This window comes from Mya arenaria, chromosome 3, assembly GCF_026914265.1.
Source record: "Mya arenaria isolate MELC-2E11 chromosome 3, ASM2691426v1".
NCBI lineage: Eukaryota > Metazoa > Mollusca > Bivalvia > Myida > Myidae > Mya > Mya arenaria.
In genome coordinates, this window is record NC_069124.1 from 2,476,116 (window position 1) to 2,548,204 (window position 72,089).

At 35.5% G+C, this 72,089-nt stretch overlaps 2 protein-coding genes across 7 annotated transcripts in view; one reads left to right on the forward strand and one right to left on the reverse strand.

The window, feature by feature from the left end:
• Positions 1 to 20,987: 20,987 nt before the first annotated feature.
• On the forward strand, positions 20,988 to 58,111 carry LOC128229297 (lachesin-like). Of its 6 annotated transcripts, none has more exons than XM_052941132.1 (7): positions 20,988 to 21,101; positions 41,065 to 42,274; positions 50,892 to 51,019; positions 52,090 to 52,303; positions 54,138 to 54,461; positions 55,106 to 55,129; positions 56,914 to 58,111. In XM_052941132.1, the coding sequence occupies exons 2-7, from the start codon at positions 42,148 to 42,150 to the stop codon at positions 57,060 to 57,062; spliced, it is 966 nt and encodes a 321-aa protein (XP_052797092.1). In that variant the 5' UTR covers positions 20,988 to 21,101; positions 41,065 to 42,147; the 3' UTR covers positions 57,063 to 58,111. The 6 variants fall into 6 exon arrangements, with proteins under 6 accessions (XP_052797092.1, XP_052797091.1, XP_052797094.1 ...); XM_052941131.1 differs by lacking the exon at positions 20,988 to 21,101 and adding an exon at positions 21,377 to 21,512; XM_052941134.1 differs by lacking the exon at positions 20,988 to 21,101 and adding an exon at positions 32,756 to 32,770.
• A 13,018-nt stretch (positions 58,112 to 71,129) lies between these two features.
• The window catches only part of LOC128229356 (ADP-dependent glucokinase-like), a 7,245-nt gene continuing 6,285 nt past the window's right edge, over positions 71,130 to 72,089 (reverse strand). The window contains exon 5 of the mRNA XM_052941229.1: positions 71,130 to 72,089. This exon is cut by the window's right edge and continues 1,838 nt beyond it. The gene's annotated coding sequence lies outside the window, so the exon portion shown is untranslated.

The following is a 72,089-nucleotide window of genomic DNA, read 5'->3' on the forward strand; positions in this document are numbered from 1 at the left end:
GGATAAGGCGGTTGGAAGCATTCAGCCTCACACTATGTCACAAAACCACTCAAAACAACAAAATTACAATTAACACCAAGTTGCAGTCTAAAGAAAAACAATATTTAAGTCGTTATCTATTCATGTATGAATGGAAAGGGACGTTTTCTGTTCTGCTAAGAACAAAAGGAACAATAACGAATTTATATCAATTCAGTGAAATCTTACGTATAATTGTTCAATTTGTAGTCCGCATATTCCAGAGTAATAAGTTGGTATGTCGTATATGATACAAAAATATAATAGTACAAATCTTATTATGATCAGGATCTGCAGAGCTTCATATGCAACGACGGAGAAAAACTCCTAGTATACATCTTGTCAGCCCCCTGAAGAGTGTGCACATTATGAGCAAATCGAGACTTTACTCACATTAGATGTGTTTATTATGATTCATTAAAATATGTCTTCCACAACATAAGTGCAACTGCAAATTACAGGTTTTCCAAAAAGGGTTAAAAAGGAATTTGGATACATTTTAATACTTTCGACAATACGTAACTTATTTTTTTATTTGATTCACTTTGCTATAGTGAGGCAGTTTACCGGTTCATTTGGCTTTCTCGAGAGGTGTCTAAGAGCGCTCTTGGGGAACATTAATGTGTATAGCAGCGTTTTAATTGGCAAGGATGCCGTTCGTAGAGACATCTTCGAGTGTGTTTATTGCTTAAAAATATTTCACGACGTGTTATTGACGTGCAAAATTCCGGTGGCACTTGGTACATTTAAATTATCACTGCACTTGTATGCTCTTTTCATGGTTTATTTTATTTCTTAGCAAGGAAGCAGATACACAAACACCAATAGGAGTCGAATATATGAGTTTTTTTATATATAATTGAGCTGATACAACTAACTATCAACTCAAATGTTTTGTTCTGTTTAACTTATTCTTTACCATTAAATCCTGTTTTAAAATCCCCCCTCTTTGCATTACAGCGAGCTAAAATTGCTGAAGACAAATGAGGATACTATTTATATATTATCATCATTAATTAAGAGACGTTCCACAAATATAAAACATTAATTATAATACCAAGTAAATATCAAACCGTGTGTTCGCAAATAGAATCATTTGCTGGTCTGTGATATACGAGAGTAAATAAAATGCTTTACTAGTATCTAGTTGCCTTTGTTGAGAGTAGCGATCACGTTCAAATACGCCGTTGCACATAAACGTTCATCTGCTTGAGAGGGATGACAGAGTGCAAAACGTTTTTGTGTATCTTAATTTGTAAATTGTTTTAATAAAAACGTGAATAAATGTTTTTTTGCTGCAGGATCGGCCACAGAAAAGCAGAAACAAATGTTATATACCGTGTTTGGCAAGATGGCGGACTCATTTCTTTGTATTACTGCATATATCATACCTTTGAATAATTGACACGGTTGCTCCGACTGAATGCATTTGTTTGCAGGAAAGATATCTATATAGCCGAGAAGTACTTAAAATTACTGTATCAGTTTATACTTTTGTTTGACTTAATTCTTCACTGTCTTCGAATTGAGTCTGGCTCCGATAATGATAACATTTTCAATTTGGAAAGTATAAATTTATGTTGGAACAGGTGTGAGTCAACCAGGTTAACACATTTTGTGTGCGCGCCAATAACGATCAGTTAAGCTAAGAATATAACCCCTTAATGACATTTTTTAACATTGATCAAGCCGTTTAGGAAAATTTATAAGTTCAAACTTAATAATAGAAGGGGTCATTCAATAAAAGCTGAAAATAAATTGCTAGAACCGCAGTTTTGTTCGTCAAGAGGGCAGTCATTTGGAGAACATATTCTGCTCGTTTCGTATAACAGACCTTTGTCCAGCATACAATGTAAACGAAACAACTGGAAAGAGGACAGGACAGCTAATGGATTAATATGGATTCTGTAAAAAGCCGTGATCTTTATCATATTTGCATTCTGACTTTTTTAGAAATTTTGGCAAAGGTAAAGGAACTGTGAACAATATGAATAATTTTGTTTTTATTTTTAAATATTGTGAATTAAGAATTGAAAGGAATAACAAGAACTACTAGACATGCTCTGTGCGGTGTGGTTGATGGTATCATATAACTTCACTTGAAACTACCATTCCAATTAAAGAAGCTAGATAATAAAAGTACTCTCTATAACATAAGCAGTGTAGAATAGTAAGAAATGAGGGTTTGTATGTTTTGCATGTACAATAGATTAATCAATAATTCAGTGAAAACTACAGGGACGAGCCCAGTAGTTAAAAATTCAACGGGACACGCCATTCGAACGTGTTTTCTTTGTTTTCGTTATTTTAATCTCTTAGCTTGGAGACAATCCTAAACAGAACAAATGAAAATAAATGAAGATTATAAAAACTTATTTCTACTATTAATCGAAAATGCAACATTTGCGTTAAAACCAATTGGGCATTATCACGATAATGATAATTTGATAAGAAACCTTTTGTTGTTGGTAAAGATTTTGTCTTGTTTTGATATAGGAGAACATTTATCATCTTATCTCTAGCTGCAGACACTGATGTGACTTTTATGATTGCAAATTACAAACAATAACCGTTCCATGCTATAAAGAAATTTCTCGTTCCCTTGCAAATAGTAAACCTTTGAAAGTGTTAGAAACTTCTTTAAATTACAACCTTGCTGGTTGTTTTACTTTATTTAACATCCAAAAATTGTTCTCGTGCTTAATGTGCTGCCAGACAAGACATTTCGATTTAGGATGTCCTAATGGTTTTGAATGTTTTCCTGCCTATGCAACAAAAAAGAGTCCGGAAGGCGATGTGTATTTTCCCACAACGAGGTATTGAGGCTTCATCGCCGTCTTTTTCTTTATCTTCCCGAAGATATTGTCAGTGTTTCAGAAAAACTGAAATGTTTGTTATTGATTTTTTGTTTTATTGATGTGTATGTATAGCTGCAGTAATCTTTTTTTCATGCATTTATATTTACAATGATTATTATTTGCGAATTGCTATGCTTAGAAAATTGCAACGACAATCTGCCTTGATCAATCCTATTTCTCACAATAACAACATTGTCCTTGTAGCTTTTCGAAAGAAACTACTCTAGACAGCTTAAAATACTTCCCTTAACATAATTTGTGTATGGTCAAATTTTCGGCTTGGTATGTGTTAGTAATTATGATTACATTAGTCTTCAGAACAACATGTTAAGAAACAAAACCATTTAGAGAAATAGGTTGGGGCTGTCCGATGGTTGCTATTATACAAAGTATGCTTGTGAGTGAAAAACATAACATACGACGTGTTTCCATTCAGATACAAACGAACATAACTACATCGGGTAAACAGTATAAAGTAAACATGTCTACGTATAAAGACTTTTGCATTTCATAATTAATTATATATTGTGCATATAAATCTAGTTATAATGGGTGCATTCAAATCTGCCTTATCTAGGTATTGTGTTTAACTGTGCACTAGATCTCTTGGAACGGCATGGAATCGAGCCTAGAGATTCCAACATTTGGTTTCAATGATGGTATACAGCAGGTGCTTCATCGATAGGATAACGTCAAGATAAAACAGTTTATTGACATTGTTTAGACTTTATTTCAACTTTATCTTTAAAATCAGGTTTTTTATTACCGTAGCTGTTTCATGAAAACTGTTTTAAATTTTGTAATGCTAAAGTTTCGATAAAAACTTCACGTAATTCCTTCAGACAGTATTAAAAGTAAAATATGTTTATATATTTATTGCTAAATTGATCAGCGTATTGTCTGTCAATCAGAAAATATAGCGCATGAAATCATTCGTGTTAGAAAACGTATGCCATTGAGGGATATTTTCTATTATATGTTATTGCAATCGGCACACCTGGACCACCTCCGACGTACAACGAATCTCGGATGTAATCCAGCGCATAAGTAAAATAAATTCGTAAAAAGTATTAATTTGTAGTGTTTTAACATGTAATTTGTATTACTAAGTTGAAATTGATTCCGAGTGAAGTGTATTATTGCATTTTACGTGTTTTAACTTGTAAATGTTAATTTACCACAAAACTGTTAAGGAACAGTTTTCATAACATACAAGTTCATATTCCAGAAAACTGATCAAAATATAATCATGTATGTCACTTCAGTGATTCGGTGCATATAAAAGTATCGACCCGACATTAAACGTTGTCTATTAAGCCGTCAGAAAGAATATTGTCAGTCCTTGCAACGCCATAAACGACGCGTTTAATGTGTTCTTGGAGCGTGTTTACTGTACACGTTCCCGTGTGAGGTGTCACAGAAGTTGAAGAGACAGACAGATTGCAGTCGCTAATTCAAAACGAATCATTGACACGTTGAAACAAGTTGTGAAAAGTAGTTTATTAGAACTATCAATGTGCTTATTTCAACACATGTTATATTCGGCAAACAAGAACACTTAGACAGAACACAAAATAAGTGTTGTCAACAAATTGTTTGTTAATACAAGTTGAGGTGAAACAGGGGAAATCGCTTTTGGATCAGGCGTTTGCAAGATCCTAGCCTCACTCTAAAACTGTTTTTTAAAACACACACACAAGGTCAGAAATCCACGCAAAGCAACGGAATCACAATAAACGCCAAGTTGCAATCGACTTATAAATACATTTTGGGCCTTTGAATGGTTACCCCAAAAACATGTTTCTGTATTAAATTACTAAAACAAGGTTACACTTGATATCGCCAGTGCTTTCGAAATGGAATACATCACATTGATGAAATCTTTTGAAAAACTTCCCATGTGTTCTGGTTAAAATTGCTTCTACCAGCCTATTCCATCTGTTTGTCAGTGTAAATATATTTGTTATCAACAATTTGGCAATTATTTGACGATTGGAGGAGATTTACTACAGATAAAACGTGAACACCTCTTAAACAAATTCATTATTTGAAATATTGAGTTTTATCTTTAGACGTTTTGAAATATGTTCTTCTTTTATGATAAATAACATGAAACAAAATCGTTTTATATAATGTATTATTTATTAAATATGTTGCGATGCGGAGCGTACCTATGACATGCATTTTTGTCTTTATGCATATGTTCATTGAAAGCAGACCAGCATTACATTACCTAAAACCAAACTATCCCCCCTACCTCGACCGCTGGAGTTCTTTATTGTTAAGTCATTCAGGGTCATTGCATGTACACAGCCTTTGAGATACCTGAACAGGTTTGCCGGCTCAAGCAAAATTATGAATAAAAAAAGGATGAAGCGAAATCGTTTGAAACATAAAATAGGACAAAACCATGTGATGGCCTTAAATTCGTACTTTTTCTGTACTTCAATGATAAAATGAGAACTACTTCATATGGTAGGACGAGTTTGTGCGTTTGAAAATATATCTTCCAGCAGTGCAGAAATATATACAATACAGTATATTGTATAACATGTAATGAATATGTTGATACAAGATACCAAGCCAATGGCCATGTTACAGAAACATTTTTGAAGTAAACATTCTACCTTTGCCTTTATTGCAAACCATTTCTCTGAAAATGAAAACACTAATGTAAAGCCTTTATTACAATTTGAAAGGGTACACTTAACTTAAAACACTTTTAAATTGACTTTAGATGTTTCTGAAATACAGCTCCATATGACTGATCATTCTAGACAGTACTTAATATGTCTGTCTTTATCGATAGTGAAACAGTTCCATCTGTCGGTATCTTTTTCGTGAGAGCTCTCTTAGTAAACACGCTCTCAGAAAGCACTAACATCGCAGTTTATGGACAGGGATTCTAGGAAGGCAGAACGGCTTAAGTTTGTAGAGACACATTAAGCTGATTCAAATGTATAGTGATGACGTATTAACGATGTAAAAGTACATGAAAAAATCAAATAAAAGAAGTCATGGTTTGGGCAATACTTCAACAGCCGACAGTATCATTCATTATCCCAGATTTTTGTTCTGTTTCTTCAATATAATATAAATGTAAATCGCCTTTTTTATTTTGGGACGTGCAGAAATTAGAACAAGATGGAAGTTTTATTTCCCTTATTATTGCCTTTCATATAAAAAGAACATTATCGAGATCATGTTAATCAAATAACAAATCTTGTTGACAAAGCGATTTTTTTTGCTTTTATGTGAAATACAAGGACATAACTCATTTTATCCTTTCTGGCTTTGTTGCGATTCTGTTTTCATAAACACCGAACTGTGTGTACCGTTGCATACTATTCCGCTCCATTGGTAGTGGTATGTACATACTTACCATTGCATGGGTTCCGCTCCCTTTGCGGTGGTAATTTTATTCGGTGTGTTAGTTGAACAACTTATAAAAAACAATAGGCTTCTTTTTAAATTAAAACGATCATATATCTAGATAAAGCTCAAGTTATTTGTTTGCCGGGAGAAAGGCTTGTTGATATGCTTGATGTCAGACACTGGAAGCCGCCTATAATTTTATCTTGAGCACGCAACAATGTAGTTTCTTGAAAACATTCCTCTTGTTATTTGATGATCCCTACTATAACATATTTTTTCTGTGGTCACGGCAATAGTGGTTAAGTTGTGGAACTATTTGAATAACCATCCATCAGTCTATGTTAGCTCATGTCTTTGTATTGTGTTTGTATCATTTTTCCTGTTTCGATGTCCTTACGAAAATGGCATACATATTTTCGCACAAATCAAGGGCGCTTTTAAGCCCCAGTCACACAAAGCTTACGAATCACTCATGACCGCTGAAGACCAAAATATTCAGAGACCAATAACAAATTTTGTCGGCCAAACCCAGATAGTTTTATAATAAACATATTATTGGCGAATGGTTGGTGATTGGTCGTGCGACCCAATTCGCGACCGTCACCAACCAATAACAACCGCTTCTACGACCGTTGACAACCGTAATTGACTGATCGTCGACTAATAGGCGACTCAAAGAACGGTTGGTGAGTGGTTTCCGATGATCGTACCTTGGTCGTCAAACCCTCATCACGATTCCTTTAAATACAACCGGGACACATCTCCTATTGTTCAAAAAGCTATTGAAGGCGTAAAATAAAGCATGACTTTGAGAAGATTCTTACGCAATCTGACTCATCGTCCAGATTATCTGTCCCGTAATGAGGCCATCACCTCACTGTGTTCGGCGGTAAGGATGGCTGTGACTGTAGCGGGAATGGTGATAGCGGCAGAAATATATTCCGTCTCCCTGACTACTGGGCAGCACACATTCATTTTCTGGCAATGTTGGTTTGGAACAGAGTGTATAAGGTGCATATAAATTTTCTTTTATGTATAATAGTGTTTATGCACATTTCTACTGTTTAATTATAAATACGTTGAGATACAATATGCATTGTCTAAAAGTGCGTTAGAGAAATTTGAGCGGCAAGGAATCGAGCCTGGAGATTCAAACGTTTGATTTCAATATTATCATACAACAGGTGTCCCATTTGTAGGATAACGTCAGAATAAAACAGTTTATTGGCATTGTTTAAACATTCTTTCAACTTTATCTTTGAACTCATGTATATTTTATTACTCAAGGTTGGTTTATGATAACTGGTTTTAATTTTAATACTAAAATTCAAATAAAAAAATCTGCGAATTCCATCACACCGTATAAAAAGATAGAGGTGTTTATAAATTATTTTCCAAATTGCTAAACATGCTGTCAGTCACGTAAAAAGGTTGTTCGGAACCACTTGTATAACAAAAGTTTAACAAGTTCCACGCTTAAATGTAAAACTGAAACTAAATGTGAAATGAAATTAAAATGCATTTTAGGTCGAAGATCCTTTTTCTGGAAAACAACAACTGGACCATTTTGATCTATTAAACCTTGAGTTAATCAGCAGAGATCACTGTTCACGTATTGAAAGTCGGTTCAAACATATATCTCTAATATATTTTGTAATAGGTCACGGCCGAATAACCCACCACATTACTTGTATATAAAGTAGAACATAGGTTTATCTTTAAAAAAGAAGAAGACGAAAATGAATGACAAAATTAATGCATTAAAAAAACAGAGACATGATTACGGCTTTAGTTTCCTTCCATGAAACATTTGTTATATTCTGTATTTTATTAAATTGTAAACTGAAGAAATGAGTCCCGTGAAGGTCATAGTTTTCCTTTCAATGCACTGGATATGAGGAGGTGGCGTTTGTCATGTGTTTATACCTTTGGCTGCTAAGTTTTTTTCTGTAGTTATTCACATATTTTTTTTATACAAAACAGCGACCTCTTTAGACAGTCAGCCTGTTTCTCAATAAACCTTCGTTCTCGTTGTACGTTCTTACATATCCTGTATCTTAAGCTAACTCCTCCGCAATTTAGTGCGACCAAAAGAAATACCGTTCGAATTGTCTAGATAGTGCTCGCAGTAAGCGTATTATTCTGCTGGAAAACAAGGAAAACCTCAAGTTTACAATCCGAAGTTTGATGATTGCTATTACAAAGAAACAGCTGCTATAATCTACTGTACCGATAATTTCGTTGTGATCATATCTTAACATGGGACTGTTTGAAAGCATCATTTAACTTTTGTTATTCGGTTTGCAATAATGGCCAAACCTTGTATAAGAAATTATGGTGTGAAAACTACTTTTGTTGTGTTAAACTTTGACAATCGCCACAAAATTGTGGAGTATCATTTCCAAATGTTTTATACCAAAGGTAATTGGTTAAACAAGATAGTTTGGGCAAATATCTGTCATAGGTCTGAGCAACAGAAGGAAGAGGATCTTTTTTAACAAACTCGTTAGACCACGACTAGTCATTTTTAATATCAAGATTTAAAAGTTAGGGTTTTTTGTTGCTCATATAATTTATACCACTTTGATTTGTATAAAGACACTTCTACATGCAAACACTGCGAACAGTCCCCCATCAGAGTGAGTACTAAGTTTTCTGAAATAACACGTTTTCTCTCTAACAGAACATAAAAGATTGTTCACTAAGCCGCCAGAATCTTGACTTTAGCTTGTTGTTTGAAAGTAGTCCATATATTCTAACATTCATCGGTTTTGTTCGTGTTTTAAAGCGCGTCAAATTGATTTCTAGTCGTGAAAAGACCAGGTGCCTAATAAAGATAAAGTTATGCTTTTTAAAATTCTAACTGCATGTTTCTTACACTTCATACAAATGTTGATTCTTATCCGAACCTTCTCTGAAAGGTTTTGTAGGCAACTAAAAGTAGCAATTTGGATTCAGTTCGGTTACAGATTGAAATACCCCTTTTACTATGAAATAGCACGTTTTAATTTATAGTTTGCTTAAAACTTATTTATTCCACAACGATTTTGGATCAAGTGATTATATTTATCACACTCGTTGGCAAACGAACCCGGGATATTTTGGTGAGAAGCGAGCTTGTTATCCACTGAACTACTCGGACAATAATAAGGAATCAACTATTCACACGCTCCTGACATTCTTTCCATCAGATTAGTTACATATTTATATACATATAAATGTATTGCATCCATGACTTATCATCCAGTAGAAGACGTATGTGAGGCAATGAATGCATTTGTTGTTCGAATTATTTACGTTTTTAAAGTTCTAGACTAAATTTTCTCTTCACTAGGTTACGATGTTCACTTTGTCTGGTATTTATTGAATTTCAACAACCTGAATCAGTGGAAATCGAGAAACAATCAATGATTAAAGAATCTGTCTCTCGACTTTAATATATTAGCTTAACGGGATTTACGCCTCAGTTTTATTATTGTGCAATTATGAAATATAATCATGAAATATTTTCAAAATACACTTTCAGAATATTTTGCGAGTGCATGCTGGTCGTAAATGAACGGGATGATGAATAAAATTGATTAGTAAATTCAGTACCATTGCAGATCCATATTATTTGTTTAGTTCTGAAGTTTCTTAATACGAGACGGCAATGAGTTTGCGCTTGTTGTTATAAACTACTCAAAAATCAGACATAAATTGTACAGCTAAAATTTGTAAATAAGCGGTATATCATCCTCATGATCCAAATAAGAAAAGTCCGATGAACTAGTATTGAATTCGGCCTCTTTAAAGTCAACTTAGTCGTGCTTTTTTCATCCTTCTATGTTTAATTATTATTGTTTCGTTATAAATATAACATTGTTTATTTACTTTGCTACAAGCAAAAACGGAAAAAAATGAAAAAGTGTTTACGTTTTCTCCATTTTGATAAAAGAAACGCTACATATTATATATATATAACAGGCTTAAGTCGCTTATTTCAATTAGCCAAAATACATACTGAAAATGGATTTTGATAAATGAAAAATGGTTTGTTCTGATAATCATACAGATTATTCCTACATGATTTCTAAAAGTTCTTGAAGAAGTGAATATAACACATTTTATAGAACAATAAAAATAGTGGGATTAGCTTAATCATGTTATAAGGAACTTAAGAAGTTTCGAGCAATTGGGGCCTGGTCTCCGAAATAAAAGAACATTATTTTATTCTATTATCTCTAGTCGCCTTGGTTGTCATTCTGTTTTAGTGACTTCGCACATGTTATGTTATACCGCTGACATTGTTCATTTTCTGTTAATGTTGAGTATATTATAAAATATTAGCGTACATTGTATGCATGTCGAGCATGTTATGTTATATGTATGTACATTGCATGCATGTCGTGTATGTTATGTAATATATACTTGCAGTGTAGTTCCCATCGATTCGATTCCCATAACTCAGTTCACTATGGCAGTTTTTTTACTAGACCTAAACTTATTTTAGGTCTATACTAGAATTTTTTTAGCAATTTTATAACTAAATTTATTATTTGATCCTACTGTTAAAATATATATATATATATATATATATATATATATATATATATATATATATATATATATATATATATATATATATATATATATATATATATATATATATATATATAAAATCGTCATGTCTCGCCGCCAATTTGTTTACTTAAATATTGCGCTCTGACCAAATTAACGTTACGAATTTTAACCAATTTGATGATCGTCTATTATCTTATAAAAATATATTTTTGAGGAACTTGATTCAATAATCGATACTTAGTTGAAGGAGGTGTTACCTTTTTATCGTTATAAATATGTATTTAGGATCATCCACGTGATTGTGTGTACATGCTGTATGACACAAGGCGGTACCTAACATTTCCAAACAGTGCTAGCGTTCGTTTTAGAATAGCACCCTCTTGGCTCAATAACGCATGAATCCACGAAATCGAACGATCCTTACATAATTGCAAGTTCAAAGATAAAGCACGAACGGGACCAGCACATTAGAGACAATGCATAATCGGTAAGTAAGTCATAAACACAGATAAGCTAACTTCAGATAATTACCGACCACACACAGATATCACCTCTTCATTTCCAAGGAAGTAATCTAGATAATAACCTCTAAAAATGCTTTAGTTTTTGGTCTATGTGGCAGTTTTGATGAACGTGTTAAACACTTGTACTTAATACTGTTTACTGTCTTTAATATTATTGAAAAAGTTTGATCGCAATCGATTTGTTTTCAACTATTTTTGTTAAATGTCTGTAGTGGATGTAGCATTGTTTCTCTTATTTGGTGTTTGTTTGACCTTTGTCCGTGTCGCTTTAAATAGGACCATGGTTAAATTTGAGGCTACTGTGGATGTTCCTGTTGTTCCTATTGTTTAATTAAGACGTATTAATTGTTTCGGGATAGAAGAAATCTTTGACTTTGAGTAATAGGATCGTGGTTAAAGTTTAGGCTGTAAAGTAATACATGTTAATTGTAATTGAAGAGAAAAAAAATTCACTTCAAGTAATTGAGGTTTCGTGGCCGATTGTTATCCTTTATACTAATGGGAAAATCTGTACTGGGAAGATATCGGCAGATATTTAGACAGCCGAAGTCATGTCTTTGAATTCTTAGGCAGAGATAAACATTCATCCTGAAATATTGGCATGTTGTGTTGAAATTTTGTACACATCGATATTGATTTATAGTTAATTCAAATGAATTAAGAATTATATCAACGTACATCTTAGTAGAATATTTAAAAGTATGCGCGATACCAAAAAAAAAACAAATATAGAATAAGGATGTATCTCAAATAGTATGTAACAGTAGATAAGATAAGCTAAGCGGAAACAGCTTGAATGACTGAAAATACACGTGCATTTATAATTTGTGCAAAACAAACATACTCTGTTTGTCTGGTCATTGGTTGAATTGAAGCTATTTGTATACTTCACGGACATTTATATTAAAAAAAACTTGGTTTATTTGTTCGCCAAGAGAAAGGCTCGTTGGTGTAAGACACATGAACCCGTCAATGATGTTTTCTTCACCACGCCACACTTTGCTTCTTATAACATTGTTCTTATTATATCAGAATCGAGCTTTCGGGTTGTGGCAATCGCGTTCATGCTTCAAACATGCACGTAAACAACAGTGTGTAGGGTATGTGAATAAAGTTTATACTATTGTTGCACGTACGTACTATATTTGTGAGATTTAACACAAGTTTTTAGTAGAATCTGAATTTGTACATATATCTATATACTTCAAATTTGAAAAAAAAGAGTTTGTTTCCATTTTCATTCTTAAACTCCGCGATTGCTCGAAGAATTCCTTTACGATTATCATATCCATTTGGTTTATTTCAACGCCAAGATTGATAAATACGCCCGATGCCCTGTGCACGTTCAGTGCTGTGTACTGTTAGATGGTTACGTACATCAACAAGATTTCATGAAAGTGCAGTGGATAGTGTGCAAAAGTGGTGCGCCAAACCCAACTCTTAAAAAAGGATACCTTGATATATATATTTGAAACTGCATAACTTATTTTAGATTTACGGTGTGCATATTCAAATCTAGTCATGATGTGTATATTCTTATGTGAGTAAATTGTAGTTTCTTGAAACACTCCATTTTTATGTCATGATCCATGCTATTACATTGCTTCTGAAGCTGATGATCAATTGTGGTTATGTTTTTGAGCAGGTGTGAATTTATTCGAATAATCATCAAGATATATAAGCTTTATGTCTTTATATTGTAATGTTTATCATTGTTCCTGCTTCGATGTCTTAATTGAAAAGCCACGATATTTGCTGACCAATCCAGGGTATTTTAAGTCCTAGTCACACATAGCTCACGATTCATTCATGAGACTTAAATGCTTGGATGCAGCGACGAATGACAAACTCTTGACACCCTAACCGAGAAAATGTATGTAAATTTAATAGGTATGTGGTTAGCGATTGATCGTTACGTCGGCCTTTTTCTCAAAAATACCTCTTTATCCTTGTGGTCCGTACGTGCTTACATATCCGGTATCTTCAGCTATATCGTCTGCAATTTAGTGAGACCAACAAAAATACTTTTCAGATTGTCTAGATAGTACGCGCAATAATCGTATTATTCTGCTGGAAAACAAGGAAAACCTTTAAGTTTAAAATCTGAAGTTTGGTAATTGCTAATGCAAAGTATACAGTTGCTATAATCTACTGTTCTGATAATTTCGTTGTATATATACCGTGTTGTTTGTAGAGTTTTGTGCTCTTGTTCAATGTTTCTAGTCGGCGATTGTTTTATTTAATGTTATATGTCTTTCGCGTTGAACCCTTGCCATTAAACGAGGTTTATATTTTAACTTTTCTCTACTACTCTGCTTGTTTTTCATATACATGTTGCAATAACGGTCAAATCGTCGTCGATTCCTTGTATAAGAAATTATTGAGATTTAAAAAAAATGTTCTTGTTGTGTTACACTGAGACAATCGCCACAAAATCATTACCAAATATCTCATACCAAAGTTGGTTGGTTGAAACGAGAGGGTTTGGGCGGATTTCCGCCATAGGTCTGAGCAACAGGGGGATAGAGATCTTTTTTAACAAACTTCGTAGAGCACAACTAGTCATTTCTAATATCAAAATTAAAATTCTAGGATTTTTGGTTGCTGCGAATATAAAAACATTTTGTAATTTATGCCAATGTGATGGGTATAAAAACGCTCATACGAGTACACATGTACATGCAAACACTGCAAACCTACCCTCCGTGATCAGGGCGAGTACTACGTTTTCTGAAATGTAACATTTTCTCTGTAATAGAACATAAAAGACTGATCACTTGGTCGCGTTTAGTTTGTTGTTTGAAAGTAATCGATTCTTTTCTGACCTTAATCGGGTTTGTTCCTGTTTAAAATCGCGTCAAATTAATTTCTTGTCGTGATAAGACTAAGGTGCTTAATGAAGATCATTTATAAACGCCAGTTTGCAAAGCAGGAACGTATAGTCGTTCTGTTCTGAATGTAGTTGTTACCCAGGTTTCATATTCACAAAGGAAAAAGAGAAGTAAAAGGCGCAGAAATAGTCCTGTAGTTTGGAACTGGGGAAAGGAACAACAGTTAGCTTTTGACACGCTTGTTAATAAGTTGATAACTGCTCCTGTACTGGTCTTTGCAGATTATTCCAAGCCATTTATCCTGCATACCGACAGTTCAGGATCTGGTTTAGGTGCTGTCTTATACCAAAAACAAGATGATGGTACAGAGCGTGTCATAGCCTACGCTAGTCGAAGTTTGAAGTCAACTGAGTTGCGATATCCTGCGCACAAACTTGAATTTCTTGCTTTAAAATGGGCCGTGACAGAAAAGTTCAATGATTATCTGTGGGGCAATACTTTTGAAGTAGTGACTGATAATAATCCCTTGACATATGTTCTCACTACAGCAAAGTTGGATGCAGCCAGTCACCGTTGGGTTGCGGCTTTAGCAAATTTCACCTTTTCATTGCGTTACAGGCCAGGCAAGTTAAATGCTGACGCTGATGGACTTTCAAGAATTCCTGAAGTATTTTCTGATGTTGTCCAAGCTGTCTGTGGAGCTGCTATAACAGATGTACCACTTGTTTCTTGTATTTCTACAGGTTCTGAATCTCCAGTAGACAGTGAAGAAGATGACCATAATAACAGTATGCAGAAAATCGATTGGAAGGTAGAACAGGCAAAAGATCCAATAATTCTAGGGTGGTTGATCTGTTGCGCAGTGGTTCTCGCCCTAGGGAGGAGGTGTACCAGAAGCAGTCACCGCAAGTGCAGCGTTTCCTTAGGGAATGGAATCATCTCATTTTAGAAAATGGGGTTTTGTATAGAACCACTACACAAGACAGTCAGCCGTGTAGACAGTTAGTTTTACCAATTTGTTACAGGAACAGAGCTCTCCAAGGTATACATGATTATGTAGGGCATCCCGGTAAAGAGAAAACCTTGTGGTTAGCTAGGCAACGATTTTACTGGCCAGGACTTGAAAAGGATGTTAATTTCTTGGTAGAAAATTGTGGACGCTGTATACGCAGGAAGTCCCCTATCCCTAGAGCTGAATTAGTAAACATTACAACCACTAGGCCTATGGAACTTGTTTGTACATATTTTTTAACTTTAGAAATGTCAAAGGGAGGTTATGAGCATGTTTTAGTAATAACAGATCATTTTACCAGGTATGCTCAAGCAGTGCCATGTCGCAACCAGACATCACAGACAACAGCCAAAGCTCTTTATGACAATTTTTTTCAGATTTTATTCATTTCCAGAGAAGCTCCATAGTGATCAGGGCCGCAATTTTGAGAGTAATGTTATAAAGGAATTGTGCAAACTCGTTGGTACGAAAAAAACTCGCACGACACCCTATCATGCGCAATCAAACCCTTCAGAGCGGTTTAATCAGACTCTTATCAAAATGCTAGGTACCTTAGAAGCAGAGCAGAAAGTTGATTGGAAGACATACTTGGCGCCTATTGTTCAGGCATACAATGCTACAAAGTGTGATTCAACTGGTTTTTCTCCTCATTATCTAATGTTTGGGTGGCACCCAAGATTAGCCATTGATGTTTATTTAGGTACTGGGTCCAAAGGAGGATCTGCTGATCGTCAGACTTATGTTGCAAAATTGCGGGAGAGACTGGAGTTTGCATACAAACTAGCTTCAAATGAGGCCGCCAAACAGGGCGCAAAGGGTAAACGCTATTATGATAGGAAAGCTAAGGCTTCCAAATTTGAAGTAGGAGATAGAATTCTTGTTTTGTCAGTAGGTCATCAGGGTAAACACAAGTTAGCTGACCGATGGGAGGAACATCCTTACATTGTAGTGGGCATCCCTAATGAGGATATCCCAGTGTATGAAGTGAGGCGTGAAGATGGTCAGGGCAGGACACGTACTCTGCATCGTAATATGTTACTGCAATTTAGTTGTCTACCTAGGGAGTCTGATGTCCAATGTCCGCAGAGAGCTAAAAGAACAACTAAGTCCAAGTGTGTGGTACTTCAACAGCCTGAGTCTGAGTCTGACGCGAGTTCTGAGTCCTCTGAGCGTTATGTCATACCTCAAAGGAGAAGGCCTATCCGGTATAACAATAGTTTGAAATCTACTGTAAGTACTAATACCATAGGTGATTTTCAGGCCGAAGACACTACTCAACTCAATGGAACTCCATCTCGTGATCTAGCTGAACAACAGACGCAGCAGACTGACATAGCGCTATACGATTCCACGTCAGCAATAATAGGAAGTTCTAGTTTTCCATTTGTTTCAGAACAACCAGGAGAGGTAGTCCCTAACATTTCAGTTGAGGTACCCCCTAATAGTCCAGCTGAGGTACCCCCAAACAGGCCAACTAGAGTCCGTAAACCACCGGAACGATATGGGAAGTGGGTTTATCAGGTAGCAGTTGAGACTCCTACAGTTTTTTTGTCTAAACTGAATAGGAATCTGTTCTGCAGATAATGCATTGGGTTTTACTTTGACATTTTTTTTTGTGTGTGTGTGTTTTTGCTTTTTGCTCATTATTATTACCTTTTGTACCTCATTGTGTATAATGTCATATTTAGGTATTTTGAGCTCAGATTTCAATGTTCTATGGAAATTTCCTAATTGTTTTTTTTTAGTTAGGTATTATGATGTAATAATGTATATGTTCATATATTCTGAAATGCCAGGAGTCATTTTTTCCTTTGGGAGGGAGTATGTTACCCAGGTTTCATATTCACATTTTATTAAGTTAATCCCTTAAGGAAAAGAGCAGGTTTATTTAACATGTGAACTCAAGTGTGACTGAGTGGTCAGTTGTGTTATATATGTATTGTGTTGTCCACTGTCTTCATGGGTATGTGTTTACAAGAACTGGTTTTTCAACTTATGTATTTTTATTAATAGACACTTACATTTTTGCATATTTCCCGCTCTTATTTTCACAAATCACTTTCGAGTCAGGTTTTGAGGTGTCAACATCTCAAAAGATAACTTTTCCATATTTTATTCCACTGCCCGGTGAGTTGTTACTTTACAGTACTTTGTTTTATTGGAGATGTATTGTAATTGCATTTGAATTTATCTCGTGCTTGATGTATTAGATAATTATTTATATTATCTGTATTGTGTAATTTATTACCTTTCCGGTATTAAGAAGTTAATTGGATTATTTTGTATATTTTAGGATTTTGTCAAAGTCAAACCTTTGGAGTTTAAATAAAGTGTAAACCTGAAACCGTAATCTTCCTTATAAATACTAAGAGACGGGGCACGGGTAACATAGTCATGCTCTTCAAAATATTGACTGCATGTTTCTTACACTTCATACAAATGTTGATTCTTATTCTAACATTGTTCTTTTGTATTGCAGACAGTCTTTAAAGCAAAATGCTTGTATACTCGTATCTTTCTTCAATTTTTATGAATCTATGTGCTGACAGCATGAACCGCCACTGGAAGTGTATGTACGCTACTAAAAGTAGAATTTCAGATTCAGTTCAATTACAGATTAATAACGTTTTTTACTTTGAAACCACGTATTTCACTTGGTTTAGTTAACTTATTATTTAACAACGATTGTGAAACAAGTGATTATAATAATCACTCTCGTTGGCATTATGCGTTGTAGAGGGAAGCATGTGATTACGAAGGACACTAAACTCGCATACGCCCGTGCCGGCAAATGGACGCGGGACACCTTGTTGAGAAGCGAGTTTGCTATCCCCTGTACTACTCGGACAATAATAATGAATCTACTATATCCATGTTACTGGTAGTTTTATTTTAGATCAGTTACATATTAATATACCTAGTTCACTTCGAAACATCATGGACTGTCATTACCAAGTCGCGTTGCCTATCGTGCTGTATGAGACCTAACTGCGCTTCTACGGCAACCTCACGGCGACCCCGATGTGCTCTTATCAGAACGTCGAGCGTTGGCGTTCTGTGGCATGGTCAAAGTGCGCGCGGTCGCTATGTGTTCTATGCGATCCCACCGCGTTTACTGGCAATACTGCTGCGTTGCCACGGCGAGTTTTGCGATTCCACTGCGCGCAGATCTTCATTCTTGATTTTTCCTTGCCGCCGTACGAACGCGGTCCTAGTTTGAAAGGCTTTCTCCAGCAAAGGACGTGCGTTTGCAATGACTGCATTTGTTTTTGTTTCAAACTATCTACGTTTTTTAAGTTCTACACTATTCTTCCTTTTTCTTGTTTACGATGTTCACTTTGTCTGGTATTTATTGCATTTTAACAACCTGAATCAGTGGAAATCGAGAAGCAATCAATGATAAAAGTATCTGTCTCCCGACTTTAATATATTAGCTTAATGTGATTTACGCCTCGATTTTATTATACAATAAAATTGTGAAATGCTTTCCAAAATACACTTTCAGCGCAGAAAAAATATTTAGCGAGTGCATGCTGGTCGTAATGAACGGGATGGTGAATAAAATTGAATTACGTTAAGTCAGTAGCACTTATGAATGTTTTGTCATTAGTAAATTGAGTTACATTACAGATCTATATAAATTGTTTAGTTTGGAAGGTTCTTAATACGACAGACGGCGATGAGTTTGCGCTTGTTGTAATGAAGGGCACAAAAATAAGGCGGAAATTGTACAGCTTAAATTTGCAATTTCAGTTTATTTCACCCTCGATTTGATTTAGTCTAACGCAGTGTAAATGTGATCATATTACTATGTTTAATTAGTTTTGTTTCGTTAAATTATCACATTACTTATCTACTTTGCGACAACCTAAAATGGGACAAACAAACATAAAATTTTCCTAGTCTTCTTTCTTTAATGAAAAATAAACCGCTACATATATATCAGACATTAGCTTTCTCAATTAAATAAGTATTACAGCGATAATGTTAATTAAATAGCAAACTCTTTGTTATTCTGTTATCTCTAGTTGCCTCTGTTTTCGTGACTTCGAACATGCTATGAAATACCGCTGCCATTGTTCATATTCTGTTAAAGCCGAAATGATATGAAATATCAGCGTTCATTGTATGCATGTCGAACATGTTATGTTATATGTATGGACAGTGTATGCGTGTCGAACGCGTCATGTTATATGTTTGTTCATTGTATTGCATTGCGGTTCCCATTGATTCGATTCTCAAGAATAAGAGTCCAAAAAAATCCACAAAAGCAGCATTATAATAGAAATTTATTAGCAATGTGATAGCTATACTTTCTCATACATGTTAAAACAAGATATTTAGATAAAACTTACTTCACCATGTTTCGCCACCATTTTTATTGTGTGAGGTACAGTCGATTCTCCTCGCTATTATATATCCCTTCCATATTGTAATAGTTATATCGTACTTGTTTAGTTTAATTATGCGCTCTAATCGAATCAACTTGATGAAATGTATTCAATGCCAATTGGAAACAACGTTACAATTAACGTCTATTTGTGTATTAAACAATATTTGTCGATAACCTTGCTTTGTTGATACAATTGCAGTTTCTGTCGTTATGACTATTTATTTAGAGCTATCCACTTTTTGTGTGTGCATACTGTATGACACAGAGCGGTAACCTTTCCAAAAAGGGTTCGCTCTTCATAGAATAGCGCATCCTGCGTCAATAAAGCATGAAAACACGAAATCGAACAATCCGTACATAATTGAAAATTAAAAAATATAAGTACAAACGGAGCCAGCATCAACTGGAAACAATGGTTAATAAAGTAAGAATGTCATAAACACAGATAAACTAACTTCTAATGCTTTAGTTTTTTAGCTCTGTGGCAGTTTGATGATCGTTTAAAATAGTTGTATTAAATACTTTTTTACTTCTTTAATATTGATGAAGAAGTTTGATCGCAATTGTATCGTTGTCAACGACAATCATTTTTTAAGTTTGATATTTGTTAAATGTTTGTTGGTATAATACAGCGTTGTGTCTCAGTGTGTGTGTGTGTGTGTGTGTGTTTGTTTTTCGTGTCGCTTAAAATCGAATCCTGGTTGTATTTGAGGCTAATTGGGTAGGAGTTCTCATTTTTTATTAAGACGCGTGAATTGTTTCGGGGAGAAGAAATCTTTCATTTCGAGTAATTGAGGTTTCGTGACCGATTGTTATCTTTAATACGGATGGACAAATCCTAACAGGCATGATATCGCCAAGGATTTAGACAGCGGAAGTGGTGTCTTCGAAATCTTAGGTAGATAACTTTTTATAAACATTCATCCTGAAATATTTTAGCTTCTTGTAATAACATTTTGTCCATATCGATAATGTTTTAAAATTAATTCAAAAGTATTAAGAAATATTTCAACGTACAGCCTAATAGTATATCTAAAAGTATGCACGATAACAGAATAACAAATATAGAGTAAGGATATATGTCATATGGTATGTAACATTAGATAATATTGTAGGCGAAAATAGCATGTATATCTTAAAATACACGTGCTAATATAATTCGTGCAAAACATACATACTCAATGTATTACTGGTCTTTTGTTGTATTCGAGATATTTGTAAACTTCAAACGAACATGTATAACTTGGTTTATTTGTTCGCCAGGAGAAAGGCTCGTTGGTGTCAGAAACATGAACCCATCAATGACGTTATCTTCACCACGCCACACTTTGCTTCTTAAAACATTGTTTTTATTATATCAAAATCGCACATTGTTGTTTAAATCAAATCAAATCATATCAAATTTTATTTTCAGTCGGTATGACATCACAGAGAAAACTATGAATAGCTATTGACCGACTAAATTGTGGCAATCGCGTTGATACTTCGAACAGGATTTACTCATGCATGTAAACAACAGGATGTAGGGTATGTGGATAACATTTATACTATTATAGTAAGCACGTTTTATATTTGTGAGATTTAAAAAATGTTTTGAGTAGAATATAAATTTGGAGTTGACACATATGCCCTCGCTTAATTATACTCTTTGAAACCGCAATAGAACAATGGAGAAATATGTATTTATGTACTCCAAATTCGATAAAACAAAGTTTGTTTCCATTTTCATTCTTAAACGCCGCGATTGTTCGAAGAATTCCTTTACGAGTATCATATCCATTTGGTTTATTTCAACGGCAAGATTGATAATCACGTCCGATGCCCAAACCACGTTCAGTGTCGTGTACTGGTAGATGGTTACGTACATCAACAAGATTTCATGAGAGTGCAGTGGATAGTGTGCAAAAGTGGTGCGCTGAACCCAACTTTTAAAAAAGGGTATTTGAACCTTAAAAATAACTGACAGCTTGAATATAATGTTTGTCTATGCATCTAGATATATTTGAAACTGAATTACTTATTTTAGATTATGGGCATATTCAAATCTAGTCATGATATGTACATTCCTATGTGAATATACTGTAGTTTCTTGAAACACTCCTATTGTTATGTCAGGATCCATGCTATTCCATTGCTTCTGTAGCTCAGGGGCAATTATGGTTATGTTTGAATGCGCTGTGAATTTATTCGAATAATCATCAAAGTATGTTTGCTCATGTCTTTCTATTGTCGTGTTTATCATTGTTCCTGCTTCGATGTCTAAATGTAAAAGGCAAAATATTTGCTGACCAATTCAAGGTGTTTTAAGCCCAAGTTGCATATAGCTTACGATTCTCTCGTGACCCATGAAGGCTTGAATATGCGACGAGAAATGACAAACTCTGGCGACCAAAACCCTGAAAAATTATGTAAATTTAACAGGCATATGGTAAGCGTTTGATGTGACCAATTCGCGATCGCTACCGACCAACAAAAACTGCTCCTATGTCCGTCTGAAAGTGACTGATCGTCGTCTATTAGACATCATTCAAAGACTGGTTGGTGAATAGTTTCCGATAATCGTTCTTGGTCGTCAAAACCTGATCACGATCCTTTTAAGGACAGCCCAGAAAATTTTCTACTGTTAAAAAAGCTATCGAAGGCGGAAGAATAGAGCAGAACTCTGCTCCAAATGGCTAATTTCAATAACTGGATCTTCTTCTTGCTCAGGGCCGAGTTGCTTCTCGGGTTTACCATTTATGTAAGAAGGTTCTTTCTCACCTCCGCAATCTGGTTCATCGCCCAAAATTTGTCCATGATGAGGCCCACTTTGTTGAGCGGTAGGGGCGGCTGTGACGGTAGCGGGAATAGTGATAGCTGCAGAAATCTCTTCCGTTTCCCTGGCTACTATGCCAGGCAGATGACATTCACTTTCTGACAATGTTTTTATATAGCTCCAAAGTGTAAAGGGTATCTTGTGCATATAAAGCTTGTTATATCTATAATAATGGTTATGCACATAACAACTGTTTGTATAAATAACAACGTTAAGCTACCATGTGCATATTTAAAGTTGTTTTGGAGTGCATTGTCTAAATGTCTGTTTGACCAATGAGAGCGGCAGGGAATCGAACATGGAGATTCAAACATTTGATTTCCATAATATCATACAGCAGGTGTCCCATCTGTCCGATAACAGCTTCAAAATAAAACAGTTTATTGGCATTGTTTCAACGTTCTTTCAACTTTATCTTTGAACGTAGGTATGTTTTATTACTCTAGCTGGTTTAAGATAACTGGTTTTAATTTTTTAATACCATAATTCAAATAAAACGTTCTTTGAACTCTATCAGACCGTATAGAAAGATAGAGGTGTTTATAAACTATTTTCCAATTGCTAAACATACTGTCAGTCATGTAATATTTTGTTTGGATAAAATTTGCTCTGAAATGTAAAAATGGAACAAAATGTTAAATCAAAACGAATTTAAGGTCGAATGTCCTTTCTCTGAAAACTGGACTATTTTGATTTATAAAACTTTGAGATCATCAGCAGATCTCATATCATCAGATTTTTAGTCAAAGCAAACTTCCTCGCCCTTTATAAAAGGTGTTTTAACACAGAAAAATCGGCCGTATAGTGCCCATGTAATTGCACTAACTGTCAAAAATAAAAAAAATAAAAATGCAAAAAAACAATGAAAAATAGTAAAAATAGTTCAAGAAAGCTTACACGTGTGGCCTCCGGGTATGCGTATTTATATTGCGAGATAATGGATAAAACTTCATAACCAGGTGTAAATATTCTCCAAAAACACCAAAATGTCTTCGAACAACGCCATTTTATTCCGCGTCACACATTTCCCTCACTTGAAATTCGGAAAACACAAAACACGTTGGACCCCTGATTACCTTAACTGGTTTTGTTACTGATTTAAAGTGAGTCAAATAGATGTCTAGTCGTGAAAACACCCAGTTGGCTAATATAGATTATTTATAAACGCCAGTTGGCGAAGCAGGAGCGTATGGTCGTTCTGTTCTTGTTATTAGTATGCTTTTTAACATTGTAAGTGCATATTTCTTACACTTCATATAAAATTAATGTTGATTCTCATCCCAACATTGTTATTTGGTATTGTGGACTGTCTTTAAAGAAAAATGCTAAAATACCTTTTTCAAAATTCATGAACCTTGGTGCTGATCGTCACTTTAAGTATTTGTACGTTACTAAAAGTAGCAGTTTGGATTTCTGTTCGGTAACAGATAAAAATACCTTTTTCTAATATGAAATACCAGTTAGGTAAAACTATTTTATTTCACAACAATAATGAAACAAGTGATCATATTACTTAATCTAGTTGGCATGATATGGTGTGTGTGTGTGTGTGTGTGTGTGTGTGTGTGTGTGTGTGTGTGCGTGCGTGCGTGCGTGTGTGTTAGTGTGTAAAACTGGTGATTCCTGAGGAATTCCACTTGTCCGGTTTGGTGATCATTAAACAAACTTGCAAGCTCCCGCAAAAAAATGAACCCGGGACACCTTGGTGAGAACCAAGTTTGCTAACCACTGCACTAATCGAACAATAATTTAGGCGCTATTGGCATTTTACTTCAGATCAGTAACATAGTAATAAACCTAGTTCACTACGAAACATCATGTCCTTCATATATGACTTATCTAAACATTACCTATCTCCAGTAGTAGAAGCATGTTTGCAATGAATGCATTTGTTCTTTTCGAAGTATCTAAGTTCTAGACTATCCTTTCTCTTTACTTGTTTACGATGTTCACTTTGTCTGGTATGTATTGAATTTTTACAACCTAAATCAGTGAAAATCGAGAAGGAATCAATGATAGAAGTATTTGTCTGCCGACATTAGTATATTAGCTTAACGTGATTTATGCCTCGATTTTATTATGCAATAAAATCATGAAATGTTTTCCAGATACCCTTTTAGCACAGAAAGAATATTTTGCGAGTGTATGCTGGTCGTTAATAAACGGGAAATTAAATTGAATTACGTTGAGTCAGTTCCAGTTTAGAATAATTTGCCATTAGTAAATTGAGTCACATTGCAGATCCATATAAATTGTTAAGTTCAGAAGGTTCTTGATATGAGAGAAGGCGATGCCTTTGCGCTTGTTGTTTCAAAGGACACCAAAAAAAAGGCAGAAATTGTACAGCTTAATGGGTATTAATTTTCATCCTCGATTTGTTTTAGTCTAACGCAGTGTAAATATGATCAAAATAAGAAGTGTCAGATTAACAAGTTTTGAATTCGGCCTCTTTGATAGTCAACTTATACATGCTTTTTTCATCCTACTATGTTTAATTATTATTGTTTCGTTGAAATTATTACATTACTAATATACTTTGCGTCAAGCTAAAATGGGACAGACGAAAATAAAATTTACCTATTCTTCTTTTTTAATAAAAGTAACGCTACATATATATCAAACATTCAATTAAATAAGCATTACCGCGATAATGTTAATTAAATACCAAACCCTTTGTAAGCAAAGAGAAGAAGTGTACGCGTACTGGTCTCTAAAATAAGAGAACATATATTCTGTTATCTCTATTTGCCTTTGTTGTCATTCTGTTTTCGTGACTTCATACATGATATGAAATACCGCTGCCATTGTTCATGTTCTGTTAAATTCGAACATGTTATTCGATATGAGCATAAATTGTAAGCATGTCGAACGTGTTATGTAATGTACGTTGCAAGCATTTCGAGTATGTTATGAAATATGTACTTGCATTGTAGTTCCCATCCATTCGATTCTCATGACTAGGAATTCAGATTACTGCGACAGTTATTTAAAGATACAAAAATAGGCCTATACTAGAAAATTTTAAGCAATTTGATAGCTTAAATTCATTCTTATACCTACTGTTAAAAACAAGTCATTTAGTTAAAACTTATTTCATCATGTCTCGCCGCCAGTTTTGCTTGAAGTGCAGTCGATTCTCCTCCCTGTAGTATTTGGTATCACGAATTTTCACTTCCATATTGTTGTATTCATATTGTACTTGTTTAGTTCAATTATTCGCTCTGATCGAATCAACTTGCCAATTGGATACAACGTAACAAGTATCGGCTTTTAGTGTATTAATTATATATATGTCGATAACCTTGATTTAACAATTAAGATTTATTTGCAGAAGATTTTACGATTTTCTGTCGTTATGAATTTTTATTTAGAATCATCCACTTGTTGTGTATCCATACTGTATGACACAGAAAGGTAACTTGCAAACTTTCCAAAAAGTGCTAGCTCTTCATAGAATAGCGCCTCCTGCGATAATAAAGCATGAAAACACGAAATCGAACAATCCGTACATAATTGCAAATTTAAAAATATAAGTACAAACGGAGCCAGCATCTACTGGAGACAATGAATAAAAAGTAAGAAAGTCATAAACACAGATAAACTACTTTCAAGTACTCACCGACCACACACAGATATCACCTCTTCATTTCCACAAAATTAATCTTTACAATAACCTCTCAAAATGCTTTAGTTTTTTAGCTCTGTGGCAGTTTGATGAACGTGTAAAATAGTTGTATTAATTACTGTTTTACTTATTTTATCATACTGAAGAAGTTTGATCGCAATCGTGTCGTTGTCAACGACAATAGTTTGATATTTGTTTAATGTTTGTTGGTATAATGCAGCGTTGTTTCTCTTATTTAACTAATCTTCCATTTCTAGTAATTGAGGTTTCGTGACCGATTGTTATTTTTAATACTGATGGACAAATCTGTACTGGCAAGATATCGCGAGAGATTAAGACAGCGGAAGTGTTGTCTTCGAATTCTTAGGTAGATATAAACATTCATCCTAAAACATTTTCGCATGTTGTAATGAAATTTTGTCCATATCGATAATGTTTTAAAATTATTTTCAAAAGTATTAATTATTATTTCAACGTACAGCCTAATAGAATATTTAAAAGTATGCACGATACCAGAATAATACATATAGAATAATGATATATTTTAAATGGTATGTAGCAATAGATAAAATTAGCTTAACGAAAATAGCGTGAATGACATAAAATACACGTGCAAATATAGTTCTTGCTAAACATACATACTCAATGTTTCACTGATCTTTTGTTGAATCCGAGCTATTTGTATACTTCAAACGAATATTTATAACTGGGGTTATTTGTTCACCAGGAGAAAGGCTTGTTGGTGTCAGAAACATGAACCCGTCAATGATGTTATCTTCACCACGCCACACTTTGCTTCTTGAAACACTGTTCTTATTATGTAAGAATTGCGCTTTGTGGTTGTGGCAATCGCGTTCATAGTTCGAACAGGGTTCACTTATTGCATGTAAACAACAGTGTGTAGGGTATGTGGATAAACATTATACTATTAAGCACGTACGTATAATATTTGTGAGATTTAACACAAGTTTTGAGTAGAATATGAAGTTGTAGTGGACATAATTTTACTCGTATGCCCTCGCTTAATGATTTTCAATGAAACCCCAATGGTAGTATACTATAGATACTCGAAATTATAAAAAAGGTATGTTTTCGCTTTCTGTCTTAAACGCCACGATTGTTCGAAATCCTGAATAAGTATCAACATAATGATAGATAAAAAAAGTCCGATGCCCAAAGCACGTTCAGTGTCGTGTACTGGTAGAAAGCTACATTCATGAAGAAGATATCATGACCGTGTAATAGATATTGTGCAAAACTGGTGCGCCAAACCCAACTTTTAAAAAAAGTTATTTGAACTTTGAAAACAACTGAGAGCTGGAAAAGAATGTTTGTCAATTATCTAGATATATTTGAAACTGCACAACTTATTTCAGATTTAAGGTGTGCATATTCAAATCTAGTCATAATGTGTACACTCTTATGTGAATATGCTGTAGTTTCTTGAAACACTCATATTGTTATGTCATGGTCAATGCTATCCCATTCTTCTGTAGCTGAGGGGCAATTGTGGTTATGTTTTGAAGAAGTTGTAAATTTATTTGAAAAATCATCAGGGTATGTTAGCTCATGTATTTGTATTGTCATGTTTATCATTGTTCATGCTTCGATGTCTTAATGAAAAAGCCAAAGTATTTGCTGACTAATCCTGGATGCTTTTAGGCCCCAATTACACATAGCGAACGATTCACTCATGACCCTCGAAGGCTTGAATATGCGACCAATGACAAACTCTGGCGACCAAAACCCAGGAAAAGTAGATAAATTTAATAGGCATATAGTTTGCGATTGATCGTGCGACAATTTCGCGATCGTTGCCGACCAACGGAAACCGCCCATTCGACCGTCGGTAATCGACTGATCGTCGACTATAAGACGCCATTCATAGACTGGTCGGTGAGTAGTTTCCGATCCTCGTATTGTGGTCGTTTAAAACTTGTCGCGTTTTTTTAAGAACTGCCCGGAAACTCTCGTGTTATTGAAAAAGATATGGAATGAGAAAGACCTGATTATGTGCTCCATATTCTACATTTTGTAGTTCCAATTACTGCTTCTTCACCTGTAAAGGGCCGAGCTGCTTCTTGGGCTTGCCATTTGTGTGAGAAGGTTCTTATCATCTTCGCAATCCAATTCATCGTCATGAATATCTGTCCCGTGATGAGGCCACCACCTCACTTTGTTCCGCTGCAAGGGCGGTTGTGACGGTAGCGGTTTTGGCGATTGCGACAATAATATCTTCCGTCTACCTTGTTACTGTGCCAGAAAGCTCACATTCACTTTCTTGCAATGTTGGTATAGAAATCCAAAGCGTATATTAGATGTACAATATTGAATATGCACACAACTAGTGTTTGTATAAATAACAATGTTCAGCTACAATGTGTACCTTTTTATGTTGTATGCGAATGCATTATCTAAAGGTGCGTTAGAGCAATTGGAGCGGCAGGGAATCGAGCCTTGAGATTCAAGCATTTGATTTCCATATTATCATACAACAGGTGTCTCATCTGTCCCATCTGTACGCTAACGTCAGAATAAACAGTTTGTTGGCATTGTTTAAACTCTCTTTCAACTTTATCTTTGAACTCAGGTATATTTTATTACTCAAGTTAGTTTTATTTCTTTTGTACCAAAATTCAAAGTTATGTGAATCCCATCTGGCAGTACAGAAAGATAAAGGTGTTTATAAATTATTTTCAAAATGGTTTAATATACTGTCAGTCACGTTTGGAACCATTTCGATTACAAAATTATAACATGCTTAAACGGTTTAATTTGAAAGTTGAACAAAAAGTTAAATCATCTTAAAACATATTTTAGGTCGAAGGTCTCTTTTCTGGAAAAATAACAACTGACCCCTATTTATCTATTAAGTTCAGAGCGCTTTACACGTTTTCAAAATATTTTTAGACACCCGGTTTAAGAGAGCAAAAGTTTCAGAAAATAATAGTTTTAAGAAATACATCCAAAACATCTCTTATATAGTTTAGATCATGGCCGAATAACGCATCAACTTGCAAGTATACAAAGTAATACACAAATTTAACTTTCAAAAAAGAAAACGGAAATGATGAAAATCGCTTTAGTTTCCTTCATGATACATTTATACAAGCACCAATTCGATGCACAATTTGAACCACTTTGGTAAAGGACAGTTAATCTATGTCCTTCCTAAAATTAACACTTCGGCTCAGAATTTTGAGTATCAATACAAACAAATTTAATTTATACACTACATTATGATGATAAGTAAGCAAAAGAAATGGGTCACGTGAAGGCCATAGCTTGAAAATCAAAGCACTGAATATATGGAAGTGGCGATTGTCATGTGATTTATACAGAACAGCGATCTATTTAGACCGTCAGCCTTTCTCTCAATAATCTTTTTTATCTGTGTGGTTCGTACGTTCTTACTGTTCCGGTATCTTCAACTAACTCGTCCGCAATTTAGTGCGACAAACATAAATACTGTTCAGATATTCTAGAGAGTGCGCGCAATAATCGTATTATTCTGCTGGAAAACAAGGAAAATAACTTTACAATCAGAAGTTTGATGATTGCTAATACAAAGTATACAGCTGTTACTGTTAATTTCGTTGTGATCATATCTTCACATGTGACTGTTTGGCAGCAGCATTTACATTTTGACTGTTATTCGGTTTGTAATAACGGCTTAACCGTCTGTCGATTCCTTATATAAGAAATTTAGGTGGGGAAATAGCTTTTGTTGTTTTACACTGAGAAAATCGCCACAAATTTGTGGAGGATCATTACCAAGCGGATCATAACAAAGTTGTTCGGCAACAACAAGAGAGTGTGTGCAACAGGAAGATTAAGATTTAGATTGGTTACATACTAATATACTACGTTCACTACGAAATATCATGTTATGCATACATGTCTTATCCATACAGTACCTTTCTTCAGAAATAGTCATATGTTAGGCAATGAATGCATTTGTATTTCGAATTATCAACGTTTTTGAAGTTCTAGACTATCCTTTTTCTTCACTTGTTTACGATGTTCACTTTGTCTGGTATTTATTGCATTTTAACAACCTGAATCAGTGGAAATCGAGAAGCAATCAATGATAAAAAGTATCTGTCTCTCGACTTTAATATATTAGCTTAACGTGATTTACGCCTCGATTTTATTATGCAATATAATCATGAAATGTTTTCCAAATACCCTTTCAGCGCAGAAAAAATATTTAGCGAGTGCATTCTGGTCGTAAATGAACGGGATGATGAATACAATTGAATTACGTTGGTTCCACTTTCGAATATTATATCATTAGTAAATTGAGTCACATTGCAGATCCATATTATTTGTTTAGTTCAGAAGGTTCTTAATACGAGAAACGGTGATGCGTTGCGCTTGTTGTAATAAAAGGCACAAAATCAGACACAAACTCTACAGCTTAAATCTACAATTTAAAAATATTTCACCATCGATTTGATTAAGTCTAACGCAGTGTAATTTGATCAAAATAAGAAACGTCCGATGAACGTATTGAATTCAGCCTCTTTAAAGTCAACTTATACATGCGTTTTCATACTACTATGTTTAATTAGTATTGTTTCGTTAAAATTATCACATTACTAATCTTCTTTGAGACAAGCTAAAATGGGACAAACGAAAATAAAATTTGCCTAATATTCTTTTTTAATTAAAGAAAACGCTAAATATATATCAAACACCTGCTTTCTCAATTAGATAAGCATTACAGCGATGATGTTAATTAAATAACGAACCCTTTGTTAGCAAAGAGAAGTGTATGCGTACACTTAAATAAGAGAACATTTATTCTGTTGTCTCTAGTTGCCGTTGTTGCCATTCTGTTTTCGTGACTTCGAACATACTATGAAATGCCCCTGCCAGTGTTCTTATTTTCATAAGTCGAACATGATATGTACATTGAATGCATGACGAACATGTCATGTTATATGTAGGGAAAGTGTATGCGTGTCGAACAGGCTATGTTATATGTTTGTACATTGCATACATGTCGATTATGTTATGGTATATGTACAAAAGCAATCGTTATAATAGAAATTATTAGCAATGTAACAGCTAAACTTCTTTTTCATTCCTACTGTTAAAAATTAGATTTTTAAATAAAACTAACTTCACCATGTCTCGGCGATATTTGGGGGGGGGGGGGTAAGGCACAGTCGATTCTCCTCCGTGTATTCGTTTGTATCGAGAATCTTGACTTCCATATTGTACTTGTTTATTTCCAAATGCGCTCTGATCGAATCAACTTGATGAAATTTAACCAATTTCAATTGGGTACGACGTTACAATTACCGTCTATTAGTGTATTAAAACTATATTTGTCGATAACCTTGCTTTTACAATTGATACTTGATAGTTGCAGGAGGTTTTACGATATTCTCTCGTTATGAATATTTATTTAGAATCATCCACTTTGTGTGTGTGGGCATACTGTATGACACAGAAAGGTAACTTGCAAACTTTCCAAAAAGTGCTAGCTCTTCATAGAATAGCGCCTCCTGCGATAATAAAGCATGAAAACACGAAATCGAACAATCCGTACATAATTGCAAATTCAAAAATTTAAGTACAAACGGAGCCAGCATCTACTGGAGACAATGGATAATAAAATAAGCAAGTCATAAACACAGATAAACTACTTTCAAGTACTCATCGACCACACACAGATATCACCTCTTCATTTCCACAAAATTAATCTTTACAATAACCTCTAAAAATGCTTTCGTTTTTTAGCTCTGTGGCAGTTTCGTGTAAAATTACTTGTATTAAATACTGTTTTACTTCATGTATCATACTGAAGAAGTTTGATCGTAATCGTGTCGTTGGCAACGACAAGATTTTAATATTTCTTTAATGTTTGTTGGTATCATGCAGCGTTGTGTCTCTCATTAGGTGTTTGTTTTGGCCTTGGCCCGTGTCGCTTTTAATAGAATCGTGGTTATATTTGAGGCTACTGGGCTTTTTCTGTAGTTCTCAGTTTTTATTAAGACGCGTTAATTGTTTTTGGAAAGAAGAAATCTTTGAGTAATTGAGGTTTTGTGGCCGATATTTACCTTTAACATAGATAGAAAAAATCTGTACTTGCAAGAAGTCGCCAGAAATTTAAACAGCAGAAGTTTTGTCTTTGAATTCTTAGGTAAAGGTAAACTAATCATCCTAAACTATTTTATCGTTTTGTGAAAAAAATGTCGATAAAATAATAGTATTAAGAGTAATTTCAACATACACTATAAAACTATATTTAAAAGCATGCACGATACCAAATTGACAGATATATAAAATGATATACCACACATCTAATGTTATATAGAAATAATTATATAAATATTTACATTTAAGATTAGCTAAGTGAAAACATCATGAATGACTTAAAATACACATGTAAATATTCTTCATGCAAAGCATACGTACCAAATGTTTATATTAAATGCAATGAAACAAGATTTGTGTAAGATATACATACTAAATATCTGACTGGTCTTTTTTGAATAGGGACTATTTGTATACATCTTAAGCACTTTTTACGTACGATGTGTTTCATTTCAAGTTCCAACTAACATGTACAACTGGGGTTAATTGTTCGCCAGGAGAAAGGCTCGTTGGTGTAAGAAACATGAACCCGTCAATGATGTTATCTTCACCACGCCACACTTTGCTTCTTGAAACACTGTTCTTATTATATCAGAAGTGCGCTTTGTGGCTGTAGCTTTAGCGCTCATACTTCGAACAGGATTTAGGGTATGTGGATATAGTTTACAATATTATAGCACGTACGTATAAAATTGTTTAGATTCAACACAAGTTTTGAGTAGAATATGAACGTGGGGTGAAAATAATTTTTCACATATACTCTCGCTTTATGATTCTCTTTGAAACCCCAATAGTAGTATAGAGAAATATATTTTTAATATTCGAAATTCAATAAAATGTTTGTTTTCGCTTTATGTCCATATCGCGATTGTTCGAATAATTCCTTAATGAGTATCTTATCCATTTTACGTGCAGAGTTCGGTTTATTTCAACGGCAAGATTGATAATCACGTCCGATGCCCAAACCACGTTCAGTATCGTGTACTGGTAGATGTTTACAGACATGAACAAGATTTCATGAGAGTGCAATAGTATATAAAACTGGTGCGACAAACATAACTTTTAAAACAAAATATTTGAACTTTGAAAACAACTTCAAGCTTGAATAAAATGTTCGTCTATGTATCTAGATATTTAAAACTGCATTTTAGATTAAAACTTATTTTAGATTTACGTCGTGCATATTCAAATATAGCCATAATATGTATATATTTATTTGCTTCGTGAATGTACTGTGTTGAACTGACTGCCTTATCATTTTGAACAACAGGGCTATTAAAATGATGGTATACGACAGGTGGACTATCTGAATGATAACGTGACAATGAAACACTTTATTGCCACTGTTTTGACATCAATTCAATTGTATCTCTTTTATTACATTAACTGCTTCCTGAAAACTGTTTAAAGTATTGCGATTCTTAAATGTAGATAAAACAAAGCGAATTCTTAGAGACAGTGTCAAAAGATAGTGATACTTATAAATCCATTGCCAACCCTATGAACATATTGACAGCCACACAACTGGTTGCAGTGAAGCATTTGGGTAACCGAACGGCTGCAATAGAGGAACTTTGTAAGATTGATATTGAGTGTGGAAATGGAGAAAAGGTCAAATCAAGTGAAATGGTTATCTAGCTCGAAGGCAGATGAGGACATGCCGCTCTCCTCAAGTTAAACAACAACAACAACAACAGTGTCTTGAGTTACGCAGCTTGATTTGTGTTATACGTAGATCTGCACAATATTCGTAAAGTTTTGGACAGCTGGTTCAAGACAGAAAAATAGTTTTCAGAAAAAATCCAAAACACTTATATATGATGCCTTTCTTAAAGTTTAATTGGCGACCAAATAACGCATGGCGTTTCAGTTATGCAAACTACTAAACATGTTTGCTTTGAAAAGAAATAAAAGGTTTTATGAAAATGCCGTTGTTATTCGTACCATTATAATGTAAAAGGTACAGAAATGACTATGAAACGGACACTAATTGAGAAAAGCTCTTGGTTGTGTGCTATATGAGTGTGTATTTTTTATCAAACGCACGACTTGAACAGCACTGGAAAGCACAATAAGGCTACGGCTAATACTTAATTTAATTTTATAACTTCGACTGAGTCTTTCCGGTTTCATATAACAATCTTTAATCCGTATCTGGCCATTTATGGGCAAAGTCATAAGACAAGTGAAGGAAAAAAACGATGAATCTAACTAAGAAAAATCATTTGATAAAATGGAATTGAGTAATTTGCCAATGTATCATTCCTTTAAAAACATGATGGGGTTAACAGTTAAACGCAAGAGGAGTGCTCGCGGGTATGACTCAGACAATGAATAGAATGCGGGTGGTAGTCATCATAAACTTACGTGGTTGAAGAAGACTAGTCATTTTTTCGCATCAAGTTTTTAATCATATGCACTCCGGTTCACACAAGAAATTATTAAACCTACTGCTATTTAATTCCTTCCAATCTGATAGATATATATATATCCCCATGGTGCATCCAAACATATGAAGCACAGAATGATGAAACCAATTCTGACATCAACGTCATGCTCCAACTTTTACATTAGGGTTCGGAAACATTTGAAGACTTCTAGATACAGGACCTATTTCTGAAGCTATATACCAACGATTGAGGCAGACAATATCCTTTAAAAAAAAGTCGTTTGGTGAACCGCAACAATTTGAATATTAATAATCGCTTAAATCTGATGGCGAAGTTAAAAAAAGGACAAGCGATCCAGTTAGAACATTTATTGAAGTATTACAATTATCAACCATATGCCACCACACAATGACGACAATTTTCCAACTAGAGCAATAGTACTTTTCTAAAAATGTTAATGTAATTCATTCGAACAGCTTGAGAACAATAACTGTATTCAAACTTATCCATTGTAAGTTTTAATTCCAATGGCACTAGCAATGTCCCATTTCTCTTAACCCTACAACATGCATCAAGGTCTGACCACTGACCACTTAGCCGCCGCGATCAGAATGTTCATTGGAAATAACTCAATTTTGATGACTAAAATCTGTTTGTTTTCTGTTTCAAAGCTCATCAAACTAAATTATATATACACATTTTTTATAAACTCCCGTTGGAATGGCAAGAAAAATACTGTTATTCTGAACAAAAGATCTGTGTATTATTCTTATCAAAACAATTTTCGTTTGCAGGCTGTCTCAAATGAAATTAGCTGGGCGTATGTGAGTTTGCTTGGTCGCCCCAAGCCGGAAACTGGGGGTTCACTCTCGCACAACACCAGTCCAACGAAAGTGTCTTCACAATCAATCGTTGCTTACTAAATAAAGTTGAAACTAAGTAGTAGGTTTATATTTCAAAAATATTCGCAGGCTTTTGAAGGTAGAAATTTAAATTCAGATAAATTACCGATAAAATGCCTGATTCACTATGAAACATCGTGTATTACATACATGGCTTATCTTCAGAATTAGGATTTTATTTGCAATGAAAGCATGTGTTTCCGGATCTATCTACGTTATTGAAAAATCAAATATCACACTAAACTCCTTCATATCTTCACTGGTTTACCTAGGTATTTATTGCATTTTGACAGCCTGAATTATTTGAAATCGAAAAGCAATCAATGATAAAAGTACCTATCTCTCGACTTTAATACATAAGCTCGGGATGTGATTTATGCCTCGATCTTATTAGATTGTTTTCAAAATATAGTTTCAGTTCAGAAAGAGTATTTTCAGAGGCCAATAAATGAACGGGTACTGAATAGACAAAACTGAAGTTAAATGATATGTTTGCCATTAACAGATTGCACCCCGGTTCTGATATGTGTTTGGGTTACATTGTTAGAGACGTGGAGTGTTATGACAATGGTATTTCATGGTACGTTACATTTAGTGATATGAAAACAATCAAGCAGAGGTTGCCCGTTAGTGGATGCCAATAAATCTTGAAAGTTGTCCGATCAAAACTAATTCCTGGTTTGTACACTATCCTCACGGGCTTAAAAATAAAATATTTCAAAATTTAACAAGTCAGTGACATGTTGGAATTTTTTTTAGTGAGTAGCCTAATGCCTCGGCCCGTGTGATCGCAACAATTAAATCGGCAATATCCGCGCTATTCCTGACTTATGTTGATTTAATGGTTAAGTAAAGCAAAACAAAACAACATCCATAACTTGGACAGCAATATCTTAGAAAATAAATATTTAAAGATATACAAACATGTTTACTTTTTAAAACAGATAATCCACCTTAAAGTGTGTTCGCATTTTTAGAGAAAAAAAAACGTAAAAGGTAAAGGGTTAGGTTTAGTTTCGAACCCCCTCATCATTTAAGTAATGCGAAAACATGTCCCATGTAACCTCCATCAAAATGGGTGGAAATTTACACAATAAAATTATGTTAACCCAAACTGGACCCCTTTTAATCAATCGTTTACGTTTCAATATGGTTTCATGTTTTAGGGTTACAAAAACTGAATCCCATATAGAAATGTTCTATCCATAAATGCATTCAACCAAAACTTGATTCCTTATGGTCAACTGCACGCAGAACTCATTTAACAAATTGGTACTTTTTCGACATTATCTGATTTTAATTTATGCGAAAACATTTACGAAACAATATAATCCTGTCACATGACTGTCTCATTTGTATACTAGTATCAGGCAAAATAATCTAGGACGACAGTTTAAGTTATGAAGTTGAAATATTTTCATATTTCAAAACCCATGCCAACTTCTTAACGGTTTTAGAACAACATTGAAATATTAACATTATTTAAACTAGTGCCAGTCCCTTTAAGCGTCATTGGAAGTTCAGCTATAACATGTTTACACTACCTCGTAAGGCATGACCGATTGATGCGATTAAAACTCTTGATAGCGAAAATAAGTTCATTATAGTCGTTTAACCTTATCTGAATGGACTCTTAAAAGCTGCGGGGGCCTCTTTCGTAAATCAACTACTGCGGGCGGTTTACAACTAAAAACTCCTGGCTCACTGTTCGACCATCGAGGCCTGGAATGAATCACAAACGTTATGCAATTTTTGAAAAAGTGTCAAGTTCATGAATATACAACGCTATTCAGACTTTGACCATGTTTAATGAATTGAAAAACTTTTATTATATATTTGCTACTGAAGTAACAAAACAGCGAACATTCCAAAAAGTCCGTGTTAGGTTGTGTACTAAAAATGTTAAAAATATTACTATATCTTGATTTTGTTAAAATGTTGACAGAGTTTAATGTTATTTTAGTCAAACATTTTAACCCAAATTACAAATGTTTGCCTAAGGCTTAACCCTTGTATAATTTACAGCGAGCCTCTTATATCTTCTGAAGCCTCCGTATTGTTCCTACTTATTGTACTTGGTCGCCAATATTCGTGTCTATTCACACACAAGTGCCACTGTCAACACCGACTCCACATCAACTGTCATTTTCACTGTATTTTATTGAACAATTCATACATAGGAAAATTCCTTGATGGTTACAGGTAAGCACAACTTATTTTGTAAATTTATGTTTGAACACATCTATTTGAACAGCAAGTAAAATACCAAATGCACTGTTAAGAAACAGATCAAACAGAATCTGATCAAAGGGGTTTTAAAAAATCGTTTGTTTTTATTTCTTCGTCGATTTTAATAATTTAAACCAGTGGGTATGGCAATATTTAGTCATAAAACTTTGAGATATTGGCATATAAATTCATTGTTTCATTATTTCGCTTTCGACTGAAATCAAATTTGTATGACCATGACTTACAAATGAACTTAAAATCGCAATTATATTTTATCTAAAACTTGAATGTTGAAGTACTCCTCTTTTGTTGTATTTATTCACTTGATCATTATTACGATTTAATATATATAAATGCAGACACAATGTTGTATAGAACTTGTATGGTATTATTTATTAAAGCACTTCAACGAGATTATAAAGTATTATGATGTTCTACTAGATTAAGAAATGTTATTGACAAAAAATAAATAATAGTTTACTTAATATTAAATAACATAGATCAAGATTATGAATTATATATAATTAGATATGAAATTTTCGCTGTAAAAATGCAAATATATTTTCTCAATGTATTTTCTGATATCTTCATAATAGAATAAAAATGAAGCGATATACGAAAACCTTTCACTGTACTTCAACAGTATTATATATCATGGTATATACGTACTTTATGGCCTCATAGCCAGACGTTTAAATTATTCTTTAGATGTGTAACTATACGATGTTTCCATTATCTTAACATTGATCTGAGCGGAAGATATAAATTCATAGTTCTTGGTGAAAATTATCATATTTTTATCATCAATATGAAAACGTTCTACAATATTATCTGCATGATCAGAGGATATTTCAAACTGTTCACGGCTAATAGCGAGGCAGTTTTGGCATCATATGCGAAGGATAGGTATATACAAATGTCTATAATCGTTTACGAAACGTGTTAATTTAGTCAACATTACGATTAAATATTTATTCAATTCTTTCTGGAAGTCATAACGATGATAATGAGTGTTTTTGCCAGAAGGTTGTAAAATCTCCCAAAACTGGATTTTTAACAGAAAATATTTGTTGAAGGAGAATTCTCAGGCTTTATGAACAATGTGTGTTGGAAGAGATAACGCTGCAAAAATACTCCGCCAGTTGGCAGCGCCCTTGTAATAAATGTTGCCTGAGTCAGGCAGTATTATCCACTAAGAGAGCGTGACATTGCTTGTCAAAAATATAATTTTTGTAGAACTAATAACAGGGTGGCAATTGACAAAGCGCATTGGGGCAAGTGATTGAACGTGCTTGTACATTAATCCTGGCCGGACTGACGGAACCTATTATACTGAAAACCAATGATTATAAGAGGGACCGCCAAACAAACAAATGGCCAGTGTCCAAGTAGTCGCAGGAATTAGGAATGACAGGAATGGACTTTACTGTGGTCATAGCTTGCTAAGATGACATTGATATTTTGTTTGATTTTAGATAAATCCTGTTCGCGTTTGCTCATTGAATATTCAAAACCTCTCTAGAGACTGGTTGTCATCTAAACCACGGTGCACATGGCGCCGGAATCAAAATCATTAATACTGATTATAAAATATTCCGATATTCACGATGCAGTGACACTCCAGAAATCTTTTATGAACGTTATGTCCATTCCTGGTTTTTTATTCGGTCAATGGTATGAGTTTGTTAAGGCACTTATAGGCCATATGGTATTGTATTTAGCTTTGAGAAATGGTGATTAATATGTATTATGGCTGATAAATGCAAGAAAATGAATAGATTGATCGACCACCAGCTGACTTTGGTGTCAGTTCGCGGCGAATGTCGAAGATTGACTGGTAAATATTCCATCTCAATCTGCCTTTAGGCATACATCATTGATGTTATATATGCAAATATATACCAATGTGTATGATCGGGTTCGAAATCAGGTATAATGGGTTTGATAAACTTCAAAGGACATTTTCGTGATCAAAGGGAATATGTTTATAGAGGTCTATGTTTTATGTAACAGTTTTAACTTACCTTTCAAAATTTGATGATGAGAATGAAGTTAATCTCGCGCATGCGTGCAGGGTTGTGCTTTCCAACAAAATGGGTTTTAAATATGCATAAATTCCATTTCTCGAATATAATGAGTTTCGTTAAATTGCATTAGTATGCGCTTATCGCGGGATAACTAATTTATCTCGTACTCAAGCGCATAAATGATGTCTGATAAAATTTGAAGAAAGACAAAAAGACATTTTTGCTTCGCAATATTTTTCGGAGGAAGCTTCTTGCAGCTACCGCCGGTGTCAAGAACCCTATATCAATAAGACATCGTGATTACTCTTCTCCGGTTCCGCCACCCCATTATAATGTGGGCTCGCATGCAACAAACCCATTACCCACAGACATCCGGAAACCATACGTAGGGCGAGGCGATTCCGATGGTCCTCTTGTTCTGACGGGTAAATTGCTCCTAACTGTGGTTTATGCGCATGCTCGTCTTCTACATTTAGATCAAGCCTGACGGAAGGCTCGCGTGCGGAGGACAACTGCTGCTCATAAATAATGTAATTATCATCTACCCTCTGGGTACCGAGGACAACGTTTAATGAAACTAATTATTTCTTCATTCCCACATGGTCGTTGTGAGGTCACGAGCACCGCCAGCAGGATATTGTCAGGCGTATCACATATACACGTAATTATGGACCGCACGAGAAAACCACGTTGACCTTTGAACCATTGTTAGCGGAATCAATATCATATTTTATTTAACGAATGGATATAAATTGATACTGGCGCTTTCTGTCTGTGACAAAAAGCAGAATTTGTATCATTTTCGATTTCATTCTTGTTTCTCATAAAGAGTGGGATTAAAGTATTTCGTTCACAATTTGTTCATTTTCGTCGGAGATTACTAACTAGGAGTTATACGCACATTTCCCGGCTTACAACGCTTATCTGGTAACCATGTGTCTAAAGATAATTAGAGTTTATGTAACACCGAAACAATGTTTTGAGTTTTATTAAGTTTTTTTCATTCAATTTTTTTGCAAATTTATTTCCTCCTGTTTTGACATCACACTTTGATCAGCAAACTTGAATAAAATCTCACGCATTCCGGATCTAATCATCGCGATATCAGCTGCCACGCTTGCATGTAAAAAGACTGAACGTGCTGGCTCTTTCTTAAAAGCCAATCTACAATACATCAATTTTATTTCGAATATCGGGACGCAAACATAACATCTCGTATTTTAGTGCAAATTATTTTGAATTAATAAGGGGATCTATTGATTTTTTTTATTTAAAAAATGTGAGACTTCTGCTAGCCATTTGTCAAAAATTAAGTTACAATGGCCGTTGTTTTCCCAGAAGTGGTCTTACAATGTTTGTTTGTTTTTCAGGAATAGTGTCTTTTTTCATTTTAGTTGGACGTTTGTCAAGCATTAATTAACAGAGCGCTTCAACCAAGTATTGCGGGACGGTTGACACGTGAAACGCGCACCGCAAAAACAATAACCAACGTTCGTACAACACAGACTAGTGATATAAAGGGGCAGGCGACTTTTTTCAAGTTTATCGTGGGCAGAAACGCTATGGACTGACTGCTAGGGACGGACTATTGGAGTTCAAGCTGTTTTCCTAAGTAGGAATATCGAACAACTTCTGTGGTTTCTGAAAACAGTGCGCTAAAGGCTTGCGTAAATGTCTCTTGGAAATTAATTAAATGTTGCGGAAGGTCCGCGGGATAGAGAAAATTCAATCTGAACTGCAAGGAATCAGTACATTGTTTTAATTCATCAAAGCGAGAAGTTTTACTGGCAAGGTGATAAAAACTTGTCTAACCGGAATAACTTTCAAATAATTTTCGCTGTATAGGAAACTTCTCTGTGAGGTTTCAGTGAAGCACAAGGGTGTTATTGGGATTTTATTGAAATGTAAGAATGATGAATTATTATGGAAAATATAGAAGATTATCTGAGAAGCCGATCGGATATCGGAGAGACGTGAAATGGATTAGCGGTGTGACTTTCAGAAAGCTTTCCTGCTTGATTAACGCTGAACAAACCCGGAGTGGACTCAATTAGAAATAAATGGGAATTGAGGAGAATTGAAAATATTTGAAGAGAAGAAAATGTAAATCTAATGATACTCGTATGCAATGACTTCATTTGTCACCGATGAATAACATAGTCTGAATAATCACAAGATAGAATTCCATTTTTTGAAGTGCTGATAAAATTCTCGTTTGGAATATTTTCATCTATAAAGTAGTTAAGTGGTGAAAAAAAGGCATTTGACATATTAATAAAGGCACCAAAAGTCAACATTATTATTGTAATTAAATGTTAGATAAACGTCGCTAAATACCAGTTTAATGTTTCTTGGATCCAGTGAAATATGTGATGAATTAAATTTACATTAACGCGCCCTAGTGGAGGATTAATACCATACTTACTAATGTGAGAAAAAGCTTTGTGAATGAGTGTTACTTTAGATGAAATGGGACAATGTGGTTAGGGTACGGATGTGGTGTTAACGTGCACGTGTCGCGTTGGGCCGGGCACGTGGCGACCACTTGGTGGCTCGGAATTCTCGTGCTATGCAGGACATTATGCGTTTTGGCGGAATTTCCAGGTACATGTACATTATTTTTCATGTTTTGTTTTGATGCTGTAACCGAGTTATTTCAAAATTTACTATAACACTTGGCTAAGATGGCTAAGTTCGGAATGCTAAACTATTAAATTGCACATTGATAAGTTTTAAATTGGTTAGGGTTAGAGATGGTCTAAAATAATAGACGTGTTATACGGAATTCTTCCAATTCCTAACTACGTGAAGGATTTGCCATATCAACAATCTTTAAAAATATATGTCAACATAAACTTATTTGGACTAGGGTTAGAGATAGCTCTAAGCTCAGTATGTTAACCTATTAAATTGCGCATTGATAAGTTTTATATTGGTGTGTTTTTTATAAAAAAAAATCATTAAAGAAAACGAAGTCAAATAGGCCACTTGGATTTTACCATGTAATTTCGAAATGTAGTTTAGAATGTATAAGGGTGTTCTATCCAACTCAGTGATATGTTTAAACTATTAGAACCTTGTTAGCAATAGTTGCCCTCATATCGTACATACATATCTCAGAGCTGTAAGAAATTCGCCAACAATGAGGATATCGCGGATAGCCTGCCAAGCCGGTCTCCAAATAACAACAGCAATTACGTTACCCGTCTCATCACGGACACGTCTATAATATTTAAGCTTCATTTAATACCGACGGTAGTAAGAGATTACTTGTCTATTTGGAAGGTTGAAAGATGGTTACTCCACAATAGAAATAACAGAAATAGATCACATAGATACCAGGATAACATCACATACAGCTCCATTTCTGTTCAGTGTAATGGTAATAAAGTTATGTGAGAACTTTCTCTCACCGAATGCACGCAACTATAGGCAGTGGTTTATTAAGGCGTTCTGTTTGATAGAAGTCCATTAAGACTCTAAATTTACTATAGATTTTCTCAATCCTTGCATTGAAAGTAAATATTTCAATTAGCTGGAGTACCATCGTACCTTCCCCTCGTTAATGACACAATCGAGACTAAATACTCTCGAAATCAAAAGAACAGATTGATAAACAGCAAGAGAAGAATGCGTCATATATCGAGTTTAAATATTTAAATAAAACTTCTTTTAAATCGTTCCAAATGCGTGACATATGTCATTCGTTTATAATTGGAAAATTGAAAATTACAAACAAAAAAATAATGTCTATACAACTCGTCGGACTGAATTTATTATTTTATAAATACATAATCGAATAATTCATTACTTTCCATAAAAAAAATCTATTATAATATCTATTAAAAAATCATCTATTTTCGCTGACCATGAGTACATGTTAGAGTACCGCTGTTTGTGCAGTCACAAATACATGTGCGTGTTAGGACATCTTACCATTAGTTCAATAAAATGTTCAGGTACTTACATACCTAACATAGCATATACAAGCAAACATACAAACTATGATCATAAACATTTTCATCGAAGCAATGAATTAAAATGCGAACATTTAAATTAATAAAATAAAGTAAGACATGCCGGGGATATTATCTACAGTCACGACTGGGGTCTTACTTTGGAGCAAGCCATTTCTGCATCATGCCCGTCACTCTTGTCTGTATGGCATGGCTGTTATTGCACACATGTTATGACTTCGAGTTGTCATTGTAAGGCATAAAGTATAATCATGCGCAATAAATATATACTACTCTATTGAGGACAGTATCAAGTGATTATCGGCATGTTTATTACAGGCATTACTCTCGGGCGCTCTTTGGGGAATATGCTCCTACGCATGTCACACTTTTTTTGCACAGTAACTACATTACTGTTACAAGAAAAAGGTTGATGCATAGCATCAAGTCGGCGCAATGAAATTAGAAGAAAAACGTGCATGCAGATAACCAAAAATGGTTATCATTTCAATGATAATATTTTTTATGTTGGGTGTACATATGCTCGAAGGACATTATGGTTTATAATATTGTTACAATAGTTTATGCCCGGAATTATAGATATTCTTTTGTGTTTTGTTTTTTTTCTAGCCAATCCTTCGGTTAAAACTAAATTATACCAAAACTATACATACGTTTCTTCGGAAGAAATAGAGTCAATGGTCTAATACATAGCATGAAATTCACCTTTTATTGTTACCGACATGTTATCTGAATTCCTTGCTTTATATTTTGTATACGTTTTTGTAACACATTTCACTCATATGAGTATATAGAACGGGGATAAAAATACTGTACATCAAGAGGGAATTATCTGGAGTTCATTCTTTCGAATGACATTTTTAAAACAAACAATTAAGCTCAATGATAATTTTTCAAAACTCGGAATTTTTGCTGTCGCCAAGGGAGTTTACTGCGTAGGGGGTTTAGAAACATTAAGGATATTGTAATAGTTACGTATAACCTTCAACTATTTGGGCAGAAGTTGATATCAATACGGAACACCTCGGCCTGTATCTATCTCGAAGATGTTGAGTTGTTATGATTGAGTTGGTATTTAAAATCAAAATTTTCAAAATGATAAGCAGGTATATTATAATTTAAGGTTTCATTATCAATTAAAGTGTAAAAATTTATAAAACATACTAAACTTCATAGTTTATCATGCAACGTGGAAACTACTGAAAGCATTGTTCTGCAATTTAGGAACTAGTCCCTTAATAGTTGGAATATTTCTAAAGTAATAATATCAAATATAGACTAATTATCGGGAAATAGTGCAACAACAACTACAGGGACAGTCGCAGTAGGTACGGTGGCACAGACAACGGAGGCCAAATGACAAAGAACCGTATTTCTTTTCTTTTTTTTACATAAAGTTCAAAACAGCACATACATGTATAGTCACTTCTAATTACGGGATGATAACAATTCTATACATACACACCCACGCAACCATACATGAACGCACGCACGCACACACGCACACACGCACGCACACACACACACATACATGGACACACGCACACACATAAATGCACTCACTTACATACACCCAAAACACGTACATACACATGCATACATGCACGCACTCACAGACACAAACACGCACAAAAACGCAGACACCCAACACACGTACAAACATACATTATTTCCCATAAGTGAGTCTACATTTTCAATTTCTTCAGAGGATGTTGTACTAATCTAATAATAAAAGAATATTAATATACGTTATGTGTGTGTGTGAAATATATCTAAAATTATCATAATGTAGGCTTTTAAGTTATAATGACCAACAAATTTATTAAGTACACTTCATGATTGCTTGATTCGCATCATTGTTTGCTTCAAAATCCCTCTTCCCTAGTCATATAGGGGTGTAAAATAAAAGTTAAACATTTGTAAACATTGTCATTTTGATCATCTTTTAACAAAAATCCGGTATTATAACGGGATACAAACAAGTTTCGAATTATAATAAATATCTTATTTTATGTGGTTCACCTGTGAAATATATGAAGCTGCTTTAGCGTTTAAGCAATTAACTTGATAATTATTCAATACAACATACATTATAAATATCATTTATGATATCGTTAGAGTAACAGCTGAAAACAAAAGTGTTAATATTGAAGGCTTTCTTTGAAAACTCGTGTCAGAATAATGTTAATGAACCACTCTCAGCGACAGCTGCTGGTGGCAGATGCGGAAATAAAAGTGTGAACTGTTATATTAATTACATCTAGTTGTGCTCTCTAAGGTGCTGGGTTGTGTAAATCAATACATCGTGAACGGCGTGTTAACTGGCCCGGCAGGGTGCATTCTGACCATACATTCACGTCAATACTCTCACTGATAAGTCATATAACGGTGTGTTAACTGGCCCGGCAGGGTGCATTCTGACCGTACATTCACGTCAATACTCTCACTGATAAGTCATATAACGGCGTGTTAACTGGCCCGGCAGGGTGCATTCTGACCGTACATTCACGTCAATACTCTCACTGATAAGTCATATAACGGCGTGTTAACTGGCCCGGCAGGGTGCATTCTGACCGTACATTCACGTCAATACTCTCACTGATAAGTCATATAACAGTGTGTTAACTGGCCCGGCAGGGTGCATTCTGACCGTACATTCTCGTCAATACTCTCACTGATAAGTCATATAACGGTGTGTTAACTGGCCCAGCAGGGTGCATTCTGACCGTACATTCACGTCAATACTCTCTCTGATAAGTCATATAACGGTGTGTTAACTGGCCCGGCAGGGTGCATTCTGACCATACATTCTCGTCAATACTCTCACTGATAAGTCATATAATAGTGTGTTAACTGGCCCGGCAGGGTGCTTTCTGACCGTTCATTCTCGTCAATACTCTCACTGATAGGTCATATAACGGTGTGTTAACTGGCCCGGCAGGGTGCATTCTGACCATACATTCACGTCAATACTCTCACTGATAAGTCATATAATAGTGTGTTAACTGGCCCGGCAGGGTGCATTCTGACCATACATTCACGTCAATACTCTCACTGATAAGTCATATAATAGTGTGTTAACTGGCCCGGCAGGGTGCATTCTGACCATACATTCACGTCAATACTCTCACTGATAAGTCATATAACAGTGTGTTAACTGGCCCGGCAGGGTGCATTCTGACCGTACATTCACGTCAATACTCTCACTGATAAGTCATATAACAGTGTGTTAACTGGCCCGGCAGGGTGCATTCTGACCGTACATTCTCGTCAATACTCTCACTGATAAGTCATATAACAGTGTGTTAACTGGCCCGGCAGGGTGCATTCTGACCATACATTTACGTCAATACTCTCACTGATAAGTCATATAACGGTGTGTTAACTGGCCCGGCAGGGTGCATTCTGACCATACATTCACGTCAATACTCTCACTGATAAGTCATATAACGGTGTGTTAACTGGCCCGGCAGGGTGCATTCTGACCATACATTCACGTCAATACTCTCACTGATAAGTCATATAACGGTGTGTTAACTGGCCCGGCAGGGTGCATTCTGACCGTACATTCTCGTCAATACTCTCACTGATAAGTCATATAACGGTGTGTTAACTGGCCCGGCAGGGTGCATTCTGACCGTACATTCACGTCAATACTCTCACTGATAAGTCTTATAACAGTGTGTTAACTGGCCCGGCAGGGTGCATTCTGACCATACATTCATGTCAATACTCTCACTGATAAGTCATATAACGGTGTGTTAACTGGCCCGGCAGGGTGCATTCTGACCGTACATTCTCGTCAATACTCTCACTGATAAGTCTTATAACAGTGTGTTAACTGGCCCGGCAGGGTGCATTCTGACCATACATTCACGTCAATACTCTCACTGATAAGTCTTATAACAGTGTGTTAACTGGCCCGGCAGGGTGCATTCTGACCATACATTCACGTCAATACTCTCACTGATAAGTCATATAACAGTGTGTTAACTGGCCCGGCAGGGTGCATTCTGACCGTACATTCTCGTCAATACTCTCACTGATAAGTCATATAACGGTGTGTTAACTGGCCCGGCAGGGTGCATTCTGACCGTACATTCTCGTCAATACTCTCACTGATAAGTCATATAACAGTGTGTTAACTGGCCCGGCAGGGTGCATTCTGACCATACATTCACGTCAATACTCTCACTGATAAGTCTTATAACGGTGTGTTAACTGGCCCGGCAGGGTGCATTCTGACCATACATTCTCGTCAATACTCTCACTGATAAGTCATATAACGGTGTGTTAACTGGCCCGGCAGGGTGCATTCTGACCATACATTCTCGTCAATACTCTCACTGATAAGTCTTATAACGGTGTGTTAACTGGCCCGGCAGGGTGCATTCTGACCATACATTCTCGTCAATACTCTCACTGATAAGTCTTATAACGGTGTGTTAACTGGCCCGGCAGGGTGCATTCTGACCATACATTCTCGTCAATACTCTCACTGATAAGTCTTATAACGGTGTGTTAACTGGCCCGGCAGGGTGCATTCTGACCATACATTCTCGTCAATACTCTCACTGATAAGTCATATAACGGTGTGTTAACTGGCCCGGCAGGGTGCATTCTGACCATACATTCACGTCAATACTCTCACTGATAAGTCATATAACAGTGCGTTAACTGGCCCGGCAGGGTACATTCTGACCGTACATTCTCGTCAATACTCTCACTGATAAGTACGATAAGTAACAGAGAGAATGGCCCCCAATATCACGAAAATACTTAATTTCTCAATCTTAGGCTCAACTTAATTGTCCACATTAGACAATAATTGCAAAGTGCATTCTCAGGCTAATTGATTATGCAGTATATGTATTGGTAAACATCATTGCTCAATATTCTGTAGGAAATAACTTGTAAAGCAAAAAGTGTAATTGAGTAATAACACAAAAATAGTTAATTAGACTAAAAACTAATTTGCTCTAGAGCTCTATTTAAACAAATGTTTTACACATATACAGTCTTTTTGTAATATTGCAGCCCGCACAAAAATTGTTTTTCTTCTTGAGCTACACAGTCTCGTGTCATACACACAGACACACATACACTTCGCCATAAAGAACATGAAACACAGGCGTGAAACGTTGCATGTTTGTTTCATTATTTATGAACATAATATCCAGAAGGCTACGGCCAATGTTGACAAGTACCTACATTTAGAGTGTTAAGAAATGTTTCATTACATCATAAATGAAATTATTTTATAATTTTTTACGTATACGTGACAACAAATCATAGCTAAAGAAACTTGTTTCAAGGGATATCCATTAAGAAGATATAGATTGCATGAACTGCAGACGTCTTTTTATATTTTATTTTTTGTGTAAAGAAAAAACATTTTGGCATCTATTGACAAATTAAAATCGTGTAAAAGCTTGGACTAAAATAATAATTAGAAGTTTAGTCCAAAGGTAAAGGTTCTCAATTACTGTCATGCATATACTAAAGGTTGATGTGATTGCTTAATGAAACAACAACATCGTTGTTATTATACGAATGTAATACACCGCCCTTGTAAGAGTTCCAATTAAATGGCATTTGGCAGGTTTGTCGACAGATATATGTACATTTTTGTTCCGCTTGATTCTTAGTAAAAGTTATTGTTTGTGTTTTTATTTACTAACCCTACATCGGCATTGTAAATTTACTGTTTAATAAATCAAAACTAAATGCTGGCTCTCTGAGTGTTGTCGCGAATGTCTTTGGCCTAACCCATCCCGCACGCGGAAACGGCTGAATTCCTGGAAAAATATCGGTGTTTTAAAAATAAATTGGTAGATTTACTAAATTTTTACTGTAGTTTGGGGTCGTTTTGACTTTGGTTTGGGGACGTTTTCACTAAAGTACGTTTTAAACAGGGGACGATTTGACCTGCAATCGTAGGAAGCCTCTAAAATAACTCAAATAGAATCATTCGGACTTCCTCGGCCTTTTTTTATCGAAAACAACCTCGAAAAATACGAACTACTTCAACTGATGTACCGGCATACATCCGAGCTTGTTTTCGATGAAAATGGCCGAGGAACTCCGAATGAATCAGAATCCGTCCGGCGATCCAATCTTCGGAGACATGAGCGTGAACACTAAAACATTTTATAAGATTTCTTCTGGTTTGTCACAGACCATCGACTCTTCGATTGAGTGGGACTTTAAAATGTCTCTTTGTCACGTTAAGATCAAGTTATCTAATTAAGTTTGGTTACGACAATCTAATACAGTCACAGCTACATGAAAACTATTCTTGACTTGTAACGAAATGAATAAGACAATAGATGCATTGATTTGCCAACACACCATTGAAATTACCTGAGTCATTATCAACCGTGTTCTTATGATTCAACAGGCAATTTTGCAGGCAATTTCGCCTGCCCGGTAATTACCCTGAAATTTCCTGGACATTGCTATCGCATACCCTACCATTAGTCTCCGAAACAATAATCACCGTATAAATCATGTTTTTACGGTATTTAATTGGCACATTGAGTCATTCGATTCGATGTCATGAATATTCTATTGTCATTAAGTGTCCCGATAACGACAGCACGGAGCCTTAAACAAAGACTGAAAAACAGTAAAAGTGCACTTCTTGACGTCTGCCACGTGCTCTTGCCTTTCATCACTTTATTTAAACTGAATATTGATATTTGTATAACATGCATGTGTAAAAATAATACTTATTGACCAGAATGAGTCAAAAATAAAGTGTATATTTATATAAAGCACCACCTATAAAGTCTACCATTTTTCTACCTTCAATGAAGGCATTTTTTAAAAGTAGACAATTTATACTGATGCAACTTTTCTTTCTCGCCCTCAAAGAAGGCATGGTAGAGTATTGATACTGATGCACCTGTACTTTCGCGCTCTATTTCTCAATGGTAATTTCTCGCTCTATTTCTCACCCGTACTTTCTCGCCCTCACTCTCAGCTGTACTTTCTCGTTCTCATTCTCACCTGTACTTTCTCGGCCTCATTCTCACCTGTACTTTCTCGGCCTCATTCTCACCTGTACTTTCTCGCCCTCACTCCTACTTGTACCTACTCCCCCTCGTGCTCACATGTACTTTCTGGCCCTCATTTCACCTGAACTTTATCGAAACAAGTGCGCGACCACTGCATTTATTAATAATATGGAAGTTGATATCACTACCACCCAATCATTCAAGACCAACGTTCCTCTTTTGCAGATACTGAATATCCTTCGGCCCGGTACACACCGGCACCTGATTTTTTGCCCGGACCATCAAACGTCACCTTCCACCGGGGCGAACTGGCCGTACTAAGCTGTTCTGTCTACAACTTGGGAACGAAGACGGTTAGCTGATTATTCATAGTTTTTTCTAAAAAAATATTTTTATTATGCTAAGTATTATTTTCATTATTAATTATTATCATAATTGAAAAACGAGGGTTTTACGCCTTTATTTTCATTGGCCGTCTTTGATTATTTAACGTGAGGTATACATAAAAAATATTTCATTCCCGTTAGTTTTGGTCGTAGACACTGTACTTTGTAAATGCTTAATGTTAGATTATACTTTGGATTGATAAAAAAGAGCTTTTGATAAATTGACATAAAGTTGGCGTCGCCGTAAACAATAATTGCCTTAGGGCTGTGCTTGGGCTGAATATAGGGTTAGGGTTAGACGTGAGTGAATGTTCAAGTATGCAATAGAATCCATAGCCCTCTTTTTGTTTCAACACTCGAGAAACTTAAACGACGCCTGTGTGGGGATCAACACTTGACGCCCATATACTTAATCGAGAGTTCATAAATAAATAAACAAGTGAGCTGTGTGAAACAGCTTGAAGTCAAGAACAATGTGTCACACAAATCCAATGTTAATCATCACAAAGAACAAACAGCCGCGGGTCGCATTTGTCTAACAGGCGATTTATTGCCTTGCGGTGAGTGGAGTGAAGGGAACGAGACAATACTAACCTCACGTGTCTATTACTACAGTGCCAGTGTATATAGTTAGGTATAATCTTAGTGTTAATAATTCAATGATATTCTAAATAATAAAACGAAAGGGAAGCTCCATCAATCTGTCAATAACACAAATTTTCCTCTCATTCCAAGTATTGTCCGATACTTTAATAGTTTCAGCAAATCTCATGTCTATTTCCCTGCAAGTAAAACTGTGCACTTTGTGCTCTCTATTTGATTTCTAGTCTCATTAAGCCTAACTTCAGTACAAGTATATACATTCTTTAGTATGGCGTTCTGAGGGTCAACGCATATATACGTTTAAGTGATAATGGTGAAACTATCTGTAATCATGTGTTCTTTATAAAGAAGCTGTTCACTTCAACAGAACCGATTCTACCATGTGCTCGTGCTGAAGTATTTTTCAGATAATTACATTTGACACATGTTTGCAGGTGGTCTGGCGACGCCAGGAGAAATCATTTCCGCTCACGTCCGGCACAATGACGGTTGTAGCAGACGACAGGATACAAATAGGTCACGTGCCTCACAGTAACCAATGGGATTTGATGATCAAAAACGTGCAACCCGAGGACGCGGGCCTCTATGAGTGCCAAGTGGCGTCCACCAATAAGAACTTTCGACGTATGGTCTCCCTTGCTGTGCTGGGTACGTGATGCAGTGTTTGATAATTGTTTTCTAAATTGTTTTGTTTTTCTCCGGTGACGATATATATTAATACTGTTTGATAGAAACATGTACAGTTGTCGGTATAAATTGGCCATTGGAGCTTACAGAGTCATACCCTCAAATGGATGCGCGCCAGTAATGTTTCGTTTTTTATCTTACCAGTTGATATTCAAAGTTAATGTTAAATTGGTTGATGCTTGTGAATCGGGACATTTATACAACTTTTTTGCACCAGGTATCTTGAGATTAAAGGAAACACACGCTTCTGGGCATCTTCCGCAGGACTATAATCATTTTCATCCAAATTTCGCTACAAACAGGATACACTAGATTTGTTCCGTCTCGCGAGATGAAGTTTAGCTTCGTCACAGTTTTATGTTACGGGCAATTTTGTAATTATAGACGCGGTTGTCTCGGAACTTATGTCATACATAATGGCATAACAAAGGCACATGTATGCTCTCATTTTACAGCAAATACCCATTTGTCAAAGACTGGTTATTTGTAGGGAACACCTCGTGCATTTGTGTTGATAGATGCATATATTAGGTTACCAAGGGGTCTAGACATTATTTAGAACTCAAATTTTCTTTTGGGATTCCTTGCTACTCGATTAGTTATTAATGATTGCAAACAATGAATGAGTCCAGACCAAACATATCGTGCAATCACTATCGAGTATCCAAATAACTCAACTTGGCCTAATTAAACGTTGTCGTTTGTACTATCTACAACTTATCGCCTTTTTGTATGCATACATCCAACTTAATGTTCAACTTTAAGTTTTTAAGGTTCTGAGGTTCAACACTTGTACTCTCGTTGGTTTTCGTGATCGAGCTGTACTGTCTAGCTATTAGTCTAAAAAAACACAAATAGTACACCCCGTGCAGGTTTAACTAGTGTTTTCATAGTTCACTATTAGGCCATTTTTTTATTAATTGGTTAACGGATTGTTTTTTTTAAAATGTTGGACGGGTGGTGCGAAAAAAAAAAGGATTAAATACTCAATTATTTTTTTACAATACATGTATATGTATTTTTCATAGCGTTTGTGGCCAAACCCAAAAATAGATGATCAAAATAAAAACCAAAAAGGGAAGACATGTTCATAGAATGAATATTGATATGTTCAAATGCTCACTTTGTCATACTCATATGTTTGGCTTAGTCCAATTTTCTCTCCTAGCAATTTCAAATTCAAATTAATGTAATCATTATATAAGCATTTCATACACTTCCACCTTATAATAGTGTCACATTTTAAGACAATATTATTACAAACTTTCAGTTTTCAGTGTCTCCTCATTGCTGGGCACTACTTCTTCTCAACAGAAAAAGCACAATGTAACAAATTTCACTGACTTAATTATTATTAAATGGAATATGAAATGTAAATAATAAAAATGACTTTCTATTCTGACAGTAATGAATTATTTGAAGTTAAGATATTTCTCTGCACGAAGGCGAGGCTATTTAAGCGGCATAGACTGCCCTTTGTTTTATTTAAAATGGTGTAGTAAAAGAAAAGTTATCTATGTTTTAGTCTTTATTTTAAGCAAAATGTTGCCTTCTGACTTAGCATATATGACGTAATTTATCACGTGGTATACACACACTGGCAGAGGCGCTTTTGAACCGACTAGGTACATTGTCTACGGCGCATACTTCAGTCCAAAGGAACTTTTATACTTGGTTTCTCAAATTCAATAGAAGTGTGTCGTTTTGTATCTAAAAAATCCTCTGACCAAAGATAACTTAAAGTTAGGTCTTGTGAGTTATACGAAAACCAATCCATCGGCTTATCTGTTTTCAGACACGGATGCGGACGCCACGGAGATACAGATCACGGAACAACAATACGTGGAGCGCGGGGATCCCATCCGCCTGGAGTGTAACGCAACTGGCCAGTATTACACGCCCGACGACATTGACTGGTTCAGGAACGGCCAGCGTGTCACTTCTGACGACAAACGGGGAATCAAGTTACTCAAGCAGTTGTCTATAGCACAAAAGACGTTCACTAGTATATTAAACATTGAACGCGCACAAATGAAAGACAGTGGGGTGTATGTTTGTCGGTCATCAAATAAGCAAATTGCTAGCACCAAAGTGCACGTTTTAAACGGTAAGGATGAAGGTACTACTAAAGCTCTAAACATTTCAGAGTTTTTCCTCACTTTGGTAGCAGTAGTTAATCTACACTTAAAAAAGTAATAAAAAGTATGCATGAACCTTATTGTTTTGCCATACTTGTATAATTTGGATTACTTGTATAGCTTTGAGTTAAAGAACTTGGAATATTTCCTTTCGGTTTAAATTGAATCATCAAAATAATTCATTTATAGGTAAACGAACTGCGGATTAATCGTTAAGCAGTGACCATTGAAATGTGCAATATTTAATCTTAAACATTTTTGCACCATTCTTCTTGCATCTAAGCGGCTCTTTCGAGGTTTTCCACAGTAACATGGAAGTACAAGTTTACGTGTGTTATCAGGAATTGCTGATAAAACTTTGCTGAAAAAACCCGGCGGAACAATATCTCAAGAATGTCGAACATATTTTATCATATCCCGATGTAAGACAGCCGAGGATTCTGGCTTAATCATTTTGTATATAAAATTCCAGTAAAAATCCCCATCTCTTCACGGATGGTCGGGCCTACCTGTCGGGCACAGTTGGTCCTAGACTTTAGAACTTCATTTTCTCTGATTAATTTCAGTAACAGCGTTGCAAAAAAATAAATCTGAAAGGTAATTCGTGCTTCATTTTTCATTTCAGCTGAAACGTTTAACCGCAAAAGAGGTATGTGCAGCTACGCATGTTTTTTTCTTTCTTTCTCCGTTCTCCATTCTACAGGGTATTTTGTATTGTGCCTTCCCAAGAGATACAAGAAAAATGTTGATGCATAGCATCAAGTCGGCGCAATGAAATAAGAAGAAAAACGTGCATGCAGATAACCAAAAATGGTTATTATTTCAATGATAATATTTTGTTTTATGTTGGGTGTACATATGCTCGAAGGACATTATGGTTATTTTTTCCCCAAGCTAATCCTCCGGTTAAAACTGAATAATAACAAAAATATACATACGTTTCTTCGGATTAAATAGAGTCAATGGTCTAATACATAGATTTCAATAGCATGAAATTCACCTTTAATTTGTACCGGCATGTTCTGTGAATTCCTTGCTTTATATTTTGTACAAGTTTATGTAACACATTTCACTCATATGAGTATATAGAATGGGGGTAAAAATACTATATATCAAAGGGGAATTATCTGGAGTTCATTCGAATGGCATTTTCAAAACAAACAAATAAGCTCAAGGTTAATTTTTCAAAACTCGGCATTTTTGCTGTCACCAAGGGAGATTACTGCGTAGGAGGTTTACAGACATAAAGGAGATTTTAATAGTACCGTGTAACCTTCATCTATATCAATCGGAACACCCCGGCCTGTATCTATATCGGAGATGGCCGAGTTGCTATGATTGAGTTGGTATTTAAAATCAAAACGATAAGCAGGGCTATTATAATTCAAGGTTTCATGATCAATTAAAGTGTAAAGTTTTATAAAACAAATTAAACTTCATATTTTATCATGCAACGTGGAAACTATTGAAAGCATTGTTCTGCAATATATGAACTAGTCCCTAAGTTGGAATATTTCTTAAGTAATATCAAATATAGTCGGCGCCCTTCTGGGCGCCGACTAATAATATTTATATTATTTATCTATATGAATTCTATTTCATTCATAAATTTGTGTTTATTGTGTTATTGCTGCTTTTGTCGCCATTGTATATGTACATGTGTTGCCAGATGGGTCTATGACCTTCTTGGAAATAAATGTTCTGTTCTGTTCTGTTCTGTTCTATAAATATTCATATTTTATGCAGCAATGACGTATGTTCTTAAATCATATCTCTGACATTGCCACCAAGAAATATTACTTCAAATCCTACATTCGCAATAAATCAACAATAAATATGATCTAAAATCCAACCAAACTTAAAATCCCTTAAGATGTGCTTACCATTATTTCTTCGATTCTAATATATAATATGCCCCACAAAGGGAATAGGCAATTATTCTTAGCATGAAAAATGAACGGAAGAAGTTCTCGTCCTACAAATTCTGGGAAATGTTTTAAAAAAAGGTAGATAATTATAAAACAATTCATTGACCATAAAACAATAGATGATGTTGCAAAACACTAATAACACTTGATAACTAATTTAACTAGTCTAGCAATTTTAAATCTGTTTCGTAGTCAAGCTATACCGTACAAAAAAAAAAATATCCCAATGCATTAAAAACCTTGGGATAATAACCGTTGAAAAAGTAATTGTAACAGTAGTTTTGTGTTTAAGTTGTGTGGGTTTTTTTTTGTAGCTGTACATTTCTCTAAAATAAATTTTGAAAATGGTGTATAGTTATTAAGATATAATACAATTCAGTGGCCATGCAACACTTGTTTGTGACATCACTTTTGTTTTATATATATATATTATCTTTTTTTTTTTGTTACAATCGCTCAATATTACTGTAAAGGAACTCTGAAAATGTTTTATTTATTCTTTCAGGCACCCTGCACGAGGCCAGAGAAGCGGAGTATGACTCCAGCCTTCAGCAATTGCCGTCAACAGGAACGACATATCGGCCGTCGGCGGCGGGAATATTCACCACCTGTCTGGCCCTATTGACAGTAATATTTCAAACGATACGTCGGTGATCACTGTGCTACACTTTCCGTCGGCGGCAACGTCACATCGTCCGTCGACCACGGGAATATGTGTTACTTGTGTGACTATTTTGGTAGCACTATTCCAGAAGATACGTGTTTGGTGATCAGCGGGCCTTTGTTCCGGCAAAGTTCTTCTTCTGAACTGTGTTTAGGTTGCTGATCTATCAGAGTAATAGTATTACTAAGATACACAAGGCATTAATAAACGTCATACAGTAGCGGTTGGGAATTACATACAGAGTTCTTCTTCAAACGTGCGCGATTATTGTGTAGGCAGTTTTGTCAACTAAACGGGAACATGATCAATACAGCAAGAACATAATTAAACTTTATTAATGTGGATCTATTTCCATGGCCGACATGCCTATTCGCAGTATTTCTTCTGCGTCAGGAAGTTGAACTCGTGTTGTGAAACTATTTATAAGGCTGCCTCTTTGCTTCCGGAGTTTTTTGTTTTGTGTTTACGGGTCAATTCTCCCGGGAGCATTTTTATCTCTTTCTTCGTTGTATATTTGTTAATATATGTATATTATTAACATCATTCACTATCTCTATGTATTCATGTACTATATATCATTATTAAATACTCATAAATCACCATTTGTATAGGAATCTTAAATACAACTAGTATATTTGGATTTTATATAAGATGGGTAAAATAATATAAACTAGTAATTGATGTGAGTGTTTCAGTGCGAAACGACATAATGATCCTCTTTTTATCCTTTGATATTTTCGCTGAACCTTTTATTTCAACCAATCATTTTTCAAAAGAAAATAACACAATACTCTACATCGTTTGTTTTGTATTTAGAAACCCTGCCTGTTCAAGGGTAGTATCTTTTGTGCGTTTGATTAACTACTGGGTTTGTCCCTGTATTTTACATTGTATTAATGTACAAACTTTCGTTCGATAAGTAATTGAGATTCTATGAGAAAAGAGCTATCAGGACTATAAAATAAAACAAAATCACTGAAGTTGGTTTATGAGGCTGCGATATCAAAATGGCTCATATTTCTTGAGAAACGTTAAATTAAGTATGCACTATGTAGGCTGCAGTAAATCCGTCCATGCCTTGAAATTATCTCAGATTATGGCGTCAAATGTTTGAATAATGCAAAAAGCCAATACAAAAAATATACATGTATACCATATATTCATATGTAAATCAGCTAAATCTCCAAGAGCAGCTTTATAAAGAATTGCTATATCATGTCTGAACACTCCGTTTGTTACCGACAGAAAACTAAACATCGCGTCATAACAAAGAGAGTTTCCATTTCCGTTGCCCGTCATCATCGTTAAGAATTAATTTCTGCAATTTCCGTTTCCTTTTAAGCGATATACGGTGTTCGTAATATTCCGATCGGTCGTTGAACGATACGTCTCCTATGAATCCCTGTTATCATGTCTGAAAGCTCATCAACAGGACAAAGGGTTTGTCTAGCAGTACAAAGATAAATTAGACAACATTTCTCCCCTTCTTGTATGTATAGGTTAGAGTTTATCAAGGAAATTCTTAATAAAACTTAATAAATTCTAACCGACTTAGTTTAAGGCCCTAATTTCATCATCTTTAAAATTAAGCCGTTTGCATGTCGAAAATACCTACAGGTCCATCACTGCAGTATATTGTGACGTCATTTTAATCAGCGTTGACACTTAAATTGCGTCTCTTCATAGGCAAACAGTAACGGGACCCTGGCCTAGTGGTAATTTTTGGAACTGTCAATTCAGTGGTCGCAGGTTAAAATACTTAAACTAATCGACGTTAGGAACGTTAAATTAGGGTCCCGCGTGACAATACCACACTCTGGAGCACGTTTAAGAACCAGGGTAGCTTTAAACAGAGTTACATTCTCCAAAAACCTAAAGTGACCTGCAGGGGTATAATATATGTTTTTATTCCGACTTTCGGAGCACTCGCTAAACGGGCCTTGCCCGAGTGCGAGTAAAAATTAGCTTACACACACGAGCGCAAACAATAGGCATATAGAATGATACTAATTTACTTAATCATTAAGAGTCGTCTTCAGCAATAAGTAACGAATATTAACAAATAAGTAACTAAACATTTTCAGCCTCCCCCAGGTCAACTGTTTCGCCGGACAACCAAGGTGCTAACCCTAACACTCTTATTTAATAAAGATATGTTTACACTAAATGCACGTTCTTTATATAGTAAAAAACATACATGGGGACTTTGAGCGGCCCGATCGGGAAGGTGGCCTTTTAAAGCAGGTGGCCCCCCAACCAGATTTTACTGGATGTATATATGTTTGTATATCTGAATTGTCTTACGACGTTAAAAATGTATCTGTTCAGTGTCTGTCAGAACCTGGTACCTCGTTAAAAGTTTGGCTACTGGATAAGTCGCTATAGTTTCGCATGTATTAATCATGCATGCAAAGCGATGCTCTAGTTAGCGAGCAGTCTATACAGACAACTCATGTGTCTCTTATCATCCAAGGCGGGAGCCCCATCATTTATTAAAAGCATAGATTTTAATGCAATGTATTGTTTAAGGATTTTCAAGTCCCTAAAAAATGGAGTTGGATTTAAATACTTTGTAAGTGGTCCCAGGTAATATATGCAAACCGTTAATGCTAAAAAAACTAAAAACAATCAAATGATACAATGGAAACTTCTGGGATAAGCCTATAAGTCCATTATTAAAAATAAGCCCTTAACAGATTTGGGGCAAAACTGAATACACAAACGTACAAACATCTTAAACAGAACACACATGAATCAACACAGCCTTATCAACAAATGAAAAAAAAACATCAATAGAAACACGGTTCATACGGACCCCTACCTTTTTGTCCGTCCCCTCGAACGTCACATACCACCGCATCGTCGGATACCAACGATACACTACTGCGCCAAGCTTCGTAACGGAAAAGTACCGTGGTAGCCGACCCTGATACCGTCCGTACTGGCGTGAGACCACAGTTATTTTTACTATATGTTTCATATAGACACTAACCTGGCTTTTGACTTTATACACACCCCAATTGAAAAACAAGGACATGGCATCTCTAGAACAATTCAAGACACAAAATATAATCACAAGAAAACACCATGTTGACCATTGACCCGAATGTCAAAATTGAGTTCAAATACATAACCCTTCAGCCAGGGAGTCAATCGGCTACAAACAACTAATTTTCAGACTTCCACAAGCTATGATTTTTCCAATATTTACATTGAAAACTATCAATTTCTGCAATAGAGTGTCAAATTCAGTCAAGTTCTCTGCAAAAAGAACATTTTTTGCTTCTTTTTCATTCAATTTTAATAAAATATTGATACTTGAACACAAGCACTCTTTGTTTCTGTATTCACATCCGGATCTTGGTCAACGGGGGGCAGATAACTGTGGTCTTGAGCCTATTTAAGCAACATTTTTTCAGAAACAGACTTCAAAACTCCTATAGTTCAGCTTCAGGCTATATGCAACACATATTGAAAGTTTGGCAATGATATATTTAATATTAAATGAATGAGACAAGTATTAGCACCAGTGGTATTTTCATAAAAAGCAGAAACAGCCATTTCCCTCAAATGTTAAGCCGCAAACCTTTGAAGAGCCATTATTTCCTTATGCATTGGAATAATTTGACCAAGTAAAGTTTTCGTTGTAGCTTTGAATGGTGTCTATAGAACAGCACCACAAAACTGGCCTGCCTACTCTTTTAAGATTTTTTTCTAAGCAAAATAAGGTTTTTCCACTTCATCGGCTTAGTGTTTTATATAAAAAATGACATAGAGCCCAACTGAAATGCCTCAACTTGTCAAAATTTTGCTTTTCTGGTCCACTTATATACAAAGGTAACAGAACTGTTCAGTTTAACACAAGAAATTTAGTGATAATGTGTTAATAGACAGTCTAAACAACACTATATGCCAAATTGTTGGCTTCCGGGACAAATGGCGCAACAAAGGAAATGGCCAAAAAGACACCAAAACTTAAAGATTCATGACAACTGCTAGTGTTTTCATGTATGAGGTGGCTACATGATGTAGAAAATGCAGAGATAGCATTATTATGCCCATTTTTAAAAAAAATTACTTTAAGAATCTGTTTTGAAGGCTAGATTTGGCATTAAATTCAGAGTACAGCACTTCACTATTGTCTATAAGATGCTTATTTACACCTGATTTGCTATAAATCTCACTCATTGGAATCATTTACACACAAACAAGCACTACAGAGTTGACTAACATCTTCATTCTTCTGAAATATTGGATTCAGAGCTGCATCTCCTGGATTCAAATTGCAGGACTACCGCCTGGGGAAAAGGCCGCAGCTAACTGGAGCTTATTGGCACATCATGATCTGCAAGCAAGACACAAAAGCAATGTTTTACACAAATAAAACTATCTGCCACTACTGTTAAAGTTTGAAAAAGGCCTGTAAACACTCATTTGAGGCATACACAACCTTTAATATAGTCATAAATGTGATAAATATGCAGAAAAGTTCATGAATTCAAAGATTTTCAGGACAAATTTAATAGAATATATAGTCTTTTGGACATTTTGCAATCAGTTTTTAACAACTCAAAGGTAAATCTCATCTTATTGAGTACCCAGATGCATTTTGCAAGCATTCAAACCAGACATGCTTAGAATTTCTTCTTAGTTGGAGATGGTATTCCTTTCTTGAAAATCCTTGCCGAGAGCCGGTATGGAAAACCACACGAGACCACAGTTCTACCAGCACTGGTTCTTGTCCTTGAAAATTCCTCTGTGGCTACAGCAACCAGGCTGGCTATTAAAATAAGCAATAAATTAGGGTTTTTAAAACATTTATACTGTATTAAGGTTGTGTTTTTTAATGCATTAAGGGAAAAGGCTCTATTCTTTATGAAAGCTGCTCACTTTTTATTTATTTTGCCTTCAGAAATGTCAAGTTTTTCAATGAATAAACTGAATAAATGAATGAATTAATGAATATATATGAATGATTGATAGAATGAATTAATGAATTAATGAAAGGTGGCATTATTTCTTTAAAATTGGGATCTCATTGTGTTGCTGTGATTGTTAAAGTATATGTTTTCTTGTCCATAAGCTGAAAATCATATGCACACTAAATAAAACATCATTCTGCATCCTATGTGCAGTAAGTTTTGTTTAATTGCTTATAGAATTTGCAATTATTGTAATGTTTGCTTAAAAGAGCAAACAAAATGTGTGAATAGATGCACAATACAGACCAAAGACTGATACAAGTCAGCAGTTTCATTAGAAAATAATATTATTATCAAAGCCACATCAGAAATGATTGACAACATGAAAGAAATTCATTTAGGAATGGAACAAACAGTCTCAATGGGCTTATATGACCAAACTGTCTCACTTTGTACTTCAGTTTGGATACCATTTTCTAATATATTATCTTGAAGTACTTACAAATTACAGCATGTTGGCAAACACCAAGTACAGCTTGGCCTCTGGTGGGCAGCTTGGTGGGGGGGTCTTCAACAGACAGTTCCTCCTGGGTCTGCTTCCTATGTTAAAAAAATCCCTCCATTTATACTTTGGAATTGAAAGTGAGGCTTTCATTCATTACTTACCATCATTTGGAACTATTTCCAAACATTAAATTGAAAGTGAAAGTAGTTTTTTTTAAAAATGTCAAAAATATATAAGAAAATTATATATTATTAATTTATATTATGTAATATAAGATTTTCACATTTCATACTCAAACACCAATATTCTATGGCTAAGCACTGTCAACTGGCCAAATTTCAACCAGATAGCTGTATAAATTAAGAATTTATAACAATTTAAAATAGGCCACCCCTCCAAAAGCTTCCTCTATATCAGGCGTGAGACCACAGTTATTTTTACTACAGATAACTGTGGTCTTGAGCCTACTGACCTGTGCAGTCCGCAATTTTGCCGCCAAAATGGTCAGCTTGAACAATTTTGCTCATTTGCCAGGATTATACTTGCTTTGACAATTTGAAGTTCGGGCAAGATATTTTCATATTTAATACCATGACTTTGGACTAATGTGTTTCATTTGTTCAGATTATCATTTCTGCGTATAAATAAATACTAATTTTTTTTTTTGCAGTATTTGACATAGTATTTACGTCACAAAAAATATGTTGAAAGTGTACGAGTGTTGCAATGAAAACTGCACCACATAACGGTTTTCGTTTGTCATTTATCACTGAAATGAAATGACATCTATGTAGTAGAAAATATAAATTTAACTTGGTGGCAGTCCGTTGAGTCGGAGTTCATTCGTAAATTAATAGTGAAATGTGTGAAACTATTGAAACAGCTCAACGTCGAGGACAATTTGTAGCACACAATGTTTATCATCTCGGAAAACATCCGCGGATTACATTTTTCTGACAGGCGATTGTCTTGGGGTTAATCGCATGACAAAACTGTCGGATCTGTATTGGACGAGACAAGAACAAATATAAAACCTGCGTGTCTGCCACTCACAGCGGTTATTCTCTTGCTTATTTGATCATCTGAACTGCTGAATATGTTTCGTACATTTGAACTTTGATTTCACTTAAAAGAATCGTATTCGTGCTACATATTTTCGGGTACAGTAATTTAGGAAAATTACGTTCACAAATGCAGGTGGTAACGTTATGACAACTAACTTTTACTCACTCCCGGTACTATATCTCGACGGGCAATCATAGGAGACATAAGATTTTGTGATTCGTTAAAAATGCTTCAACGCGTCTTCTGTTGTCGTGCCAACGAGTTAAAAAATGGACATCTTTTCAACGCATAACTAAATGTTGTGGCTCCAATGCGATGGCCGTCATGTTAAACGGTTGTAACAAACGGCATCATCCAAATTATAATGACACGTGGATTTCAAGAACCAAGGGGGGGGGGGAGGTAGTGATCAAGAGCGAGTCGACCATAGACGCGGACAGTAATACTGCCATGTGTCGTAACATTAAACTTTTTTTGAATAGGAACGTTCGGCGAACAGACATCACCGTGTTGCGTTATATCCGGTTTGATTAATTCGTTTAAGCTCAATTGTAAAGAAAGTTGTCACCTGACATGATATGAATAGCGCCCCAGAACGTTGCTGGTACACGGGTCTTGACCTCCACCAAATAGAACATCCAGCAGTCTTCCACACTGCGCTGGGAACGTGTTACTGTCATGTATTGTTGTTGATAATTTATTTTAAGTAGATTTTGAAAATATATATGAAATAATATGAAAAATTGTATGAGCTTATATGAAAATATTGCTCTATTAATATGTTTCCTGGGTAGAAATCAGTACTGGAGTCAATGAAAAGTTTACCTAACCGAAGTTGAACCTGTGACCTGGTGTAAAGGTGTACACGTATACCACAGATATACAGTCATCCTCTACACAATTCCACTACATGGTGTTGTAAGAAGAGCTCTAATATTTCTATTGTTTTTTTACGATCATAGTTGATGATTTGCTGAAATTAACGTTTGGCAATTTATTGAATTTAACAATTCTCAAGTACTACAAATATGTCGAAGTCCATTATTCTATTAAGATAATGATATGTGTATCTTGCTATCAAGGGTAACCCGTGAAAGTGCAAGCACTTATTTCCAACGGGGTCCTTTGTTTTTGCTGAAGGGACAGCACGTAGAAGAGACAGTGGTGGGATACAAGGAAGTCCGGGTGCGATACCCTAGGTCTTTTTCGAAGAGACCCCTTGGTTCTTTTACGTGCTCGGTGTATAGCACTGATGCACAGGGTACAATTTTTCTGGGTTAAACCAAGCACTACCCTTTAAATGCCAAACGTCAGGCAAGGGAGCTACTTGTACCAACTTTTATCGTCTTTCGGTATGACGCGGCCAGGGATCGAACCCACGACCTCCCGCTCCGTGGGCGGATGCCTTAGCCACTAGGCAACGGAGACGGTCTAAGACGATGAAAAGTACAAGGACAGGTACAGTAGTCAAACATATAACAAATACCCTGTTCAGCGCTGGCTAAGGGACGAGAGACACGAACAATGTACGCAAATGACACATGATGCAAACTGTCAATGAATGCTTTTGAACGATCCAAGTCATTCCCGTTGCTTAACATATTTTAAAAGGGATGAGCGTGAGTATTCCTGTAGTTCAGTTTGTCTTCAATATTGCATATTTATCTTTAGTTAGTTTATTTCATACTTCTGATTCGGTACGCTGCCAGCGCATCTGGAACATAAAACATCACAAGAAAGTTTATATGCCATTCCCCACGGGACGAATAGTTTCATCCATCATTGTTGCCATTTACAAGAATAAAGTAGATGTGTTTTGTCTCATGGGATGAAGTCTAGGTTTGTCACGGCCTTATGTAACGGACACCCTTGGAATAGTAGACGTGGCTGTCTAGGAATTATTTATGGTCAACTCTAATGGCAATTGCTGCTATTTAAAGCGAACATGGCATTTGCGAACATACGTGGCATTCACTAACGTGGCATTCACTAACGTGGCATTTGCTCTTGACTTGCTCTTTTTAGATGAGATTTCGTGGAATTCAGTTAACTGATACACTTGCAACTGAGGCTTCAGATCGGTCTTAGTGACCCAACATAAACAGTTGTGTCTGTATGGCGCATATTTATAAAAACAAAAAAAGAGTAAGAATATTTCTTTATTTCTAAAATTCCAGCAAAAAATGTAACAGCAGTAGGTGGAGTGCGAGGATTTCATCAGGATCCAGTGCAACGCGTCAATAAGAACATCCCCGACGACTGGTTAATCTCAAGTATATTACTTACTCTATCATAATCTTCTTTCATCTATAAGCCTCATTTACGGGCTTCCAAAGTTGCAGGAAGAACCATTTTTCTTGTTTGATCGGGAATTTCGGGTAAAATGTTGGTGTAAAAACGACTGGACAATATATAAAGCATGTCAGCACATTGTTCCGTATTTCGATGTAAGAAAGCAGAAGGTCTGGCTTGATCGTTCAGTAAACACAATTCCAGGCGGATCCCCATCTGATTTCATGAGAACCTTTCGCGCACCACTGGACCTAGATTTACAACAACTTCTTTTTCTCTAATTTATTTCATTCAGGCTGTCCGGTTTGCGCTCCTGGTTCGCCCACCCGCTTCTCACCAAGGTTTGTGGTCACCGGACAAGTGTGTTTTCTCTGGTTTATTCGGGTTCCGCCACAACACAACGAGAGATATTTAGCATGAGTTAATATAACCTTCTTCGCAATCGCTTTGAAAATACGTTTCAACTTATGACAGTTAGAGTATTGCAAAAATAAAACTTAAAGGTACTTTTGTCAATTCAGCAGAAACATTCAACCACAAAAGGTCCATGCAAGGACATGGGCACGTATGTAAGGACATGGGCACTGATATGAGGACAAGGTCGCTTATGCGAGGAGGACATGATCACTTATGCGAGAAGAACATGATCACTTATGCGAGAAGAACATGATCACTTATACGAGGAGGACATGATCACTTATGCGAGGAGGACATGATCACTTATGCGAGGAGGACATGATCACTTCTGCGAGGAGGACATGATCACTTCTGCGAGAAGGACATGATCACTTATGCGAGGAGGACATGATCACTTCTGCGAGAAGGACATGATCACTTCTATGAGGAGGACATGCTCACTTCTGCGAGAAGGACATTCATGATCACTTATGCGAATACATGGCCGCTTATGCGAGGACATGGTCACGTATGCAAGAACATGGTCACGTATGCAAGAACATGGTCACTTATGCGAGGACATGGTCGCTTTGTCTAGGAATTGGTCGCTTATTCAAGGACATGGGTACTTATGCGGGGACATGGTCACTTGTGCGAAGACATGGTCACGTATGCGAAGACATGGTTATGATCACTTATGGTTACTAATATGGTCGCTTATGCGAGAAGGACATGATCACGTATGCGAAGACATGGTCGCTTATGCGAGGTCATGGTCGCTTATGCGAGGGCATGATCACTCGTACGTATGGGAAGAAATGATCACTTATGCGAGGACATGATTACTTATGCGAGGACATGGTCGCTTATGCGAGGACCTGGTCGCTTATGCGAAGACATGGACACTTATGCGAGGACATGGTCACTTATGCGAGGACATGGTCACCTATGCGAGGCCATGGTCACCTATGCAAGGACATGACCACGTATGCGAGGACATTGACACTACTGCGAGTACATGGTCCTTTGCGAGGACATGATCGCTTATGCGAGGACATGATCGCTTATGCGAGGACATGGTCACGTATGGTCACCTATGCGAGGACATGGTCACCTATGCGAGGACATGGTCCTTTTTGCGAGGACATTGGCACTTTGTTGCGGCTTCACTGCCCACAGTATATAGAAGACAAACGTATTGTACGAAACAACGATGCATGTTTAACCCCTTGCCACACTATTGCGCGTTAAGGGAACTTTTTAACATTTGGGCATTCAAGCCCTCTTACTCCCAAATAAGATTTACCACAATCAATACTTTTGTTTTAATATTCCAAAAAAGATGAATAAATGTCGAAAACAGTGGTTCTTATGAAGGATACCGAGTTTAATTTGGAATAAATGTACATAAAACACGGTATTTCTACCTTATGAGACTTAAGAAGATTACGTAAATCTTTAATCATTCACCAATCATTTAATATTTTTGCTTTTTTATGTTATTAAATACAGGGTTAGAAACTTGTTATAAGTAATAAATGTTTCCATAAATGCATTATTTAGTAAGTTGTTCAAGGTTTATCATTCAAAATTGATGTTTGTTATATATGTGTATGTATTGATTTTGAAAAGAGGGTCACATTAACGTAGAATATAGTCACTCCAACAGAAAATCGTCAAAAGACCCTGAAGCGGCTGGTTATATCAGACTAGTTTTACACATGCACATAGAATAGAAGTACCTCCAAAGAATCAGTACTTCAAATGCTATATACATATTCACAATAAATCAACAATATATCTGCTCCGTACACAATAAAACTCAAAATCCCTAAAACTATGCTTGTTTTTACTGATATGTATACTGCATGTATATAATGGGTATTGGGATTAATTATTTAAAAATGAAAATGAACATGTCTGGAATAAACGCAGAAACTTTCGGGAACGGTTTATAACTTTAAAATGTACAATTCATTTACCATGCAACACAGTTGATAATTGTTTAAGTAGTTACCTTGTCGATTAACGATAAAGTAATTTTGTTGCAATACTTTTGTTTAATATTTTGTGTTTAGTTTCTACTGTAACACTGTAAAACACTCTATTTCGCCTTGCAAAGGTACTCTTAATAGTATATTTTTGCTTTTTATAAATGTTTTTCGTAAAGAACTTGTTGCAACTAGCCGTTTTATCATTGATTATTTGCAAGATATACAAAATGTGGGGTAGTCCGCATCGGTGTTTTTTATGTTCTCTTAAGTGACAACACCAAGAATGACACAGGTTATCACATGTCTTCTTCTTTTTTAATTCGATAACCGTCTGGAAAGATATACTGACATAATAATCAAGTATCATTAGAAAAATATCATAGTAATATTCGCACTGCAATTTTACATACACCCTCTTAATTTGGAAGTCATTAATGATGAGTTTATTTCAAGATTTATTATGATATATAAGGCCTCCAGCCCATACACATAAAACAGAAACATATATTTACATTGTACAATGCAGGGGTGGTTTCAGGAATTGACGTTAGCGGGGGCGTAACTTATGGGCGCAACTTTTTAACATGCGCCCCTCCCTCAGAACCGAAAGTACATTACATAAACTGTTTGCATGTGGATTTGGAGTTACTCCCTCAAGCGGAAAATTTAGCCATTTGTAGTCGGAAATGGTGCATTATGAGCGTATATCATTACCTTTTTCTCCCATATTGATATAAAAGTAAACTTCGACCATTTTAGAAGGGGCGCGCGCCGGGTGAGTTCCTATTTTTTGCTTACCAGTACCTTTATTTCTTTAAATCAATTTAAAATGAAAATAATACCACACTTAACAATCCATCGTTTGTTTTAAATGTCGAGGCGTGTACAAACTTTTACTCTTAAATTTGCTAGGCATAAATGGGAGAAATAGAGCAATCAACAATATACGGAATCCGTTGAAATAAAATATTTTAAATTTTGTGATTTACGCGACAGCGCCATCAAAATGTGTCATGTTTCTAGAAAACCATTTAATTGATTATTGTGTTTGCCTTAACTTTTGCGTCAAACGTTTTAGAATAAATGCAAAAGTTGCACGCTTCATTACACTTCTGACAGAAAACCAGACATCGCGTCATAACAAAAAGTGGTTCCATTTCCGCTCCCTGACCTTCTAATAAATGCTTAATTTTTGTAATTTCAGTTCCGTTTTAAGCGATATACGGTGATAGGCCGTAAAGTTAACCCGTCCCTGTATTGTTTATGCAAAAAATCTTTCGATATGTGCTACATACATAAATACACCCAAAACAAGCTCTATCTGATAGTCTGTGTCTGGTTTTTCCAGTTTCACTGCCTGCCATACAAGCACATGTGTGTCGGTAATGTTGAGACGTTTTGGGGAAAAGATGCCATACTTTGAGGTCTTTCAACTAATTTAAACATAAACTGTAAATGACATTTTAAGCAATGAACGGTTCAGTTCTATACATCTTAGCACACATTTCAAGTTCTCGTAAACAAATTTTCACCAAATATGGTCATGTTGTATGCTCGTAAGAATGCAGACGCCACTTAAAAAATGCGAATGTTGTAAAACCCAGGAGATGGCATATTTGGTTCAACAGGACAAGATAAAAGCATTTGATAGTGATAATTTGCCAAAAAAAAGTGAAATACAATACATTTCTTGTCAAAATGACACTTTAAACATCATGCAGTTTGCTCCCTTCATGATTTACACTTCTTATTTAATTGCAAATACCTTTCAATACAAACAGGCAACACTTCAGATTGGAAAACATGCCATTCCTAGCGTTTCACGTATATGTCAATCATATACTATAAGTACATTGTATTTTCTTAAAATTCAGTTCAAACACAAATGGTTTAGAGTTAGTTTAAAACTCACAAAAAACATTATGCAAATAAACTGTGTTTCTTAGTCTGTTGCAAATATATTGAGAACAAATAGGTAAGTTGCTATCGACCGATTGTTCAGGGCGTTCTTAAAGTTAAATAAGTCATTAATGGCATCGTGGTTAGCTTTTAAAGGTGAACTATTTGATCATGCACTTATATTTAAATAAATCAAGCCCAGCTGAAACAGTTGTCTAAAATCTTTTTAAAACAACTGAAGATCACAGCTTTGTCCATGGCACTTTTAGAGCAGAAAGGCTTAAAAAATTAACAGCAATCACGTTAACAACGTTGCTAACTTTATCGAAGTTCTGAGCAAACTACCCAATGAGTAATACCCGAGGAGTGCCTTTGACTATCTGACTAGTAATCGGACATGACAGTGTTACCAAGTTTGGTGGCAACAGGTTTAATATTGCTGAAGCCATATAACAGACATGATCACTTTGGTCCAGTTTTGCGAATTCAAAGGCCACAACTCAGGAGCAACTTCAGCACTTGGCTGGCTGTCGAAGTATATCAATACACTATGCAACCTCATTTAAGACTGTTTCAGGAATTCAACATTGTGGACAGCTCCTGCTATGCATCAATGAAACTCATCGCAGGTTAACTCAAATTTAATGGCATTTCTTTAAACTGTGGTCCTAACTTAAAGCTGCACTCTAACAGATTTGACAGTGTTCACGTTTTTGTCTCCAAATCAGCTGATTTTGGCATCAATTCAGTCATACAAGATGACTTACAATAGATCTCATTTGTTTGGAAAACTGTCAAAAATTTCTTAAAGTGTTAGTAACTCTTTTAGCCTTAAAACATAAATTTTCAATCAAAATAAAAAAATAATTAATTTAAAGGTGTCAAAACTCTAAATATGCTAGAGTGCAGCTTTAGGTTGCTACAAATATGTAATTTCTGCTGTACATTTCAATCATTCATAGACAATGGTAAGGCAACAAGACACATATTTCAACATTTATTGGAATATGGTTTTAAGAGAAAAGTGAGCAAAGAATTGTTAGTTTAGGTCCCAAAGTTGTCATAATAATCCAAGTATAAGCACATTTTGGAGTAATTCCTGACATATATGGCAAAACAACACACTTGTATGTCAATAACAGTAAGGTTATGAAAATGTCTATCATTTGTGTGTCAAGTTATTACAGAATGGAGTACAGAGTCACTCTATAGGTACTATGGCAATGATTGTTTCAATTATAATACACACAAACACACTTATGACAGTTGATTTTTATTACAAGGGTTTTAACAGCTGAAAATTAGACCAATTGCTTTATGTATACACAGTTATTACATAATGCAGCCAGTGGCTGCAGACAGACCTTTATAATAAGCTCTTAACACAACAAAGATAGTGTTAGTTTTCCCTCATGCATAATAACATGAACACTTATACAGGAAGTGTAGGAAAAGACAGAGCTGCAAATATTTTCTATAATTTATGGGTTTAGTGTAAGACATTAGCTCAGTATAAAAGTAGAAGGGATACCAATGAAAATTGAAAAAAAAAATCATTTAAGGTATGACCTTCAAAATCACATTTTTTCGGATTAAGACCTTAAATGTACACATGTATAAACAATAAAAAGGATAGTATGAATGTGTGGACAGCTTCCATCTGCAGTTCAATGAACTTTAATGTATACTAGTTGTTTGTGTTCATAAAAAAAGAAAAATGAATGCAACATTAACAACAAAGCGAAGGCTCTGGTATACTGGTAGTTCTGTTTGTCAGTATGTCGGTACTGATATTAAAATGGCTTTTACTCAAACTACAATATAAACACAGATGGGAAACAATCATGAAACCGCTTTCTTTGGACAATCTAGCAACTAAAAAAACAATTAAATGTATTTTATTGAAATCTAATTATCAGCCTACAAGTTCTGTGTACAGCCAGT

Coding starts and splice junctions, on each gene's coding strand:
- LOC128229297 (XM_052941132.1), top strand. CDS start 42,148: ATGTGGTTAGGGTACGGATGTGGTGTTAACGTGCACGTGTCGCGTTGG. Junction 42,275..50,891: donor CGTTTTGGCGGAATTTCCAG/GTACATGTACAT, acceptor CCTCTTTTGCAG/ATACTGAATATCCTTCGGCC. Junction 52,304..54,137: donor GGTCTCCCTTGCTGTGCTGG/GTACGTGATGCA, acceptor ATCTGTTTTCAG/ACACGGATGCGGACGCCACG.